Source organism: Larus michahellis, chromosome 2 (assembly GCF_964199755.1).
Source record: "Larus michahellis chromosome 2, bLarMic1.1, whole genome shotgun sequence".
Classification (NCBI taxonomy): Eukaryota; Metazoa; Chordata; class Aves; order Charadriiformes; family Laridae; genus Larus; species Larus michahellis.
In genome coordinates, this window is record NC_133897.1 from 50,810,820 (window position 1) to 50,882,908 (window position 72,089).

At 40.6% G+C, this 72,089-nt stretch overlaps 1 protein-coding gene across 1 annotated transcript; it reads right to left on the reverse strand.

Moving 5' to 3' along the window:
• Positions 1 to 4,839: 4,839 nt before the first annotated feature.
• SUSD5 (sushi domain containing 5) lies at positions 4,840 to 46,814 on the reverse strand. Its single transcript, XM_074573486.1, has 5 exons — positions 46,379 to 46,814; positions 38,076 to 38,253; positions 24,920 to 25,038; positions 16,026 to 16,214; positions 4,840 to 6,230 (listed from the first exon to the last, which is right to left on the reverse strand). The coding sequence occupies exons 1-5, from the start codon at positions 46,470 to 46,472 to the stop codon at positions 4,945 to 4,947; spliced, it is 1,866 nt and encodes a 621-aa protein (XP_074429587.1). The 5' UTR covers positions 46,473 to 46,814; the 3' UTR covers positions 4,840 to 4,944.
• Between the last annotated feature and the right edge of the window lie 25,275 nt (positions 46,815 to 72,089).

Here is a 72,089-nt window from a genome sequence, read left to right on the forward strand (position 1 = left end):
TAGCCAATAAAGTCAGCTACGAAAAACAAATACGTTCAGAATGATCAGTTCTGGCAAATTCAGCAGGAATTGAGGTGTCTTGTTGGGCTCTTTCATTTGCTGCAGCGATTCTGCAAGCAGACCTTCATTAGTTCTGTTGACAATACATGAGCCAAAAGCAAATTCAAATTGCTTCATTTTCCAGAGCTTTACTGCTTTGGAATGCTAAAATATAAACCAAAAAGTTAGTTGGATGCTGTTCTCAATTCACCTGGAAAGCCCGTCCAACCATTTTTTCATACTTGCCAGAATAAGTTCGAGGTAGAATTAAAGGCGGGTCTCCTCAAGACAAGCTATTCCTCTGAAAATCCTATAGCGTGTCCTGCTTTACAAAGCTTTTTCTCCATGCACTCTTGCAATTAATGTCCGCTGTGTATCTATCTCCACATCCTTTACGGTGAATTACTGCTCTATACTGATAATGAAGGCAGACTTAGAAAATCTTTCAATTTCTGGAGAGTCTTCATGAAAAATTGTTTAAATAGCATGCAAATTTTACAGCTCTGAAAACGGAGTTGTGATTAGACAAAGATTTGTTGGATTATAAAAGTACAAGTGTTTATTATGGCTGGTACTGAGAATAAACAGTTGCCCGCATATGCCAGCTACTATGGAAATATGTTTTTAAGTTCTAATGTGAGCTGTAAACCAAAGCTACTTCAGTTAAAAAAATTCAATACTTAAACTGTGGGGAGAAGCAGTCAGTGCCAGAGAAAACATTCCCATTTAATAATGTTTGAACATAGAGCTGTGATGCAGTTTGTAGCAAGGCAGTGAGAAAAACCCACAACTAATCCTTCATTGCAGCTGTCTGAACTTTTGGTTGTCTGCCATACTTTAAACAGCGACTTCTTTTTTCTGGTGACTCAAGACTTGAATGACCTAGTGTGGAGAGTTTAAGCTATATACAAAAAAGAAGTTAAGTAAGAAATAGCCAAAGTAAGTTGGGTCGCACACCCCAGCAAATCAGGGTTTTGTGTCTTAAGTCCTCTTCCGTGCCTAGGAAAAAATATTAAAATAAATAGATACCTTTTTATTTATTTATTTTTGGCAAGGAAATATTCCGTGGTTTAGACACCCATCTCTCTTCCCTCCCCTCTTCTCTCTCTTTAGAGTACCAATGAAACTAAATTCTGTAGAGAGTTCTGAATTGTTTAAGTTTATAAACGCTAATCTTTTCTGTAGGAAAACTTTGTAAGTTTTCCTTGATTATTTTTAACTTTTTCTTCCCTTTGATGTCCCTTTTGGGGTGGGCCTTTTAAGCAGCACGAAGTAACAAACGTGCTGTTTTCCTGATTACTTCTTTTGCAAAGTGATGGAACTTCCTCACTTTGAAATGGAAATGTGGGTGTCAGAGGTGTAACTTTATGTGACTACTAGCTCTAAAGAAAAAAGATAGGGCTTTCTGCCTTTGCCCCATTCTCGCTATCACTTATCTGAAAAGGGATTAAACGTTTATTATGCTGTGCTGGTGGTAATTCTGTAGTTTGACAAGTGTTACAACAAGCTAATCGTTTCTTGTTATGACTTTTTTAAAATGGTCATTCGTGGCTACATATTCTGATCTTTCACAGCTACATATTATGTTGTATCTTTACATTAAAAATTATTCCATATAAAAAAACCCATAAATTCTTTTCATTGAAGAAAAAAAATCAATCTATGCAATCCCCAAAATAATAGCTTTTGAGGTACAGTATGCAATGAGGCGATACAGCACAACAAACCACATATTGTCCCCTAGCTGGCAAATGGAAGGACAAGCACAGAAATTGAGGGGATTGCAGCCAGAGAACTTACTGAATACCTAAAATACATTATCCCAGAGTTTCTGTACAAAAACCTTTTGGTTGCATGGGCTTGAACCCCCGAACGCTGCCGGTAGCTCCGATGTTACACCCCACAGTGTCACTCCTCAGCCCGCCTGACAGAGAATTTATAGAGGGCTCTGCGCAGACACAGCAGCACGGGATCTATATGAAATGGGGTATCAGTTAAGAGGTGGTTGTTAATAAAGGAAAGGAGGGGAAAGGGAGAGCATGTCTCCATTTTAACACCAGTTAGCTGATTCTGGCCAGCCTGTTGTAATATGTGGCTTCCCTGGAAGCGCGTGATACATGACTTTTATCACAGAGCAACAGATCAGTCTCTTAATGACTGGATGTCACCATCGCAAAATCACTCCCAATATTTCCCCCTTTTTTTCTTCCCTAATTTCAGCGCAGAGCTGGCACTTTCAGCTTTTGATTCCCGTACTGGATAACTTATCCCTCCCTGTACTTTGTCCTTATCATCTTCAGATTTTTTATTTACTGTCCTATATTTATTGTTCGCCACCTCTACTGTCTTTGATTAGCCAAGCTTCGCACACAAAAGGAGGTCTAAGTCAAATGTATCATTCTTGGGCTGTTTATCCCCATATTTTTATTAGTTTTCCCAAACTCCCTGAATCGTTCTGTTAAAGTGGAAACTGTGAAAACAAGCAGATGCTGCTGCAAAAGGGGGTAGATGCTCTTCTGAGGAGAGCTGGGCTAGCAGCCCAAACTGAACACTTTTTAGCAGATTTTTTTTAATATCAAAGTGTCTTCTCCAAGAATTATCCAAGTGACAGACCTATCTTTTCTCCACAAACATGGGGGAAAACTGGATGATTTGCACAAGAACACACACAGGCACTTCCTTTCCCTTTTTTGTGTAACTTGATTTTTATTTAAATACCTCCAAAGCATTATGTTAATGTACATTTTCTTCTGGTTCACGAATAACAAGTCTTTCTAAATCTCACATAAGATCCCTGTACAGTTTGTGTTTGTAATTATATTTTGAGTCTCATTTTCACAAGTTCAGTTCCTGAGCCAAATAGCATTGACTTTTCATTTTGAATGATGCTACACAGAACTGTAACGCATACTTCTACCTTTCAGTTAAACAATATTTTTAATGGATGTTCCTGTATTTATTTTTCAGCATGTTTCCATGAGATTACAGATGGTATGTTTTAGTTGAGTTAACAGTCTCCATAAAGTTGCTTAGTGCGAAATCCATTGTGGTTTTCTTTTTAAAATGTTACTGAATAAAAAATAGTTTACAACAGAAATTCTAGGTTATTTCGTAGTCTAGAATGCATTCAAAGCATAAAGTCATGCATATGTCAGAGAATATTTACAAATCTTTACAGTTTTTGTCCTTTATTTACTGCGGCTCTTGCCAGGCAATTGCATTCAACTCTTACCACTCTGAGGTCAAATTCTCCAAGATAACGTATAGCCGTTGGCTAAAAATGCTTTGCTTTCCTTACCAGCACTGAGCTTGATGGCTGTACATATGATGGACCCAATTCTGCACTCCATTTCATAGAGTCTACCTTCCATGGAGTTTGAGACGGTTATCACCGTGACTCAGGACAGAACACAAAAATGGGGTGAACTCCACCCGGTCACCTTTTCTTACTCCAGTATTTTGATGTGTTGAACTGCTGATGTATTTTGGCTAAGGCTGTACAATAGAGTGTCAGATTAATTTATTTCTGACCTGCAGATTATTCACAGTTGCCAGTCTTTCTCCTCTTCGTTCAGAGAAAGGTAAGGAAGAGTATTTTGTACTCAATGCACCAGAACTATGTTAAGGGATTCTAGAAAACCTTCTCCCCTCTCTCCCTGTTTATTTTCCAAACTGGTTGAAAAGGATCACGCTGTTGGAAAAGCCTCTGTGTTTTTACACTAACATCCAATCTAGAAGCCAAGTGTTTGCGTTTTACCAACTGGATGCGATTTCTCACTTGCCCAGGTTTGCTTTATCTTTAAAACCACAATAAGCAGCATTCAAAATGGATACCCACCTCCCATACCCAATGTCCACCCCAGGCACTCTCCAGCTGATGAAAGAGCAGAACGGTGAAAATCAGTCCTTCTACAGAGTTCATATGGCAGAAGTATTATATGTGGCTTCAGTTGTCAGAGGTACTACTGGCTGTGAATTAAAATTCAGTATCTCGGTCAGTCGGTATCGTGTTCGGAAAAGCAACCGACTTCAGACAGAGTTCCCCTGGAAAGTGCTTCATCACTGTCTGGCTCTGTAATAAGAGGCTATTCATCATAACACCTGGATTCAAAGGTGTTCTGACTCCTCTCCTGCTGATACTCAAGGTAGAATGGCACTTACAGCGTTCTCTGAATTCCAGGGAGATGTAATTCTATAAAAAGATTAGTATAAGAATGGCACTTCTTCACTAAGGTTAAAAGAACACCTTCCTGAAAAAGACCGTAATGATCCAACATTTGTGGCTTGTTAAATTCACAACATTGAAGAAAAGTACCTTAGTAACCATTGCAATACTATCCATTAAAGTATGGTAGCAAATAGTTTTTCTTTTTAAGACACATCAGGTAATAATTTGTTATGGTGGTTTACCCTGACCAGCTTGGGCAGGTTCTAAAGAAGGAACAAACACCAAATGTGTGGTTGCTCCAAAAACATCCTTGTCCCCTCCTTCCCTCCTTCTTTCCCTCTTCCACTGAGAACAGACCAAGAAGGCCTGACCAGCCCTGCCATTACATTATAACCAGGTAACACAGAAATTAATCAATTAATTTATTATTAATAGGAGCAAAATGTAAAAGCGGAACAAATTGTAGATTTGTACTGCCAAGCACGCTGTGTCCTGCTGATGTCTCCAAAAGACCCTTGTGATAAAAACGTACAGATTCTTTAGCTCTGAAGGGTCGAATATGCTAAACTGCGATTTCAAAAGGATGAAATCTTTGCTGTCTTCTATGTTCTTTTAGCATTCTTTTTTTTTCTGCTTTCTGCACTGCTGGACTTTAGCATCCATGAGTCATGTGATCCTTCTAGCATCAATATGTTTTGCGTCTGATTTCTAGCATCCCTGCCTGGTTAGACCCCTGGTTAGACTTTCTGCATTTCGATGTGCTGGTGGTGGTAGTGGTGGTAGCAATGATGCCTGGGTTGACACCTTCCATTCAGTTTATAGACAGAATTTTTCTGCTGCCGTTTTTTGAAAAACCACACAGCCAGGACAGCTGCAACCAGTAACAAGCAGAGAAGAATCACAATTACTGCTATGATAGCACCTTTACTGGACTTGGGACAATCCTCTCCCTCACATGGCTCAGAAGTGGGGACGGGCTTTTCTCCAAGGCCCTGGGTGAGGTTTTCTTGCTCAGCTAATTCCTGGGACGACGTGTCAGTAATGATATCTGGAGCTGGCGCAGTGGTTGCTACTTGTGCTGGGTAGGCGGTTGTTTCTTTTGGTTCTGCGTACGGAGTGTGATCGGAGGGGCTGACCATCACAGAGGTTTCTGACAGGGACGTTTTTAAGCTGGTTATGTCAAACAGCATCGTTGTACCAGGCTCCTGAGTCACAGTTTCCAGAGATGTAGTTGGGTGGTCCCAGGCGGCATCGTTGTAACCTCTGCTCACACTCAGGTTCTCCAGACCACTCACTGATGTAAGTGGTACCAGTGTCTCCTTGGCACCTTCATCATCTATCCTTGTTGTTGCTGCCACAATCTGTGTTAAACCTTCTTCTGGAGCTGGGCTACCATTGCCCGATTTTCTTACTTCAACATGATTGGGTTGGTCAGTCGTGAGGACAACATCATCTTCTGTTCCCATCGAACCATCAACTTTATCCCCCTCCTCTTCATCATCCTCTACCACTTCCTGCGTTACTGGATAGCCATCTAACCACGACTCGTCAGTGATGGCAACTGCATCTATCTCTGCCTTTGTATCATTAGTTGTGAGAATGGGTCCAATGGGGAAATCCTCACTGTCATAAAACATTTTGGCACCAGGTTCATCATAGGCTGTCTTCACTCCAATGTGGTTATCATCACCTTCAGAAAACTGTGCTTTAGTGGAATCATCTGTCTCTCTCTCTGATTCAGGCTCACTGAAAGCCTCTGATGGAAACCAAAACAAGTTTTTTTGACTTAGGAGTGACACCGGGGATTCAGTTGGTGCCCTGCTTCCTTTTTCAGAGGTGTCTGTGTCCTGAGTAACACCTTTGGTACTTCCAGTTCTTCCTTCCTCTGAACTTTTACTGAAGGAAAGCTGTTCTTGCTCCTGCTCCATTTCTTCTTTGCCATTGACATGTTCATTCTCAACAATAGGTATTGATCTGTCATCAGGAAAGTTATCTTCATAGTCAATGTGTGCCTCAGTTTCATCTAGAAACATGAAAAAAACCCACAAAAGCTAACATTTAATTCCTTCAGAAAAGCCCTGGGCTCATTTGTTACAACACACCAAGAAGAAAGGTGCAATGAGGAGTGACTTTTAGACAGCATTTTTCATTCAATGTTATTGTTTATTTGAAAAGGGGATGGTCCACCATAAGCTGATAGTCAATATCAAGTTTTTTAAGAAAATCAGGATAGGTGTCAATGCTAACTGCTAATATCTATCCAGATTTAAAAACAAGTCCTCATTCCTGCTTATTGTTTTCTCAAACCTTCACTCTCCCTAACATGACTCTTTTTGCCAGACTTCAGGAAAATTTTTCATCATATTCAAGCAAGAAATGGGTGTGGAGAGGAGTGTATAGCAAAAAGTAATCAATTCACAATTGGACTTTAAAAAAAAAAAACACCAAAAAACTAGAAGTTTTATAACAACTTCATCCCTTTTAAGCCAGTTGATTTTAAAGGATTATATTCAGTACCTTATGTTCAGTTTTTTGATCATTATACTACTTTTCTTCAATGGCATTGGTGTTGCAGTGATACGACACCTGGGGCCAGGTGAGCTGAATGGTATTTCTCATTCCATGAGAGCTCTTCAGAGCTGCCCGAGGAAGACCCCCACACACCAAAGCTGACACTGAGTTCTGCTCATCTTCATCTGAAGAAAGCAAGATGTACACATGACTGCAAGGATAGAAAACTCTGCCTCCAACACGTAAAGCCTAACACCTAGGTATCAAGACAATAGTGTCCGTAAGCAACTCTCAGACTTCCAATTTTAAGAAACTAAATGTTAGCAAAAAGAAAAGAGAAAAAAAACCCAAACAACAACAAAACCAAACCAGCAAAAAAATAACTAAGTGCAACAGAGGAGCAGATTCATCACAAAGTTTGAGTTTGATTTAGAAATACCCCCCATGCCTCAACAGACCTACCACTCACAGCAAAATAGACTTGAGTCAAAGCCTGAAGCTAAATGTTCGAATTTGAATGAAATAATGCATTGTAATTTATATTTCTTCCACTCTTCTAAAACCTTAGCTCAATGAAAAATATTCCAAACTAGACAGGGTGGTTGATTTTCAGCTCACACAAGTTTTACTCCATAGAAAGTTGATGTAATTGCTGAGATTTATGCTGGCATTAAAAGTCCTAGAAAATAGTGCCTTGGGATATGGAAAATAAAACAAACTGATTCAGGGTGAGAATTTTTCTTTTTAAGAGAGTGTTTAGTCTTTCATGAAGACAGTGAAGCAATAGACCTGGCATGACATGGGGAACAAGAAATTAATAGGAGAAGCTGTATTACAAATCAATGCATTCATAAAGCCTTATCTTTTTTTGCCTTTTTACACTTAACCAACTTTGAATCACATTTTCATCTGGGGCCCACCTCAATTTCCGAATGAGTCACATTCTCCTTGGAGACTGCTTCCCAGACTTCTGGCAGAGCCATATTTGGTCTACTCTTAAGAAAGATTAGAAATATCGTCAAAACCAGTCTGACCAAAAACACTTAGTGGTGATACAGCTCACACCAGCTAACTTTTTGCCAGAGCAGCTTAAGCCAGGTGCCAGAACAGAATGAGTATTAGCAAAAGGTATTTTTCTTGGAATAGCATCTGGTCTACCATAAACCAAAGCAGTTATGCTGAGGAAACCGAAATGTGCGACATAGCCTGTGGAGAGTTAATACCTCTGTGAAAGCTATCATGCTGGCGAACTGGATGTTCTCAGCAGGTCCTCTCATCTCACAGCAAGGCTGTAGGGTGAAACCTGCGCATGATACAACAGCACCAACAACGGACCCCTCTCCCTCCCGGTCCCGGTGTCCTCATCTGCTCGTGTAATCCTCTAGACCCTCTCCGTCCTCTCCAAAGCAGGAAAAAACTTCCATCTGGTGCAAAGACAACTTAACAGACAGGGGAATCCAGCTCTCAGAGTGGAAAGCTTCCTGGTAGGACTCTCTTTTCAAATTCATCCTAAAATCTTTTCCAACAGTATTTCAGACTTTCATTAATGACTGGAGTGTACCTCTGAATACCAAAGCACTTTAGCAACGTATTTTTGAAGCTCTGTGTGGCACTGGCCATCACTATGTAGCACTTATAATAGCCATCAAATGCTAGTCTCACTTTGTCCCTTGACTCGCTTTCTACTTAAGAATTTTTCTCCCTAGCACTCTCTTTGCATGGAAATGGTGCCTCAAGCCATTTTGTCCTCTTACCATCCAGACTCCTGCTAAAAGTTGATATCTGGCAAGCCTGCTTCACTAAAGCCCAGAATGTCTCATGACAGCCTATAGGTGTCCATTGGATATATGTGAACTCGAACATCGTAATGTGAGAACCAGTTACCAGCTGCGATGGTCATTGTTTTCTTTTTTGAGATGAATCGTCACACCAGTCTGTCTTCACCTGTATGTCTCCTGTACCTTTAGTTTTGCCACTCATCTATTTTTCAGACTACAGTAATCCAGCTGAGGATGAAACATTGATTTCTATGTTATGGTGTTCTAGTGCATGCACACGCACCCGTGAACAAAAATTAGTCATTTGCTTGTGTTGTTTCCTCCAGACCTATTCTTTGGTTAGCTAGTATTCGGCTTATTGACCATTATAGATCACTGGTGAATGCTGAACAACTATAGCAATGTGCTTTCTATAGAATTTGAAGCTCTTCCCCTTTAGTGCCTCTCCTGCTGTGTACTTTCAACCCTTGAGAAGAAAGTCCTATGGAGGCACAACAGGAAAGAGCATGTGCTCCTAGGAAAATAGGAGTCCTCAGTCTATCAGAACATATTACGGGTTTATTGAATCATCAATCAAGTCTCCATCAAACCTGCTTGTCTTTGGGCCTGATCCTGCATGTATAGAAATGAATCGGTGCTTTCTTAGTACTCAGCTGAGGAAAGAAAAAGCCCATTGTAGTCTAAAGAGAGCCTGAGATTGGAGCTCATTATGCGCTGCTCGTCACCGCATAAGGGAGTCTTGTTCCTTCTGACAATCAGATTGTAGCCCAAGTTGTAAAGCTGCTATAATGTATTTTCATACGCAATCTCCTGTATTTGTGTAGTTTATAGCAAAGACTATCAACATAACTAATGTTAGCTTACGGGATGCCAGAATGAAAGCAACTATTGAGCTCTCAAACCATCAAAGGAAATACAGACCCCCTTCCTCCGAAGCTTTGATTTATATGATCCTGAATTAACTTACACAGTAATAATATTCTATTCTTTCTTCTGGGCCTCAGACCTTCAAATGGGGCTTGGACTTGATATTTAGTGAGTTTGTGTTACCATGACAATCTTTTAAGTCAGCCATGAGCTTGATTTTCCAGGAACAGATTGCACAACTTTTGCACTTCTCTTTGCTCACCTCCTCAGCACTTTCTTGAGCTTTCCAGCTCTCTGAATTTTAGTCTCAGCACTGAAGAGCAACAACCAAAGTCAATTGAGCTCCACCTCTTATCCAAATAGTTGTAAGCTTTAATTATACACATTTTTAAAACAGCTAGCAAACTGATTTAAAAGTGGTTGCATCTTTCTTCCTACCCAGGCAGGTCTGGTTTTAAGAAGAGCCAGCACTGAAATTAATTAGTCCAAGACCAAAAACTTTCTATATTTGGTCATTGTTACATCTTCCCCTGCCCTGCTCTGGCAGACTGAAGGATCAGTGAGTTTTGATTCACTGTCTGAGGGATTACTGAGGCTGAAATGAACATTTTACAGCAACAGATGCTGAAATGGCATACTACCAAAGATGTAAAGCTCAATTAAAAGGTAAAATCCTTTTAATTCAGCCTTGTCCTTTCTGGGAAGCATCCAGTCCTGAACAGCTTTTATCTCCTTCAACTTTTGATCCTAATGTGAAAACATTGACCAAACACAGAGACAGGCAAAAACAAAGAGCCTGGTTTTCCACACTCTAGGATCAGTTTAATTTTTCTTCTAGATAGCATATTGGCATCCGAGCTCTATTTTGAGTGTTGCTATTTTGGACAACCATAAAGCGCGCTGCATATTTTCTGGATGTATTTTTGGAGTACAGGAAATTGAAACTTGATTCTATGTAGACCATCACTATAAACATTTCTACTGCATAAAAACATCTTTATTCTAAGAAACTCAAAGTAGTTACAGCAAATATCAACAAGCCGGCATCTGTCTTTAAGGGTGGGAAGGAAAAGTGCATGTAGACCGACTTGCCTAAGATCAGTCAGATTTGTGAACTACAGCATCTCAAAGAAATTATCCATTTGACTTGGATCAGGCAGACGGACACACTTCTCTCCAATCAACCAGAGCACACTAGACAGAATTTGTGTTGCCTTTTGTCTTTTCCAACAGCTACAAGAGGTTTTTATTCTAGCAGAAAGCCTGCTTATATAAATAAATAACCCATCATAATTTTTAAAACTAATTCCATTTGGCAGAATCGGTTCATGCCAGATCGATACTTTACATTAATCTAATACAACCGCTCAGTGACAGACCTGAAAAGAGAACCAGAGTTTGTCATAACAATTGTTTGGACAGGCCACGGACATATTTTGTTGCTTATTTTATATGTGTGTTACAACTCTCCCTTTGCACTGTCAAAAAAAAAAAAAAAAGGCATTCCTAAATAAGACCAGAAGCCATTAAAAAAAAAAAAAGAAAAAGCATTAAACGGTGCTGGGTAGTCATGTTTACAGATTACATGAATGGGAATCAATACTGTTCTTGAAAACAATGTTTGAAGTAATAAGAACAGCTGAATCAGGCAAAAAGGGTGGGAGCTGTAGGTGAAGCTTTCAGAGGTGGTCAAAGTCAGCCGAATCCTCCTTACACTGAAATCACAAGTACCGTTCTCACTGTGGAAAAGTGAGACCAGCTCTGAATGCACTAGACAAATATCCAAGTATTGACACCGGAGAGATTTCTTAGATGTGCAGAAGATATGACCTCCCCTGCCACACGCTTGTAGTTGAAAAAAAAACCACCAAAGCAGTCAAGGGAAGAGGATAAATATATGACATTCTTCTTAGCCAGTTTTAGGGCAGAGATGTGACATGATTTCCCAGCCATTTAATCTGTCTTTCCTTTGAGGAAGCAAACTCTCAAGGACACAGCCTAATGCGATGCAGCCCTGACACCCCACCGCTACTGAAATGTTAGTATTAATGCTCCTGATATTGAACCCGTGGTTCATTTTGGGAAAAAAAAAACAACTGTCATTTAGCAACAGTCGCTTTAGTCTGTGTGCCTGCAGGACAGCCACAGCGTGGCACGTATACAGCTGCTTTGAGACCTTACTACAATGCCAATCTTCAGGATATATTTTGTGAAACAAATGTGTTCTCTCCACAGAAACAGAAAAAATAATAAACCGCGAAAAACCATGTATTTCCCTGTTCTTTGCTTAAGGTTGCTTTGTTGGGTTGAATATCCCTGTGTTTTCAGCTAGAACACAGCGTCTTTTCATGATGAGAAATTGCAGGAAACACTAACTATACAGAGACACTTTTTTTTCTTAAAAAGCATCTTGATTAAAAATTACAGTCCATTACCTGGTGTGCGCAATGCACATTAAAGCCACTTGAAATGAACTGGTTTCCTAATTGCCAACATACTTTACTGTATCCAGAATACCTTACTATACCCCCAAAATTATTTTGTTCAGTTATGCCTATAGCCAAGTTTGCCACATATTTTGGATTATACGTGTATTGATGCATAATATTTTTTTGGCATTTAGTCTGCAAATTTGCCGACTGTATGGTCGTACGCTGACATCCTGGGTGCTGATAGACTGTATGATACAGACAGAGAGATACAGAATGGACTGTATCTCTCTAACTGGATCAAAACAGAGAGGCAAGATGATCATAAAGCTACTTCAAAGAAATTTACGTGCTATATTTAGACGCTGCCATGATGATAGTTCTTCAACTCTGTATTTGCTCTGGGTGAGCATCTGGGAATGTAAAGCTGGGCATTATAATGTGGCAATGTTACCAAGCGGGTCACCTGCAAATCTCAGAAAGCTTTATGGAGCTGGATAAAGGTTATCACTTGTTCGTGGATGAGGTGGAGTCTAGTGACTTCTCTAAAGAGTAGTCTAGAGACTTGCTCCAGGTCTCAGAGGCAGTGCAAGAAGTAGGAACAGGCCTTATATCTTTTAATCTTCTGGACAGAGTTTTCCCCCTGTGGCCCAGTTGTGTTGGTGTAGGAGCAGCGGGGACACTGCACATTTCCAGTTGCTCACCCAGCGCAGATGCAGAACAAGGGAACCGTATCATCTTACCAGCCTCTAAACATAGCACTTCATCGAAGTGGCTTCAGGACCATCTTTCCTCTGATGTGAGACAGTCGGGACAGAAATGCTGCCAACAGGGATATAAATTTTCCGTTTAGTCCGATCATTAACCTTCATGATAGGGAAGTTACTCCCTTGCTTCCAAGCACTTAAAAAGTAGTGTGTGTGCTGACTTCTGGAGTACTTAATTATTCTCCTCTCTCCTAGGACCCCAAAATATCTGTAAACTGTAAATCAGGTTTCTTTTAATTAAATTCCTTTTTGTTGTTGTTCTTTTTCACTGAATTCTTCGGTTTTTAAAAATAATGAACCACAGTATTGCACATTTCAGTCTTCCTGTAAAGCCTCCTTTCTTAAAGAATTGTCATCAGGAGGATTGAATATATAATTATTAATTGAACACATATTGTATTTTCTATCCCAGGTCCTTGAAGTGTTTGAAAAACATTAATCAAAGGAAGCCCCTCAGCACGAAGTCCACATTTAAATCATTTTAAAAATCATAATCCACAATATTACATCTGCTCCCAAGTTCCAGTGTTGATGTTTGTGATTTTACAGCCACACTTTCCTATTTCTTTTAAAAATATTTTTCTCTCCCCTGCGGCTGTGTGGAAGGCTCAGGCAAAACAGGGGAAATAAGACTATTTATCCAGGGAAAACAGTGAAACACACACACAACTTAAATGGCCTGATTCTTTCCCTTCCTTACTTTGGTGTAATACCGTTTTATTTCTATGTGTGATACAGTTAGCATTTTCACTAACCTCAGTGAAGGAAAAGAGAAACGTCAATCTGCTGTGGATTACAGCAGATTCGGACCCACCGGGGTATCAGTTGCAGATACTCTTTTTTCCTTCTTTCCCTCCACGCTCCTCCTCCACTCCCTGCACTATTTCACTTAATCATCTGAACTGCTGTTTGTAAGAACAGTTCTGGAAGCTGAAATAGTTCACAAAGATGTTGGAATTTTTTTTATTTTTTTTTTGGTAGGTCTATACTATCATCTGGATGGTTTAGAATATCTGATTCCCTGGTGCGCAGACATGACCCATTTCTACTAAGAACAAGTTTGACGTTTTCTCATGGTTATCCACTGCCTGCCGGTACATATTCATGAGTAAAAATAACTCCTTGCAAGCCCCTGGGCATTAAGGAATATATAGGTTCCGAAATGGATATATATGACTATATATTGGTAGCTCCAGCTCAGCTACCCAACAGCTGCCCATTCCTCTGCTTAAAATTTATCCGTTTTGCCAGAAATATCATCCTAAAGGTGTGATATCTCTCTGAAAAAAAATAGTAAGATACTCTGATGACTGTTCTTAAATATTGGAGAAATTGTGAGCTTTCCGCACTGAGCAGGGTAACATGAGAAGCAGAATGAGAAAGCAGAATTCGGATTGCATCCACATCCAAACCCATGGTACTGTTTAGCCTATGTTTAAACAAGGGGAAAGTTAAAAGTTTGTTGCAGAACTTAACTACCATATAAAGGTGGATTTTCTTGAAGGTTTAAATGAAGGAGATACCATTATTATAATTTCCCAGAGCTTTTACATTTTGTTTTTTATTTTCTAACTAAAAGCCTGATTCCTTGAGTCAAGTTATTTGGTAAGAAAATTCACTTTCATTCCTTTTAATGGAGTAAATATCTGGGTAGCTACTGATGTGTTTGTAGAAAAAATCCTGAAATCATAGTGCAAGATAAAAATTGCACGCCTTTTTAATGGGGCAAATTAAAAAATAATACAGTTCTTTAAGCTTTTCTTCTCACTGCTTAGCTCTAGCCCAAGTTGTATTTCTGCCACTCTGTCACAGACTTCTTCTGTGGCACAGCCAGTTCTCTTAATTTACGTAGGTCTTTAATTTTCCTAAGATACGAAAAGGAAGCAGCATTTATCATGTATATAAAGCCAGAAGTTCAAAAGTGCTAAAGCAACTAGTAGGAAAGGGATCGTAAAAGCTCAGATCAGCCAAACCAGCTTCTCATGAGCCAGTGGACAGGGTCTGGGGCTTAAAAGATGGACAGTTATTGTATTACCTACTTTGCGTCCCCAACAAAAATCCAAGAACACCTAAAGGATCACAGAATCACAGAATGGCAGGGGTTGGAAGGGACCTCTGGAGATCACCTAGTCCAACCCCCTGCCAGAGCAGGGTCACCTAGAGCAGGTTACACAGGAACGCATCCAGGTGGGTTTTGAATGTCTCCAAAGACGGAGACTCCACCACCTCTCTGGGCAGCCTGTTCCAGTGCTCTGCCACCCTCATAGTAAAGAAGTTCCTCCTCATGTTGAGGTGGAACTTCCTATGTTCAAGTTTGTGCCTGTTACCTCTTGTCATGTCAATTGGTCAGCTCAATTTAACCTAGTAAATATAAAGAAGAGGGGGCGGTTGCATATGGGTCTGCTGTGCTCTTGAGCTATATTGACCCCTGTCTCCGTGTGGCCACAGTACCACCGTGGCATCTTGTCCTTCTAAGGAGGATTCTGTCTCAGGGGCCTCAGCGTGTAGCACCACGTAAGGCTGGTGACCGGGTGATAAAGCCATGGACAGCCTCAGAATATCTATGGTAAGGAAAGATGTTATTGGCGTGCAGGCCATGCTTGGTGCTTGCCTACAAAAAGTCACCAGCTTTTCTCTGTACTTGCTCTAGGTTCCCACAGGTGAGAACAAACACCAAGTTTTCATTTCAGTAGCCTGCTCTGTAGCAAGTCTGTGGCGTCATGTGAAAATATACATAGCAGAAGACATACAAAACCTGCATTGTACACTTTATCTGGTAAGCAATGACTTTGGCTCATTAATGCTGCCTGGGCATGGCTGTTGAACTACCCTGAAAAAAATACCTCTGATATTTCTTGCAACATCCGTAGTAATCGCTTTCCTTGAGTAAACGAAGTACAATGAAAAGTTACAAACCTCATCCAGTAACACAATGAGCACATACGAGATTGTAAACAGCTGATTTCCAGAAAGGGGCTGATTCTGGTATTAAATATGCAGGTGAAGGTTATTTTCCAGTAATTAAAAATTATGTTCAGTACTAAAGAAAAATGGAATTGTGGGAAAAGGAAGGAAGATGGTGGACTGGAAGGCAGGAGCTGAGTGATAACCCTGGGCTAAGACTCAGTGAATCCCTGAAATGGGTTAGCGAACACAGAAAAAAATTATAATGGCATTAAAAATTCCAATTTTTTTATTTTGAATGGCTCCTGCTACCCAGAAATAAACTTCATGCTCATATAAGTATGAATAAACTATCCTCTCCTGTGGTTTACTGGAGATACCTACCAACAGGATTGTAAAAACCCTGTTGGGTCAGCCAAGACATTGATGCTCCAGTCACCAAGACCTTCAGGGGGACCGCCCATGCCCAGGAGACACCCCTGTCAGCCTGAAAACATTTCAGTTGGGCTGATGGGAGGCTGCGACCTCCCGGAGGGATGCTCCGTGTGCCAGGCGAGCTTACCTTTGACACAGGCCTGAACCTGCCCGTACCACTCCCCGCAGCTGTCGCAGAGCAGCGTGAAGGCTGTCTCCTTGTTGCCCATGATGTACCCCTGGGCGCAAACGTACAGCAGCTCATCCCCCATTTCAAAGCCAGTGTGGCCGTGCAGGATGGTGTGGGGGAAGGACGGCGGGTCCCCGCAGGGCTTGTCTGAAAGGAAAAAAGGCATGAGATTGTAGAGACTTTGCAACGGTCTTTAAAAGCAGTGCTAACAGCGGTGCTAAAAGAGTTAACCCAAGGGCAAACTTACACATGTCCACAGAACTCATGTGCCTCATCTGATTCACACCCTTATCCTCTCTCATAACTATTTTCAGCCTGTAATTGGGAAGGTATATATTGGGCTATCGCTGTGATGTGATAACTGTGATATTGTCGATGTGTCACAGCGATGCCTCTAAAGGGGCTTTGTTTCCAACAAGTCAGCCCAGGATGGGGGTTAGAATTGGATGATCTTTAAGGTCCCTTCTAACCTGAACCATTCTATGATTCTATGATTCTATGTCAAACTACAGCTGTCTTCTCCGCCTGCTTTTATAAAGCCCTGGGTAGGTTGGGACTGAAAAGCAAAAGCTTCGATACAGTCATTCTGAACTGCAGAAAAGCTTGTGAAATTGTTTAATGTCACTTTAATGTCTACTACACTGTAGCAAGCAGGCAGAGGCCGAGCAATGACCCAATCCACGTTCACAGAAAGAAAAGGTCCAGGTGGACACCAGTCCTTTTTGAGACTATATCTAATCTTCTAGTCTTTCTCAAAATCCAAAGTTTCTTCCCAGATACTCGAATTTCCCCTATTTTAGGTTAGAGGCACCCTAAAATAAATAGTAACTTGTGCTCTTCAGCTTAACAACACCCAGGGGTAACATAGCTCTGCTCTCTGTGAGAATCTGAAGAGCTAAATTTATCAGGATATAAAATCGAATAAGTTGTTTGTTAATATTCCTGCTGACAGCACTAAAAGCCAGGAAGCAAAAATTCCTATAAACAATAACAAAACTGACTTGAGTTTTTCGCTGCATGAAAGAAGTACAGAGAGGAGGCAGAGAGACAGCCGCCAATACCAGTGTAAACTGAATTTTAACTCTCTTTTTCAGGCTTGAAGAATCTTGGCTATTGTTAACAAGATGGGTCAAGATCTTTTAGACCACTTCTAGACATTGCGGTTTCTCTTCTCTCAAAAGTCTTCCTCTCTCACAAGTGCTCTTCAAGAGGGGTTTGCCATGTCACCTTTTCCTCCAGAGTTTTTACAGTGCCTTTTGGAATGGACATCTCTTGGTTACAGAAAAAACAAAACAAACAAACAAAAAGCCTATAATGCAAGAACACGACATTAACGAGAAACCCAATGGACAAAGTGTGCAGTGTTGGTACAAATAAACACTTCTATATTCTTTCTCAAATCTGGGATTTTTTCCAATGGTTCTAGAGCCCTTATTGATTGTGGAAGAAAAAAACAATTGTTCCAGTTGCCAAAGTAACTGAAGATTCAAAACCTGCTCTTGTCCTGATACAGAACAACCAAAAATTAAAAGGCTAAATAGGTAACAGCTCAGGAGTTCTGGTAATTATGTGGCATAAGGGAAACTCAGGGCTAGGTTTGTGTTCTAGCAATGATCTGTCCTGTTGAAACAGTTTGCCTTTGTACAAAAACCTAACTACTTAGCTGGCTAAGCAAAGATTACGTCCCTTGGAAGCTGAAGAAGTGACCTCCAAGACTATGCTCCTAAACATGCAAAAGGAGAAACATCTTCAGGGAGCATCCCTGCTACTTTGCTAGAGTCTACTTTTAGGACAGCATCAGCACAAGATCTTATAAACAACGTTGTCATTGACACCAATTCACATCCAGGGTTTTCAATGGGTAAAATTTTTTTGCCAGAAAAGCTTTTTTCAACCTACTTTCCTGCATTTGCCCAGGGGGCATCCTGCAAGATCCTTGTGAGTCCCAGCTGCAGCTTTTCCCATCATCTACCCACTTCTGACCCAGGCATAGGTAAATACATGTTTACTTAGGAATACGATGTATTTATGTTGCCAGTTGTTTACCTCTTGGTGACATGAACATCCCACGATAAACATCCACAGTCTGTGAAAGTCCTTTTGGATCAGGCTTTTAGAAATTGTCTGATAGACCTGGCTAACCACTTCTCAACTGGGTACGCTGAAAAACATCTGCCACTAATTTAAGGGACATGCTACTGAAGGCAAAGCTTTGAAGTCTATTCTCCGTACTGTACACATACATATATACTGTCTAACACCTTCAGAAGTTAGTGGGAGCTATGCACACACACTCTGACAGAAAAAACAAGCTCTTGAGGCTACACAAAGCTCAGTTTATGTACAGTCTTATGGAGGTTTGGCATCCGAGGAAGTGAGGAGCAGTTAGCAGCTAATGCCTTTCCTGTGAACTGGTCGGATGAATAGAGATTGATGTGGATGAAAGGAATAAAAAAATATTTTATTGCTTCATAGGAAGGCTACAGACCCTTGCATTTCATGTACTTTATTTATGTAGCTACTTCCACCAGCACAAACGGGAGCTGTGTATCTACTCTGAGGGCAGTATTGATCCCAAGGCTGTATGGGACAATTATATGTCAGAGGGTATTCTTATCTACAAAGCCTTGCTTCTTAATCCTGTGGCCAGAGAAAGTAGAAAAGTAACACTTACATTTGTTAAATATGGCAAACACATTCAAAAAGCACATTATAACCTTCCAGGAAAGAAAAAAGCTGAAGGGAGCTTTAGTGTAAAATTTAGCAGCAGACGTGGTAACAGAGAACTGTGAGATCCTGAAAGAGAGATCTGGCTGATGTGTGGATAGAAAGAAAAGCAGAGATTTTAAAGATGTCCATGGATGAACACTGTATAGGGAACTTTTGTCTCTCATATGAGACTTTGTAACGTCATGTCTTTGCTGCAGAGGATATTGAGTGACAGTATGGACAAGCGTGAGCGAAAGCTGATACCCTGCAAAGACATACTCAAGTTCCTACATCCATTTTGCTGCTGTCCCCTCCTGTGTAAGATGTACAGGAATTTTCCAGGTTGCAGCATCTTACGGCTCCTCGTCCTGCTGCACTCTCCGTTGCTATGGCAATTCCTGCTCAGCCCTTTGCCAAACCTGTTCTTTCTGGTAGACGTACAGAAGTGCCACTGGCACAGCAGCTCATCAAACTGAGCCACTTCTGGGGACAGGCTTCAGGTTTCTGTCTGCAGCCTTTGGACCAGGAGCTGGCAAAGCATGGGCTTGTTTGGAACAACAGCTTGTGCTCAGTGCTGGCATTCAGGCCATTTTCTCGCTGGAAGAGAGAAGGCAGATTTGGGCCACAAAGCGTGACAGAGGGTGTGTTGGCAGCAGCTCATCATGTAGAGGAACAGCAGTGCTCTTTGTTAAGGTGACCACAGGGGTTGCCTGGAGTGGTGATGCTGGTAGATGAGGACTGGGCTGCTCCATTGCTGAACTCTCCATCTGGACTACTGCTTTCCCCCTCACCTATCCTCCCATAAACCAGCATATTTTCTTGTTAAAAAATGAGCCCAATACATGCTTCCCAGTAGAATTGCTGGATACTTGGGCCCCATCCAGCAGATCCCATGCTCTGCGTGCTGGTGTGAGGGATCACATCTCAAACCTGGAAACTCGGAATCTGGTTCTGGACATCGTGGCCCTTCCTGAGTTTGCCACATATCGACAGTGAGGTCAAACACTTAACAGGGCTCCACACATTGATAGCTGACCTCCAGCAAGCAAGGATGGATTGGGTTACACTGCAAGACAGCACAGAACAGATATAATGTGATGTTGAAGTACAGAGAAGATCCTCATGTCAGCGGTAATTTGGCACAGACTGTCTCCTGGAGTGAAAATCACCACCGCAGTCAATAAAGAAGTCAATATACATGTGTAGAAATCAGCATAGAGCCAACATCTGACAACTGAATGGGAATAAGCAGCACAGCAAAGATACAAGTGTTGAGTATAGATACGTTAGGGCTAGTAGTGACTCTGGTTACAGACCTCTTAGAGACTCAGTAATTATTTTTTACAAGGGACTGAAGACGCCTCTTGTTAATTGAGCTAGCACATTCAGTCACGATTGGCTTTTAGGAACTATGGCCCCTCTGAAGAGTAACTTCAACTCCAAACCATGTGTGGAAAGGAGTTTGTGACAGGTGATTTCTGGCAGAGAGTTGACACAAGTCACTTTAAGAACACAGCACCCCTTCTTCCCAATTCAGATTCCTCCAGAAGCATCTTCTTGATTTAAACTACAAGCATCTCATCAGTTTGCGAAGACTTTTTTGAGACGCCTTCATAAAATACTGTCTACAGAACGGACAGACTAAGATCAATGCAAAAAAAAAATCAACTCAAAAAAGATGCAGACTTCAGCTTCCACACCACCTGGCAGAACTGGGAATCTACTGAAATCTGATTATCTACAATTACTACTTTAACTGTGTACCATGCTCTAAAAGCTGACATGAAACATCCTCTTTGACGTAAAACATCCCCTGCTACAACCGCCCAATTCAGTGGAGTTTTTCCAGAGAGACCACTGGAATTTATAGGATGTCATCTCATCGTTAAGAAATTGGAAAACGCAACCCTTAATGCTCAGCCCTCAGTGAAAGATGAGTGTGGATGTTTGTTTTTCTTCTTGATTGCTGAGACACTAAAGTATACGGAATTTTTCTTTTTGGATAAAAATACTGAGTATAAATACAGTACAAAGAACCAAAACTCAATCATAGCCAATGTAAGTGCTGCTTGTAGGCTACCAATGTTAGGATGCCAATACCTTTTCCATCAGATAGGGCTTGTAAGAATTTATTAGTTTAAATGACACCACCAGGTAGCTGGAAATTCACCGTCAGTTATATGCAAAGCTCTGGAAAAGAAAGCTGTAGCAATGAAAAAAATGAAAAGCTTACAGCAAAGCATGACAAATACAAAAAAAACGGTTCAAATACTACATAAAGCAAATTGCAGTTTGATTGCTCTTGTAACGTGCATTTAATATATTTGCTGTAAAGAACACACAATTTTCTTTTTTTCTTACTGCTGAAAACCGATATATGTACATAAGCCATCAAGCTCTGATGGGTATCTGGAGCCAGCAGTCATGTTTAACAAAGTTTGATTTGCATTTACGCTGTACGCTACTACAAGTTGCTGCCTGTTTAGTTTTTCTATGGTGGCAGCAAATCAAAGCCTTATGGAATAGAGATCTTACTTGTTGCCTGTAAATATCAATGGGTCACCAAAAGAAAGAACCAGTAAAACTCGAGAGCTATTAACAAAGAGATCTTTCCTTTGTTGCATTTTAAAAAAATACAAGAAAGGGAACCGGGAGGATTATATACATACGAAATTGAACGGTATGTGGTCCTACAAAAGAATAAGACTGGTAGGAAAAATTACAGCTTTCTGTTTTTCTTGCCTTATCTCTTTTATACTTTGAGGCAATTCCTTATGAGCTTTGGTAGTGAATAAATACTCACTCTGCGGGCCAGATCTGACTTAGTGGGGTACTCCAGTGGTATTTTCAGAAGAGACAGAATCTAATAAATTTTTAGGAAATTTTTGGCACTCAAGGCTAAGAGAGAAACTGCCTGATCTCAGTAGATCCTGAGCTGGTACGGAGTTGTCTTCCTGACTCTAATGGCTGCATAAAACATTTGTTTACAAGGAACTGAGAAGACACATTTCTCTGTACTGCAAAAACTGCAGCTACTCTCACAGCATTCATAAAACATTACAGCTACATCTTTCCCTGTTACACATAACTCTTAGTACCAATTCCCTCTAAAACATAACTCTTAGTATCAAAGATTGCTGTGATTCCTCTGTGTGTACAGAACAAAATCCATTTCAGAAGCATAAAAGAGAAAGAGAAAGAAAAAAAAAAAAAGGTATCTCTCCCTTCAGGATTTTGATTTGTAAAAGCCTGATCCCGTAAGCACGCCCAGAGCTCTCGCTAGCATCTGGCCGCTGCCCTGGCTGTCGAGGCACGCTGAGGTGTATGCTTAAGGAACTCGACTGAGCTCATTCATGTGCTAAATGTTAATTGAGTGAAGGTTAATTATAAATCAAGGCCTAAGAAGGGAATTTTTTGATGGTTTGTACTAGAAGTTTCATGGTGGTTCGAGATGCCCCTAGCAACAACCCTAAGAAATGAAAATAGAGTTGTGAAGAGTTACTACCGCCAACTTAGTTTTGGAAGACGGCTGATGTGACTGTTCCCTCTGTCCATCCTCAGCCTTCCAGCCTGGCTGAGCCTTTGGCTGATTTTAGCCAAGTGTGGCAAAGAGGGAAAGCTGCTGGTAAGTGCCTGCTCATTTTGGTAAGACAAGTTTAAAAGAGGAAAGAGACAAAGCCAGGCATCTTTTCCATTGGGATGGGCATAGGTAGGACTCTGATTTTACTCATTCCCACAAGTGGTGCTGGCCAGCCGATCCGTATTCCATACAGGTGGAAAAAAACCAGCATATTCATACCTCTAAGGCAGCCACAGCACATGTGGCCCCTGCCCAACCAGCCGTGCCCAGACCCAGCAAGGAGCTGACAGTGCCCTGAAAGTGGGGAGATGATGGGTAGAGGGTGAGGTTAAGAAAAAATGGAGAAAGAACCAGATGAATTTCGTATGGGACTGCAGATTATTGGTTGCGCGGACATGGAAGAAATGAAAAAGCTTGCGGTTATTGTGTGTGGGGACACTGGCCTCAGTGTAAGAAACCTGGGATTTATCACTTTTGGCAGGGCAATAGAACTTGCTTTTTGTACTTTATTTCAATATACAGGTCTTAATACTAATATATTACTGTATTATAATTGAAATTGTATCAATTAAAGGCAATGTCCACTTTTCTGAAAGAAAAAAAAATACTCGGGAGGTTTCAACTAAGAAACAATTCATTAATCGTATCTTAGACGTGCAGTTATTAGCCATGTGTACAAAACAGCAGGACAGACATGCTGTGCCTGAGGCTGTGGTGCGGGGTTTGCTGTTATTGCTTCCTACTGGATATTTATGTCCCAAAAATGGAAGTGGCATCCCTGAGGTGTAGGATGTTCTCTCATCAGTCATCTGCTTTGGACTGGCTTGTGTGTCGCTTGTGTGTTACGCTTGTATGTTAAAGCTATTTCCTTTCTAGGCTTTTCTTTTCATGCCAACTACAGACTCATCTCCTTGCCACACAACCTTGCTCAAGCCTTTCTATTCAAGCATCGACTCCGCACCCAAATTTTTTTAGATATTCGAAAAAGAGGGGACCTCATTGTCATCCAGAGATGTTTCTGTGTGTAAGTACTATTTGGTGAGTGTATTGGCACAATCATCCTGTTCCCTCATCAGGAAACACTCTGCCTTGTACAAAAATAAGTCGTTCACAAATTGCCTCGTCTTTGCAAATGATCCTAATTTTCCCACGTGTTTCAACTATGCAGTTTCTGAGTTCTAGACAGTACTCCTTTCCAACAGGCATTGTCAGCCTGTGTCCTTATCTTCGCCTTTACTGCCCCTTCACCACGCGCAGTAACCAAATGCAAAAGGCAAACACGGTTCCTTCCCCGAGATCCAGCATCTACGTGTAAGCTCAGGCGCAGCAGGTGGAGACAGACAGGGGGGCACAATGGAACAATAGTGCCCAGAGCCACAATGATTTCAGCGTCCCACAGCTGTCCCACCCCACCCACCGCAAGGTTTTTCTCGAGGGGGGAGTGGGGGGGTGGGGAGATGATGACAAAAGAGAGATTTGAAGAAAGACAATGAGAGAGTTTTGCCGATGTTTACAGGGAGCTGCTCCTATATGTGAGGGGCAGCATGGAAGAAAGCACAAAGGTGCTTGTGTGACAACATTGGCAACTGGGTGACGGAGCTGGCATCGCTCACAGCAGCACGGAGCCTGGAGTTGGTACCACGAGGGTTGCTTGAGAGGATGGTCAGTCAAACGCGGCGATTTTTGAATGACTGGGTGCACAGCAAATACGCGTCACCTCCGCCACATTTCACTTCAACTATATTTTCATTCCCACTCATGCCACTGACTGTCTAGCAAAATGCCACCCCCTGTGTTGTGAACTTATTGTTTCTCAGTAAATGCCATCTGTTTGCCCCTGCTTTTCTTGGAAATGAGATGCAAAACTTCACCGCGGGCATCAACAATCTGTTTCAGGGGTTCCCAAACTTCTCCACAGAATCCTGCCTATCAGTAACAATTTACTTTTTGCCTTCAGAATCCGTCTTTGCTTTTGGGTTCTGGCATTTGGATATCAAAAAGTTTAAGCATCAACTTAAATCGGAAATAATTGCGTTTTCAGAATCATCCATGGTATATCACAGTCCCTAGCAGGCTGGTCTACACTTGTAGACCAAAACAAAGCAAAACAAAAATGAAATGGGGGAAATGAAGTTATTTGCATACAGGTGTTGTATACCAATAGATATGCAACAGCGTGGTGTTTTGCGGCTGGAAGCCAGCTTTCTTAGTTACATTCAGTTACAGTGCTATATGTGGGAGATGCTTCAGGCATCTCGGTTATATTGGTGCCAGATATATTGTTTTCCATAAAGTATGTTCTGTGAACACCAAAATGGGTTCTTCCAGATCAGTAGTGCTGTTTGAACTTGCTAAACTGCATCAAAGACAAAAGATAATGCAATTAATTTCCTGCAACCAATGTCTTTGCAGCAGTTGGCTCATTTAGCGGGCGATTACTATAAAGATTTATTCTTTAACATTCCCTCTTTGCCTCTCAGCAGTAGAAAAATTGAAGGCAAAACTGTTAATGTTGCGAGACAGCGATGACTGTGCATTATTTCAATAGTACATCAGTGCTGACCTTCATCCTTTACACAAAAAGCATCATATTGGTCATTCACAAAGGGATCGGTTTCAATTTTAACATCAATGGCTTTCACGCTCTGCTGTTTGCTGCCCGTCTTTCTGCATATAATTGTCCTAAAATAAAGAAGAAGAAGAAAAAAATAATCAGAAATCTTCTGGAGTTGTACATGCAGGTGAAATTTGGAGATCTTTTATCACAGTAGTCAGGCTTTAGCCTCAGCTTAACTGTCTAAGAGTTGGCACACAAGGCATTAGTGTGGGAAGATCTATGAAAAAAAAAAAGTTTGCTGTAGATCAGTTCAAGGCATAGGAAGCAATAAAGAATGCTTATCTTATTATATTCTGTAATACTTCTAAACATCAGACCAAGTCCCAGAGTATTTAAGGCCACATTCTGTTCTCACATTCCAGCAATACAGATTCCCACCAATGGCACCTGGATAAAAATTAATAGAAAACTCAAGATTTGGTCTGAAAGATTCTAAATCATTAGCATTTTACAATAAAAGACCATTAAGTTTGCATGTTTAACTGCCCAAAAGCTAACACAGGCAAGACCAGAAAATTCATCTTGATTTCTTGGAAGAAAAACTGCTATCTTTTTTTTTTTAACAGTAATTCCACACCTTTGTGTAAATTCCGTTTCTTCTGGTTTGGTACTCAGCAGTACCTAATCCATCCTGTTGCCTTTCATAGGCTTGAACAAAGGTAATAAATCTGTATTTGGTTTTACAACTCCGCAGATGCTGAACATGAAGGAAGAGATTACTAATTATCTCTTCCCTCAGCTGTACTGGCTGCTTAAAACTAACAAATAGAAAACAGTTTGTTGTAGAAAACACTGGTTTTACTGTTACTCTGAAGGTTACAAAGGCTGGGAAAGTGAATTCAGCCCAAATTTTTGCAGCTGGATATTGATGGTGTGGGTTTTATTTTTCGTGGACAGCAGGTTTGCAGAAGTGTTGCAGGGTCAGCTATTCTAGTGAAAGCAAGACAAAAACGCTTTCCACAGAGGAATCCTTCCAGTGGAGGAAATTTGTCATTTTGTATTGTGCAACGGTTGAACTAATTGTGCCATCAGTTCTGCACTCAATTTGGGGAATAAAGTAAATGTTGACTAACTGCCCATTCACTGAACGTGGAAAAGATCCAGTGGAAACCCAGTATTTGATCATGCAGTTAAGTACTACATAATAATTGATTTACACAAGCGGGCTGAATTATGATTGCACAGACAATCTTCATTCTGGCATGCGTTAGCTTTTGAGCAGTTAAATATGCAACTTTAACGTTCTCTTAAGGTAAACAAACAAAAGCAACATGAAACAAGCCATATGGCGGTGGTCACGCATACATACCAGAATGGTTCCTACCACACTTCTGCTCTGGAAAACGACATGATGTCATCCCCTACTGAAAGCCCCTTTATGATTTCATATCAAATGTGTTTATTTTGTAAGGAAAACACCCGTTGATTTTTTTTGGTGGGTCACTTGAAGGACAATATTGTCCCCACAAATTTAAAATCAAGCTCTCTTAGAATTTAATGCATTTAAAGTTTGAGTCCTCTAAGTAATCAGGCACCTGGGCAAAAGCGACTCGATCTGCTCAGGTGAGTTCAGATGACTGGGAGGATCAGGCCATCAATTACAAAATTCTTGTGTGTATTCACATATTGTTCCCCTCGGTCTTACAAGGCCTAAGTGAATGAACCAGTTATGCCTCCCTTCAAAAAGGGACTTACCAACCTTAATCTTTCCAACAATTACTCACTCACTTGGGCACCTGGATAAGTTATGCCTTGCAACACTGAGCAGACAGACACTGACATGTCTTTAAAACTTTGTGCCTGTTGCTTGTAACTGTGTACTTAAGACTTCAGAATCTCTTAAAAAAAAAAAAAAAACAACAGAAAAACAAAAAAAACCCAAACCAAACCAGTTTTGAAGATTGTTGCCATCATAAAATTCTGGTGTCTGAAAATCAGGCTACATTCTTTTCTCTGCTCAAGCAAGGAAGAAAATTCCTGATAACTTGGAAGCCACTTTTGAAAAATCTTACCTTGAATTTTCTGATTTCTAATTCCAATTTCTAGCCAATATATTTTGCTTCTGCCCAAAGCACTGTAATGTCTTTATCATTTCTCCAGGAGGCTAAAAAGTTATCTGTGGGTGACACATCCTTGGTATATTCAGGTCATCTCCAAAAAAGAATATCTGGCTCACATGTAAGATTTTGTCCTTGAAGAGCAAGTTTTTCTTACTTTTTTTTTCAAATATTGTACAATGAATTACGAGTTTGTAGTTTATAGAATATATTGGTTAGTTAAATAGTTTTAAGAGCATTTCTTAGCTGCTATCCAATGAGTCCAAATTGACAAAGGTGTATCTTGCATATAGTTTGAACATTATACGCAAAGAAAGACTTTAAATGACATTAAGATTTTAAAAATTTATTTCTCACTAAACTTTTTTCCTACATGAAGTTTAAAAATTTCTCTTCCTGTCTATTTCTTTTTTTCCTACAACAGACCAGACCCTGGTTAATCTTTTACTTAGGACTTTCATTTGGATTTTTGTCATGTTCAAATTGATTTGATTAAAATTGCGAACGTTCTAATGTAGTTCTTCTGAGATGAAAGAAGTCGTCTTGTAAGCATACAAAAAATAGGAAAAAAAAAGAAAAATCCCTTTCATTTCTCCCATTCCTCCTTCTCTGCCAGTAATTTCCTACCATGAGCTCAATCCTGCAAGCTTTAAACATCTTCTGTAAGCTGTTATTATTGCTTCTGAAAGGAGCTTCAAGAGTGCCCAGCATTTCTCAGCAGTGGGTCTAATGATCAGACCTGCAACACCTTTGGCATGGAAATAGTCTCTCTGCAGTCAGTAGGACTCCAGGTGTGACTAAAAATATTTGATAACAGCCTCTTTTCTCTGAGCTCTTGAGGGTGGGTGTATGTTTCCCTAAATCCTAAAATGCTAGGTTCTCATCTATAATTATAGATTAAATACATAGGTACACTTTTGTCTCAGTTCTAAAAGGTAGGTTTTGGTGCTTCTCACGTTGTTACATTTTTCATTTGAGGACTGAAAAATGGCTATCAATTCAGAATTGAACATATTTTAAAATTTCTTCAGCAGCAGTAGCACTGCCATAAGAGGCAAAAAATCATACATTTTTCCTACTCTTTCCAGCACCCCGCTGAGAGGTTGTGGAAATGGGTCGCCCGGTTTGTTTCTTTACTCTTGTGAATTGTTGCACTGGGGCATGCACCATGGTTGAGAGAATGCCATAAACTTTATACTTTTTTTTAGGGATACATCCGCCTACCCAGCCATTTAGAAGAATGTAGTCATGCAGGGAACTTTAATTCTGTTTATTGCTACTTTCGTGTAATAACTGAACTTAAATAGACTTGCTCATTACTCATCTTAGCATGCATTGTAATCTGATGCTTAGAGCAATGTAACACATGATTTTTGTATCTTGTATTTAAGAAATAGATGCAATTTTATTTTTCCTTCTGTGGAGATCTCTTACGAAAGTAGACATGCTCAGAAGAAACATACTGAGTTCAGACTGCAGATCACCCATAATGATCTTCTATATTTAATACACATCTGCTTGAAACATCCATGCATCCCTGAAAATTACTCTTACACAGCCACGAACTCACAATCACACCATAAAAATCAGTCACACACACTATCACTATGGACCATATAAGTACCCTATACTATCAGTAAGCTAAAAATATAGTTGGGAAAGGAGGGGGTTTAGTGATGTTGACAACAGCCCCTACTGGGAGGGTGCCTGATGGTGTCTCCTTTGGTTCCTTGACAAGCCAAGCCAAAAACTACTAGGAATCTTCTTAGTCCACTGCTACCCAGCCTATAAGCTACCTGCTTCACAATGCCTCTTCTCCTCTCAAGTGAGAAAACAAGAGACCACGGAGACCCTGCACTGTGTTGAATGTCATGTTAATTCCTGCTGTACGATATGATTCATCCAACTAAGAACAACTAACAGTCCCTCCTCTGTACCTACCCCGAAAGAAAGACCAGAGGTTGGCCAAGCTGATCATTGTTTCCTTGTGCCCTGACTCAGATATTGCATTTATCATGTGCGCACACGAGGAGAATATTTAATAGATAGCACAATATGGTATGAACCAGAATTCCTAGAAACCTTCCACTTACTCTTGCACTGGTTAAATTTTTTCTAATCTATTATGTAACCAGTGAGTAATTGATATATTTTGCACTTCTAATTCCTCTGTTCGAAGAAGGAAATAGCAGAAAAGCTGGCACGAATAGTATTTATTTGACAATATGCCATAATATGCCATTATGTAATATATATTATTAAATACATCATAATGATATACTCCAGCTATAGTAATGATACCTAATTTTTTATATTGTATGTATGCATCCATAATAAAGATATATATAATAAACACATAAAGTTTATATATAAATTATAAATTTTGTTTATAGTAGTGTCCACTGGTATCCACTTCTGCTTTCTAAGATAATTACATAGCAATTTTGTAATACTTACTTAAGAATTTTTCAGTAAACCCAATTTAAAACATATGGAGTTAACAGCTGAGTTTATATGACATAGTGTGATCCATCAGCACAGAAACCAGTAGGTGGGATTGGGATGTTTTGTAGTCACTACTGTATCTGCCAATTGATTGTAAGTTTTGCAGTCTTAGTCAATAAATTCACTGAACTGAGTCAGAATGGTCTTATGACATTTATTCATAGTAGTATGAACTTGCATATGAATACATTCAGCTCAGAAGAACATCATCAGCAACGTGTTAGCTGAGGCACTGTGAAAGTCTGGTTCATAACATGATTCAACTATATCAGACCTTCCCCTAATTAGAAAGTTAAAAACTTCATCACTTTTCTTAGTCAAGATAAATCTTCAACATCCTGTGCTAATTTTTTTCATGGGTCAGCTTTGCCACTTGTGTTTCAGTAACTAGGTGAGAGAAAAAAAATCAGTAGTCTGGAAGCCAAACTAGAGGATTTTTATTCTTAGTCTTTCCCTTCTGTAGTTTGGGAAACTGCAAATCATAAAGCTGGCTCTGATGAGAAATAAAATATAAATGACATGTTCACGATTACCGAAGGGAAGAAAATTTCCCTGAAAAGTCATGAAGGGGAGCACAGGTGGGCTGTGGAAAGCCCATTGACTGGGAACTATAGAGGCTAATTTTGGCTGGATGTGACCCAAAGAAAGCAGCTGCTAAGTGTGACATGAAGACATTCCAACAGCAATACTGCCACTGGAAATGTCAAAAGGAGGTCTTACCAAGGCAGAACCAATATCCTTCAGATTCTTAAAAATATACATCAAAATGCAGCCTTTTGTGCTTAAAATTGTACATATGACTACTGAAATAGTAAGGCCTCTGTTCATTAAATAAATATGGCCCATTCATGCAGATTTTCATACTGTAGCCTAGTATGAAAGATTTTATATAGCCATTTTACTATAACATCGCTACGTACATATAATTTGAGCATTCTTTGTGCATGTAGAGGAGAACCAGGAGAACCGTGTTGCTTCCTGGCCTGGACTACTTGGGTGCTCAAAGACACGTCAAGTGTCACTGGAAGGTTGGTTTTACCCAATTTAATTTTATGGGCTCCAGTTTAATCCATGGCTTTCACTACAGATGTTATTGATTAGTTACCAAAGGGTTTAAAAAAAAAATACAAAAATATTTGCTGAATGCTATTAATTTACAAAGAAGCTCCATTCTCAGACAAAAGGCTTTCAAATAGGACCAAACATTACAGAGATTCTTAAGAAAGGGCAAAATATGTGAAGTTCTTTTGAATATTAGAAAATCAACCTCATTAGAAATAACTGGCAAGTTAAAATCCTGGTATTAGTCGCTCTGGTGCATTTGCTAAGAGAAAGCATATCCCCTTTCTGTCCTCATTTCGCGAGGCTAAACAAACTGATCACCTTTAATCACTTCTGATAAGAGAGGTGCTTTCTTAGACCGATCCCAGTCTGAGTTTATCCTTTCTGAGCCTGGACGCCAAGAATTACATCGCACTGGTTTAGGTGGTGTCTCACCAGTGCCTCGTTCGAGCCCTTCAGTCCTGCCCTCTCTCTCCTGGAAGAGATGTTGGATGTCTTTTAGGAGGACTGCATTTCCTTTTTTCACAATTTTTATGTGAGTTATTTTGTTCTACGACAGGCTCACTGCCGTCCTGTGCTGTGTGACTACACCCAGCTCTTTCTCCTGCTCTGCCTTCCCCAGCTGAAATACTGGATTAAGGCAGAAATTCCTATGAGACTTCATGTAATGCTGTTACATTGCACCCCACTTCTGTTACTCCGTCTCTGAAGCCAGGCTTACCTTCCTGTTCAATATTGCGATTATCCTTGGTCTTAACAATTAGTTCTAACCTTCTGGCTTTAACTAATTTCAGTGGTATACCCCTACCTTTTGTGCCAAAGTTTGCTGAAATTTTGCTAAAGCCCTCAACGTTTGTTAAAAAAAAACCCTCACAGTAAAAATAAAATTTAGAAGTGTGAGTCCCGGTTAAGGAAGTGGCTACTCTGAGGACTGTCATACTACAGTTTAGTAGATGGTGTTTTGGGGGCTTGTCGTGGAAAATACATCAAAAATGTATTTTCCTTTGTATGATGCTTTTCCTGTCTCTTTTACAAGAACCATGGCTGCCATACTTTGCCCATGCCGTTCTCCCAGTTTGTGCCAAGAAAAGATTCACATCTCCCTCAAAGCTGATGCAAAGTGGCTCACGTCCACGTTGCTCAGTGATATCATTCCTTGGAGTAAACTGGACACGTCCATACGTTAAAGTCTCTTGACTGAGCTTCATGCAGAAATCCCTATTCCTGGAACACAATTACTTTGTTTTTTCTCTGTATGAGACTTTCTGAGCTGATTGACGAGAAACAGCGAGAAGACAAAGTCATCTTCTAGCAGAGCGTGACACCAGCTGTGGGACTAGAGTTTGTGACATGAAGGCATTTCAGAATGCAAGACCTCCTCAGACAGTTTCATAAGCAATTTTAGCATTTTGAATTGGACCACATCCTGTCAGCTATGTCTGGATTTTTCTCTTGAAGGGAATTAATTGACCTACCTCATATACATGTCTGGGAGCAAACTCTTATGCATTATCATCAGGCAGCAGAGCACAGCCTTGAAATAAAACAGAGAGCTTGCCAAACTGACATATCATTAGGACTGCTTCTCCACAAATAAGCAAGAGGGCCTGTTATAGCATGTACACCTAGATAAATTTCACGGGGCCCACAAGTCCAAGGATTTACACAGAGAGATGAGAGGACTGGCAAGGGTTAGCGGCTGACCCTTATTTCATTCCTTGGATATTGCTTTTTTCTCTCCCAAGAAATGTGTTGTTATTACCCTCGTGCCAGGTGCTGGGCAAGTCCCATGCAGTAGGCAGAAAAAGAAGTAGGTAGTCTTGTGAAATGTCATTTCTGAGTCTTATTATTACATTTCCCACTGGTGTCATCTGCAGTGAGGGCCCTGTTGTGTTGGAGACTGTAGAAGCATTCAACAGGAGTCAGTGCAAAACCCGAAGAGCTAACAAAAGGAAGGAAAAATAGAGATGAAGTAATTTTCCTAGCAGCAAACATCTGGTCTGTGGTCAGCCAAGAAAAGAACCCCAGTCTTCTGACTCCCACAGCAAGGCTTATTCTAGCTGACTGTGCTTGCTCACTCCAGAGCTAGCCCCTCCAAGAGAAATCCTCCAGGGACTGGGTAGGAACCAGCCCAGGGCAATTTCATGCAAAGGAACAGGTTGACACCCTGCAGAAGCTTCATTATAGAATGGAAAGTCTATGCAGAGCTTCAAAGCCCTTATAGAAAGGATATACGGCTTCATCCTTTTGTAGACAAATAAGGAACAGAATAGGGAATAGGAGAGCTTTTCAGTCCTAGAAAAGTGATGGAAATGAGTAAATTTGCTACAAATACCTTAATACAAGCTGCTGAGGATGTTTACAATTTCTAAAACCAATAGCTGCTTTCTAGTACTCTGTGCACAATTAGCAGGGCTGATCCCAAGAAAAATTGCGTCATGTTCATTTTCCAAATTTCAAAAAACCCAGAAATGAAAATAAGACCCTACAGGGCACGTTGCCCAGTGCTGGAGGACTTGTCACAGGGTTTTCCAGTATGACAATTGAATTCAAAAGATAGCAGTGAGAGCCCTTCAAAGAGCTCTGCCACCTTTTTTTATTTATATTCTGGCAGATCGCTTGCTGGTTTTACTGACTCACTTGTCTGACATGCAAATAAGTCATGAGTGTCGTTTTAGTATAAATAGCTATTAGGGTTTATCTGACAAATGAGACCTGCCTAACGACATTTCATTTCCTGAAATGTAACAATGTGTAATGCTTCATAAGTTACACATTTCAGGACTGACTTTTAAATGGTTTACTTCTGGGCTGCTGGAAGAAGTTACCCCTCATCCTCTTACCCCTATCTATTTGCCAGTGGCTCATCTCTAAAAGTTTCCAAGCCCTCGGGCTTGCCAGAGACAGCCCTAAACTCTGAATTGGTTTGGTCAGAACAACTGAAAGTGGAAGACAAAAACATCCCCTTGTGTCTGTGAAAGAGGTTCTGTTTGAGGCTTCTCAAACCACAGCACTACCAAGTTTATCATCTCTTTGGGTCTGCTGACAGGGAAATATTTGTTTAAGCAATTTCCATCCTGCATCAGTTGAAGTTAATCATATTTGTCAAGACCTGCTGCTTGGGCTAGCCCGCTTTGCAGGGACTGCAGTGATTTAGAGAACGCAAAGTGAGCATCTCCACCAGCAGATTGGTGTCTTCTTCCACCAGCATCGCTCTCTGCAGAACAATGGCTTTTAACACCCTAACTAGTAGCTGGTTGCCCACCCTCTTCACTTCTGACTTAAAACAGACAAGAAATGAGCACCTCTACCAGCACACCTGAGGAGGCAATGGTCACTGCAGTGGGTCAGTAAGGAGTAGGTTGGAATGAGCTGGGCTACAACAACCTGGTTGGATCCAACAGAAGATGTCTCATTATAATCTCAGAATCTTTGCATATTTACATATGGATCCATATTAACATACAGGTCATCAGAAATTTGACAACCACCCAAACTGGGCCAGTTCTTCAGACTGAATTCTCCTCTTTGCCCATAGAAGAGGCATAGCCCAGAGAGCAGGCAGTACCAACATGCTCACGCTGACTCAGTGATGTGCCTCAGTCGCAACAGAAGAAACTCCCACAGGTTTCCAGGCCCTGATTTGGCTGTAAAAATAATAATAAGGACACAACAGCCAACAGTGATGGATATATTTACTAGGAGTGGGATTGCAATTATTCACTAAGACCATGAAATAGCCATCAGAAGTGAACAAATTACTGCCTTGTGCAAAACCTGGAAAACTGATCTAGAGGTGAAAATGTCCTTACACCTCTGCTAGAGCTCCTGTTCAGTTTTAAGTCTGTGTGGTAGGAGGACGACTGAAGCATGTCCAAAAATCTGCAATGCTATAATGTCTTCGCTCACATTGTTTGTTTGTGTTTACTTCTCCTGCCAATGTCTAATCCATTTTTCCTCAGGGGAAAGATTGGGAAACTCTCCAGGCATCAAATAAATAAACCAAACTGCATTCTTCCTGAAATTAGGAACTTACTTTATCACGTTCCCTTCTATTCATCTCCTTTCTGATGTATACGGTCCAAGAGGATATGGGAGAATATTAGTCTAAAGCTTTGTGATCTGCACTGGACGCCAGTCAGCTGCTAGGAGGAATCCAAGGTTTTAGATCCAACCTGTAAGGCCCTGAATGGTTTTGGACCTGGCAAACATGGGGAGGTCATTTCTCTCCCTGGGCCATGCCGTCTCATTCGAAGATGTGGAAGTCCATCAAGATGAATAACAGTGATGAGTCCTTTATTTTGGAAATAATTTTCCCTACTTCTGTAACCTTCTGGGCTTGCTGTGAAGGCTGCTTTCCCCTCTACATGTTAAATCAGTTGAGGAGAGTGTGGATTGAGTTTTTTTCTATTTACAAGGCTATCCTTTATCCTTGCTATCATGTTTCCATTTATCAAGTAAATGCCCAAAGTATTAAATAGGTACCTGTAGATAGATTTTAAAAATTAACTAATTTAGTAAGATATTTTAAGTCCTATCTTAATAGCTTTTCCATGCCTTTAATCATTCTTGAGCCCTTTTTTGAACCTGTTTTAGTACCCTTTGTGAGATGTGGTTACAATAATACGTATGGTAATCCAAAGAAGGGTGTTACACTGACCTATATATGTGTGTATATATATATGTATATATTTTTCATGCTCTCCATCCCCTTCCATAAGCACTCTAGCAATTCCTTTGTTTGTTTCTTTGTTTTCACTACAGCTGCAGTTTGACAGAGGTTTTCTTTGTGCTGCCCATAGTGATGTCCTCATACCTTTTCTGGGGTGACAGAGGTAAATCAGATCCCTGTAAAAGATTTTCAAGCAGACTGCATATTCCTCCTGCACATATTATGATTGAACTCCATTTGTCATCATTTTGCCCATTCATCTAAATCCCTCTGAAAATCATTGTATTCTACTTTAGCTTGTCCAACTTGAATAACTTTGTCTCATTTGCATACTGTGCACTTGACTGCTTATTTCCTTCTACAGGCCTGCATTAACTAAGAGTGAAACCAGTAGAGGTGAAACCAGGCATTATACTTTTCCTGGTTTTCCCCAGAGTCAGAAATATCCAGTTCATCAAACCAAGTAACACATATTCTGGTGGTTGCCCAGCCATAGGTAAAATAGTCCCAGAGAAGAAAGTATCAAATTCCAGCTCTAAAGAACTATTCTCTCTGGTGAAGCTCTCCAGTGAAGGTCAGATGTGGTGACTGCACAGCAATGGCATGCTGATGTGGCCCCACAATGTCCTTTCTGACAAATAGTTTAGAGACTTCCATATTGACAGGTCTACTGGAGGCATGGAGTACGGAATGTTGGAAGGGATGAAAAATCTTCCTTTTCTTCCCATTAGTATGATGTGTACAATCTCATATCACCACGGTGCGATGTGTACAATACTATCACTGTATCCAATTTTGATATTGAAGATATTCAGCTGTAGGTCCACAACTGGTCTATTAAGTGTTGTAGCTCCAGTGCCTGCAGTAATTAACTGGGGATCTCTCAGGACTAACCGGTGGTCTTGCTTAGGTTAAAAAAAAGGGACTGTTCCTTCTCCTACCCATCAGCACTCCTTACTTTAACAACACTGAGGCTGTATAAAAGAACCTGTGCAACAACTTTGCCATGCACTTCTTAGAGATGGATGCAGTTTTCCCGACTTTTTGGCCTGCATGACATCCCAGCAGCTGTCTTAGGAAGAAAATTTTTAGGGTTTAAGATCACTGTCTTATATACTGAGAGATTTCTGGATTATTTGTTAACAACCAAAAGTACGTACGAATAAATTTTCAAACAATTTTTTTCACCTGGAAAAAAAAGGATCACTAGAACTAGATGCTTTTGCTTGAAGTTGTTTAAATATCACCTTTCATTAACAGTAGCAACTTTCTGTCCTTTGGAAATTGTATTTTATCATTAAAAACGCACACCACCACCACCACCACCACCACCCCCCAATGCTTGCTTAAATAAGTGATAACTGTCACACAATCCATTAATATACTAAAGTTTGGGAACCTGGAAACAGTATCTTGATAAAACAAAATTTTATCACCATTGAGCATTGATAGTAGATTAGATATTACCCTCTAACTCATGAGAACTTTGTAAAGCACCTCAAGGGAATGGAAGTACGTATTACGCTAAGGCTGGGGCTGGTAAGCTTGATGAAGGAAAGATTCAAGAGAGAGAGAACTTCAGATCTACTCATGTTCTTTCTAGGCAATTCCTGTATGGTCCCAGCTTCAGCGACATGAGACTTCTATGTCAACCCTCAGCTGCTCCATGTTGTTTTTTCTAAATTGAATTTTCTGTGATTTGGTCTCTTGGTCAAATACGAAACCTGTCTACCTGTACCTGAGGCATGCTGTGAAGACTTTCATATGGGAGAAGACTGGGAAGTTGGGATGTACGTGCTTGGCCCAGTGCAGGGCCCCATAGCTAGACCTGTGTGAGACTGGAATGAGCCTGAGTTAGCTGGAGTTTGGGAAGCTCTCATCAGCCATGGCAGAGTGGCATGCTGACAGGGCTCTGCTGCTTCTGGCACACAGCTAGCACCTATGTGGACATATGCCCTCAAAATCTTAAATTTCACTGAAAGGCATCGGGACTTCTGGAATATTTATGAAGGCTGACTTTAGCCTCCTGAAACTATGATCAACAGAGGGAAGCGGTTTCCCCCACAAGGCACTTCTATGTTCCTGCTTTGAACTGGCCTCTGTGGAGGCAACGATGCTTCCTGGAGAGGCTGTGGCAGGCCACTACATCTTGCAACACTGTCTGTAATGCGAGGCAAAGCTCAGCCTACTGCCATGTCGAGTCACTTGAGCTACCTCAAATACTACAATTCAGCGCATCGAATGATGTGAAAAGCTGTGAAAGCTGTGGTGAAAGCTCACCACAGCTCCCTGGTGAGCTTTCTCAACAAACTCTCTTCCGCTTTTGCATTATCATATCTAAGTACATGTAAAGTCATACCTATTTGACCATGCCTACTGTCAATTTAGACATGCGTAAATACCTGAGACAGATATATGGTTTCCACAAGAAGCTCAGTTTGCTGAGCTTCTTATGGAATAGAGACTAATAGAGTCAGTGGGAGCTCTGATACTCCAGCACTGTGTCCTACAAGCTTCTGTAGGGCTCAGCACCCCGCTATAGGCCAGGTGGAAAGGAACCACAATGACATAATTCAGAAGGAAAGAAGAAGAGGAAATCGCTTCAGATCCATGAAATATGTCACCTGAGAATGATAAATATTTGTGTCCCTGCAACATTAGCTGTACAAAATTCTCTCTGTGGAGGGAGCGGTATATTTAGCTGTATGTGGCCAGTGTTTTCCAGTAATATTTTTAGTCAAGGAGGAAAACTCACATGACGGCTGTCATTCATACTTCTCAAGAAGGTTTATGCTATTGTCCTTACCCAGTGGAGCCACCAGCGAGCCATCCCATGGTGCAGCCGGTGAAAGAACAGTCCAGAACAGCCCTTTTCAGTTCTTCTGCAGTTGCTAAGCGAGCACTCAGGTCAACACAAGCTTTCTCAGCTTCAGCTAAATCCAGACCCTGAGAGTTGTTCTTGGACTCAAGTGCAAACACTTTCCCTGCAGCACCAAGAAAGGACATGTCACTCATCATGGCATTGTACTCAATACATATTAAATGAAAAATATTGCAAATTATCACCAAATGATGTCTTTGTGCTTTTACTAAGTTCATTTTAATGAGCAACCTGCTTCTGGGAGTGAGTAATTTTGTCAACATTGTAAATACCTTTGTCTTAGCTTTTCTTTTCATTTTGTTCATCAATAGAGAAGCAAGTATGGCTAAGCCCCTATTCATTCCCAGCCCGTACGAGAAGCTTGTCTTGCCTCTATAGGTCTGTGCTTAAGATCTGGAGAGAGAAAGCACGACACACTCCCATATGCACATATACAGTCAGAGTCAGAACTTCTCCTGGAGGCTACAACGCTGCAATTCATTACTAAGCATCTTACAGTTACATTTGTAAGAACTACATCTATAAAGTAAGAACAAATCTAAAAGCCAGTATTGCAGCTCGCTCTTCCACATCAGAAATAGATTTATACGTATTCCCTAAAATCAAAAGAATGTAATTCTATGGCAATTTGTGCTAAATGCTGCTGCAAAGCCACTTTGTTTTCATATCTTTCTGGAAAGAGAGACGGATTTTTTTTTTAATGGAAGGCTTTTTTGAATGAGCATGAGAACATATTTAGCATAGCAATTTCTTGCGTTATTTTTATTTTCAGTTCAGTTTATTTTACTTCAATTTATCTAACACAGAGAAAGCTGTAAGGGTGAAAGTTAGAGGTTTTGGCAACTGGGAACAGGGCAGTTGGGGTTTTGGCAATAAAGCTTGAGAAGTTACTGGGTTATGGAATAAACACATTAGCTGGATGTCTCCAGAAAAAGAAATAATGAGACAGTTCACAGTGCTGACGTGAAATTGCCATAAGCATCTTCTTTCTGAAGATAATGTCCCTCAGAATACCTTCTACATTTTAAATGTACAGATTTAGTTTGCTTGCAGGTGCAGGAAGACAACTTTTAAGCACTGTTCATTCAGTAAATGCCTGGAAACACTTATTACGTGTCATTTCAAAAATAGATTCGTGGTAGTGGTTATATAAGTGCATAGATTCCAGCACATACCAAGTGTTCACACTCATAGGATATATCGACCAATATCAGGACTCCTTCAGACCGATTCAGACTGATTCCATACCAAGTGCCAACTCCATCACATATTATTTCAGCGAATCGATAAATCTGAATCTAATCCTAAGTACAGGGAACAGATACAGCTTTCTGTTCTCACCTGTGCACAGTTTAACCCTCTGCAAGAATCACAGTCCTTACAGCAAAAAATGCCAAGTTTCTTTCAAGTAAATATGTCATTTGTGTTTACATTCGCTAACAAGCACAGATGGGTCCCGATGAAGGTTCCTACTTTGGTGGGAATTCTACATGCGCACAAGTAAGAAGTCTTCCTGACTGGGGCAGATAGCGAATTAAATAAGCAGAACAAGTAGCGATGAGAAGGAACAAGAATTCAGAGTACCCAGAGTGATTTTCTCACACAGTTTACAGTAGTTGATCAAGGAATGCAACCTAGAAGTACAGCTCAGCGCTAAACTAGTGCCACTAGACTACATTGTCTCTTGCTCCTCAACTGTAATCCGTACCATGAATTGTAATTAGAACAGGGGATTTTACACAGAGCAGTGAAAAAAGCAAGCCCCTACAGTTCTGAGTACCAAAACCTCAGGATTCTTTGCAAAATGTCCCAAATACTGCACATGACTCTAACACAGGATGTTGTTTCTAAAGCCATGAATAAACACAGCAAAAGTAAGAGTGGGGTAGGGAGACAGGTAATAAAAGCAGAAGGATGACAGTTTTAGATGATTCATGAGTTGCAGGACAACTTTCATAGTAAAGGTAATAGGGATTAAATGTGATGCTTTACTGAGGCTTTGTCCCAACTTCAAACTTGTCCATGTTCTACATTTCACAATTTGGCTGTCAGGATTAAGATGCATCATCAAAGACATATAGGGCAAGTTTGTGTAGCATCTGACTTAAATTATAAATGTTAGTTTGACATGGCAGTAAGCCCTATTTTCCAGTCATTTGTATTTTAGTTAGAAGACTTAAAGAAAGGAAAACCTTTAAGGACTGAGTTCTACCTACATATAATTAGAAGAAATTATCTTCATCATTTAGACTTTTTAGCAGTAATTGACAATTACATTTTTAGGGGAGTTTCACTAGCCAAGACAGAGGCTGAGACAGCTTTCCTTACTTAACTACTGTTACGTGTTTGCTAGTACTTAAGATAAATTAACTTTTTACTCAAAACTATGAAGATGCTGGTTGAAAACAGAGTCTTGTCCTTCGAAAAGGTGTCTGGGGTGTCCAGATTGTGTAGACAAATAGGTTTTAGGGTAAGCTAGAAAGGACATGCTGGTTGAGAAAATTACAGTGAACCGCTTTATAAGAAATTTTGGTTAGCCAGAAGTGGATAAAGGCTGACCCACTTACCAGACCAACCTGGGAATCTTCTCCAAAGCTTTAGAAGCTCTGCAGCTATCTGCCCAGTTTTTAAGACGTGCCCTCCGTTTTCCCTAATTTCTTACTTAGAAAATATAATAGCAAGTACGGTTCACTTATCTGACACTTGACCAGTGGAACAGATGGATCCTGAGTATCCTGAGCTGTGTCACATTACTGAGGGGCATTTACAGGGAAAAAGTATAGGAGACATGCTAGTATGATAACAGAAAAATACAAAAGCTCATCATCAAAACAGGAAATCCCCTTAAATAAATAAAACTACAACACCAAAATTGGATTCTGCACCTTACGGTGGTATGGGTACCATGCCTGTGACATTCACGTATTGAATTTTTCTCACTTTAAATCACAATAGTGATTTAATTTTCAGGATTGGGGTGGAAGGGTCCTGGTTAAGTATTTGTAAAAATTTTATCACTGCTCATTGTAATGTAAAGTTTAAAAAGAAAAAGGGTTATTTCCCATACTCGATGACATCACAGTCAGCTTTGGTACTGAGATTATGAAAAATTCAAATGGTATCCCCTCTCTCTCTAACACATTATGACAGTGTGGAGTAGTTGAAATCAGTTTTCTCTCTGAGACAGTATCGAGACATCTATTGTCATTCTGTTTTAAATGTGCAGTTTTAAATATGGGACTGTGCTCTATTTCCATAAGGCACAGGATGGAAGGATCGTGTCTTTGTGTTTATTTGTGTAAAGAATATAGTATGCCTTTACTTGTGGTACCTTTGAACAGACACCATGTTTGAGCTCCTCCTCAACCCTCTCACTTCATTTCTGCCCCATAACGTTTGCTTCCCATAATGCCAGGATGAGACAGGCGGTGTGGAAATTTGTTCCCAAAACTCTATGTACTTTTCTGAAGCCTTTTCAAACAAAGACAGTCCCTTTGGTTTCAAGATCAAGCTGGAAATCCATGGAAAGTAGCCTTTGCCAGGAGGCATAACACACATCTTGAATTTATCAGGTTCATAATGAAAATGTCGCAGTAAGTTTCTTCAGGTTCTCCTTTGAAACCAGTGAAGAAGTTTCAATTTCATTGGTAAAACATAAATGATAAGACATAATTCTTCCTACTGTTAATTAACAGCTGGACTCATACCTCTCAAGAAAAATTCGCACTTGAAACCAGAAAGATTTTCTTTAATATCTACCATCATCTGATCACTATTATTAGAGAATGTTGATTACATTTTGATATATTGATAAAAGAATATTTTTTATTATTGTTTGGCACTAAAACTTTGTCAACTAGCAATAGCTGAATATAGTTTTCTCTTAAGAGTTCCCCAATACAGTCTGATTGAAAACATACTCACAGAAGCATTGATCTCAAGGCTTCTAGGATTCGTTTTTATCACCTTGTTTAATTCCTGCATAACTAGACTGTAGATTTCCCCCAATAATTCCACCATGGAGTCCAAAAATTCATGGTTGAACTAGAGTATGTCCTTTCAAAAGGCATCCGGTCATGATTCAACGACGCCAAGTAATGGAGAATTTACGGCACGCTTTATAGTAAACTGTTCCAATGGTTCATTACTCTCGCTCCACCTTACTTCCAGTTTCAAATTTTGCTAAACTCAGTTTCTAACAACTGGACCTTATTATGCTTTCGAGACTGAAAAGACATCTACAATCAGACATATGGAAGCACAAAAAAGGGACTCTTCAAAAATAAAACCAGTCCAAAACCTGTTTCTTCATACTTTTAGGAATCTCGGTGGAATTAGCAGAATTTTCTTGATTACCAAGAAGGCAGAGTTTGGCTAATTTATTCTAATACAGTAACAGATACAACACAAAGTTCTTCTGAGGTGTAGAGGCGCGGTTCAAAGCCCACTGAAATGAGTGCAAAGTTCTCCATGTCTTTAGCAGGTTTTGCATCATGCTTGAAGAAGAAGCATTTCACTGCATAGCCAAATATTCTTTGAAATAAAAATGTCTCTCTCAAATAATATAAACTGAAAGCACTTTAAAAGACATGCCCAGCATGCTGATCTCATGACATGATACTTACTAGTTCAAAGGATAAAGCCTAATCAGTTACAACTTCATAAAAGTGGTGAAAGATGTGCAAATTTGGAGTCTGATTTATTTTTACTTAAATGTCAAAAACTTCAAATTGAGGTAAAAGAGAGTGGGGGAAGGGAAGGTCACTTCTGTGCTTCAAGAGCAATTGAATTTCCATTTCTATGGCTGTGTGTAACAAGGGCTGTGATTGTAATAGTAAGGGTGGAGGATTTAGTAAAACTGTACAATTACAGACAGAGATTTGAGTAATTACCAGTTCTGCTTAGTGTTCATGAATGTAGAGTTTATTTCTGTGCGAAACTAAAGTGAATGGTGTCTTATTTAATTCAAATTGCTTAAAATATTGCACCATCAGAAAAAGAGCAAAACTGGGAGGTCAGCTCCTCAGCTAAATTCAGTTTGAGCTTAAATTTTAATTTTACTACAGGCTTTAGGATCAAATAGTTCGAATTGTTTATGTATTTATTTCTGCAACATACAAACATATGTGCTGTTTTGCAAGTGGGTGCCTGAAATGCTTAGACACCTGCTACTCAGAAGCAGCATCCTTTTTTCCTTTTTTTTTTTTTACAAAAAGGGTGCAAAGCAAGCCAAAAGACAGAGTATAGAAGGTTTTATTCTTCCCTATATATCAGACATATCTGGTTCTAGGTCAGAAGCGTGCAGCTCATGTCCTTACCTAATTGTGCCTAGCTTTCTGGATTCAGCATCCTTCCATTTACAACCTCTGCAGTCACTATGGATGGTCACTACCAGGCGACTGGCTTGACCATTAGGTCTTCCACGTAACCCAAATTTAGTCAACAGACCAACTTCGCTCTGGAACAATTAGTAAAGTTTTGCAATTGTCGCTTTTTCCCGGCTCAGGAGTGTCTTAGTAAGGTAGACTAATTGCCATCATTCTCTGCTGACGTGTTTTGTCTCAGAGCAAGTCCTCTGCAGAAAACCATGGTTCATACACATTGATATTTTAGCTGCCGTGAACAGACAAAAGAGGGAGTCAAAAAAAAAAACAACAGAGGCGATTCCTGTGTGGCACACATGAAGCCGCATCCTTGTTCTCCTACCGCAGCACAAATGCAAAGAAATTCCCCAAAGCCAGCATTTGCATTGGTATAATCGAGACCCGTCACGATAACCTATATTATTCTCCAGTAACTGCACCAAGAGTAGTGGCACGCCGCGGTAAGTCAGAGCAGGACTAAGCCCTTGAGGAGCCTTCTGTCTGTCCGACCACGACCTCAACGGCTATGAACAAGTACATTTCAATTGTAAAAAAAAAAAAAAAAAAACCTGCAAAGCGAAACAAAGCTATCTTTTATTTCAGCATTTACCTTGGTCTTTCTGTAGTCGATCTGCACTACAGCAATACACGCCATGGTAAATACTAGTCAAAGGAGATCAATCAAGCTTGGAGGCTTTACACCTTCACCAGACCTCGATGGTCTCCAGTTTTATTGCCTGCTCTCTGTCATTATTTGTGCGCAAGATAATAAAGTGAAAGTCTTCCTTAGGGAAATATATTGTAACCAGTTTCGGAGGTTTGCCTGTAACGGGCCAGTCTGAATTTCACAGGGTTTTTACAAGGTGAATTCAAAATCCCTTCAGCGGTTTGCAAAACAGTCGGTTACTTTTAGTTAAAAATAACAAATACACACATACATACGCGTCACCCAGAACGGTCCTTTGGCACTTAAGTGACATTTGCATGTATTAGAGAGTAGCACAATTGTATTTTCCCCTACAACTTACACAAATGAGGAGGTGGTTTCCTGTCTGGATAAGGCCAGAATCTGTTATAAAAGAAAGTACTAATCCTCTTTCGTCCTTTCAGATCTTCTTAAATACATAAGCCTACACGTAGTGGTAAATTTTAAAGTTCACACAAAGTGGTTTTTTTCTGTATCCTCATATAACAAGCCAGATGGTTTTTAGGACAGTATTGCAGTTGTTTGCTTGAATATTAACATCAGGAGAACACACTGAAGAGCATGTTAATAGAGGATGTGCACATTTTTCACAATTATGCTCTACAATGTAACATACTTCAGATATTCTGTCCTTTAGTTCTTATAATTGCTTTACCATGCGTGAAGTAAATTTGACAAACTGTTGAATGACAAAATCTGTCACGAACTCTGCCTTAAAACAATCTCCAACATTTTTTTCCCTTTCTCTTTAAGGGGATGTCTGTTTAGGAACCGAGAAGATTCCATTAATTTATAGAAATAATACAAATTGTGAGGTGATCTTGAAAAGATAAGGGAATTCTTCAGATGAAGGATTCTTAGCACAGGAAATTAATTATTCCTGTCCTGTTCCCTTTTCTTAAGTTCTGTGGAGAACCCTCTTTCATGGGTATGCATTTTTTTTCCTCATTTCAGAGGCATTTTGCTAGGGAAGGAGTATTTCCTAAAATCAGAATCACAGTTTTGCCTACTGCAACACAGTGCAGTTGCCCAACACATTTCTTTTCCTTTATTCTTAACGAAAAGTAATTTTCTTTAAATTTACGAGAGAGAGTTCTGTTGTATAAATGGTATTTTACACAAAGTAGTAGAAACATACAGGCAAGATTAATTTTCTCCCTTTCCTTTGCCATACTTTGTCATCAGCTGAAATAAATTTAGGTTGAAGAGCAAAAAATACCCTGGGAACAAAAAGAAGAGGTTTTTATTGCCCTATAATGTTTAAGATCTGTTCCCTGGAATAATGCAGCAAACATCGATGGTAAAGGATTAGTGTACTGAAAAAAAATAATCCTGAGATCAGGCATAAATCTATCGCAGCTGTGAAAGTGAAAAAATGTGGCCATTCAGCATCGCTCTCCCAGGAAAAGACACAGTGGTTTCAAAAATAAATCATGTTTTTTGCTAAGGCGAGTTGGTCATCATTAACACAGGCTTAGTCATTAAAAGGGCAATAGGCTACTGGAAACTTTCAGGGGATGCAGCTACTCAGGATTATCATCAGCGAGTAAAAAGTCCCGTTTCGGAGTAACCGGTTGCTTCAGCCCAATTCATGTCCTGATCACATCCCTCGGCAGTGAAGCGCAGACAAAGCCCACGTGCAGAAAGGTGAGCGGTCATCTTCTGCGTGTGTGGTACCGAACAGAAAAGGTCGTAAAAGCCTTTGACTTCTTGTCTTCCCTTCCTCAAGTACCTGCCCGTATATATTGATGCTGGGGGGCATCTGAAGTGGCAGAAGGGGAAGTTTTTCGGAGAAAAGATACTTTAAATTATGAGAGCCCTCCTAAAATATAGCTGAGTCTTCTTATTCGTGTTCTGGCTTTGTTTTATTATTCTTATTTCCTCTGGAAAAGTTCACTATCCTGTCATTTTGTTGTAATAAAATAATCTTAGCCTTCTGGGATCTTATTTCCTTTCTCTGCTTAACCCCAGGATATTTGCAGAGCCTCAAAAACCTCTGAATCAGACGTTTCCTAACCCAAACTGGGGCGTGTAGTTAAGTTTCTTATTAAAAAAAAAAAAAAAAGGATTTTTTTTTTTTTTTTTTGCAATAACACATTTCAACATACAGCTCTCGTTCCAGCCATAGCAACCCAGCCCAAACTGAATGGGGGACTCACCATCAGCCTGAACAGAGATGATCTGAAGGATGAAGAAGACAGATCCCACACCCTGGAGAAAGGTGAGAGAGAATTTCTGGGAGCCTGAAGCCATTGCCCTGCTTGCAAAGCCCTCAGCCGCAGGAGGTTGGCTGCCGAGGCTTTTTCTCTCTCTCCTCCTCTGCACTTTCGCAGCAGGGTCTGCGGTGATGATTTCAAGGAGCACTTTCCCTCGGCAGGATCCTGCGTCTTGGGTTTGCACTGAAGGCGGGAGGGGTGGAAAAAGAAAGAGGGAGGGAGAGAGGAATCCTTGGCTTGGCTAGTGTGAAGGGGAGGGGAAGGTGGGGGGGGAGATGTCCAGCCAGCTGGGGTTGGGGAGAGGCTTTATCCAGCCCAGTCTGCAGGGCAGTGCACGCAGAGAGCTGGTGTGAAAAGTCACATTACCCTGCCGGTAAATACCTAATGGATCATGGTGGAAGAAATGTAAAAGCCAGGAGGGCGAGAAAAAGCAGGGGGCGGGGTGGGGGGGGGAAGGACAAGCGACGAGCAGAAGAAATCCCTGGCTGAAAGGAGACGGGCAGCCTAGATAGCTGGTGCTGGTCCGTGGTGAGTTTGTGGGCTCAGCTGTGCATCTCCGAAGGGATGGGTTCGGACGTGGGGTGTGTTTTCTCTCTGCAAGATCAAATCAGCCAGCGGTACGCTGCTAAGGGTTGCAGGTCAGGGGCTGCTGCAGCAAGAGTGACGGTCTTCACGTAAGGGCTGAGGAAAGGTGACAAATGGCACGGGACCTGGCGGATTGAGATGGGTTAATCCTACTAGTTCAGATCCTGGGTTTGGAACGGGCATGAGGAACTGAAGGTTGAAGCAGCAGTCCTTCAGCTGGTCCCCGACAGCGCTGCTGGTCCAGATGAATGGTGCTAGTCAGGTGTGAACACTCTGAAGGCAGCTGATGAAGGGAGTTTCCAGCTCCCACTAGTACTTACAGCACTGACATCTGTCCCTTATTCTCAGTCGTCCTATATTTGTCCCAACACAACTCAAAAGAAACCCCCACAATAAGAGGAAACATACTGGTAGTGATGCCAGGATTTATTTCGCTAAATATATAAACGGAATAGTTTTGTGTTGCTGTTGGAACTGAGAAGGGCTCAGAAATGTTGTTTTCATATTCCCATCCTATTTTGCTTTTATTTCAGCTTCTTAAAATTTTTTCCCTTAGAAATTCGAAGCTGGGCAAAAAACACTCGGTCTGCTAGGAACCCCGAGCCACCAGGAACAGAAGGAAGGACCTGACCCTCCTCGCTGCCAGAGGCCCCAGTGTCCTACATGGCAAGGGGCTGGCAGGCAGTTGCAGGCATCTTCTGATAATGATGAACCTGCCCAATGTTGGTTTTGGTCTGAGTGAAGTAATTCTAGTTCAGGAACTTCTATATATGATATTCAAGGATGTAAGTAACACAAAAATACTGGAAGCTTTAAAAATACCTATGTTTGATGAATTTGGGCAGATAATGCTCCAACCCTATTGACTTTTAAAGAATTGTAGCCTTCTTCCCCTTCTTTATGGCCACGCATTGCATGGGAATGTACATGCTGAAAGCTTTCAGACAGGTAGCTTTAAATTTTCTGATAATCCAGAGAACAGGGATGGCAGCAGGTTTCTTTGCCTTGCCTCGAAAGCCTAACTTGGAAGGAACACCTCCAGAATTAGAAGGATGGGCAGTTTCTTGCTCGCTCCATCCTTAATACGGGATGGTTGACGTAATGTAACTACATAACGGCATTTCATTTCAACAGAAACTGTATGCTCTGTACAACAGAAAGTAACACACAACATGACAGAAAAGGAGACAGAAAATCGTAGCGTTCTTTGAATTTATTTGTGTTTCTTCTACTGGTGACATCGCTAATAGCATAAAATGTAGTTTTAACCCTCTGATATGCCAATAGTTCCACCCCCTATTTTGAAAATCAGTGGACACAAAAAGATGAGAGAAGATGTTGAATCTACACACTTTTGGTGAGATAGCAAAGAGATTCCATGAAACTGAATAAGTAATTGCAGCAAGACACACAGACATTAACAGAGACTTGACATGACCACAGAAATAGCTTCAGGTTTCCTTGACACTTGTCATAGGGTTCATGACTTGGTTGGCCCTTTGCTGTCCTCATGAGTTTGGCCAACGTAGTTGGAAGAAAGCACAGTATCTTCCGGATTTCCATCTAAAATTCCAAAGGCCTGTTGGATTTGTTTTGCTGTAATTGGATCATTTCCTTGTGTTGATATATGTAAAGGCATGTTGCCACTCTGGCTCCTGTCTTGGAAAATCTCAGCTTGTATTCTTCAGTAGAACATCTTACTGATTTTAAAGAATGACAACAAATCACAGGATCCGTTCCTTTCTGAAGGCATGAACAATTCGTGGAATGACTTGGCTGCTTCTTGTCTTCCCATCTCAACTGTAAAGTAAGTCTGTAAGTGTGGAAAGGCAAGGACACTTACCAGCTATTAAGTCCTGGAAGGTAAGTACCTCACTGCCAAACAGTTGTCCTTCCAATCTAATATTTCTGTCAGCAAAAATCCCCGTTCCTAGTGTATTTTGGAATATTTACATAAAGCTGAGCAGATTAGGTTTTGTACAGAAATGATGAACACATCGGTTTGCCTTGAAATCAACATTAATCCGGCAAAAATCCTGCCTTTAGATTTTGGACTTCTTGGAACCAAAAACTCAAAATGAGATCTGGAAGATTGTTAGAAACAGATACAACCTTTTGCTCAGAACTTCTGCTGTTCACAGCACCACCGTAACACATTGGTCAAACTATTCAGGGTATGATGTACAATATATTATGACGCATTACAAAAGATTAATTGTACGTGCAGCTTTACACGACTCATAGGTAGGGCCTTCCTTGGGAGTAGCGAATGTGCCAACAGTGGTATTTTATAAAACAGTGCTCCACTATATGCAAAATTTTACATAGGAAGTAAGACATGTGAAGGCACTGGGCCACGGAGTGCGAACACACACCTATGAATGTACACATACAAAACACTCATGCGATGACAAGCACACAATAATGGTTTGGGCATATGGTACCTGAAGAGCATCTATATACATTTACATCTGGAATATGCCGTTTACACTAGAGTGGATTTTTAATACTAAATAAAACACCTGAAAGAAATATAAGCGAACAAAGACATATTTGAAAACAGGAACATGTGTATTTACAATAGAGATTATTGTATTTGGTCTCTTCATATCTACCGCTAGGAATATTTACTTTCTGCCATTAAAAATTTATATACTATAAACATTACAGATGTAAAGGCTCCAATTCTGCAAATTCTAACACATAACCTTAAGCCTTTGCAAGATAAGGACCCTAAGGCCTTGAGCAAATAGACAACACTCTCAGAAACATTTGCTATCTCAAGCCAAGCTGGGCAGATGTTGGCAGATTTGTTAAAGTGCTGCAGCTGGCAAAGAATCTGGTCTTTGAAGAGTGCTGGAAACTCATAGGAAAGGTCACTTTTCATATCAGAATAAAGCACAATAGAAATAAAGTTTCTGTTCAGAAAAAGATACCTCTCTTCTCTGCCACTAAAGCATGAGATTCTGTTCAGCTTGTTTCTCTGCATAATGCAATTGCTTCAGATGTTGACAGTCTGCATAATGAAGCTTGAAGAACTCAATTTAAATGGAATATAGGCTTTAGGTTTACTTCTCATCCTAAATTTTAATTCTTTTTTTAAAGGAAGAGATCTGCATTAATATGTGAGCAAGGTGGTGACTAAATTGCTCTAACCACCATGATTATTAGAATTTATCGTACAGTCTGGAACTTCTGAAGTACCGGCTCCAGGTGAAGTCGAAAGGAGATAAATACAGAAATAACTGAGGCATACAGCTTGCTACGTGTCCTATACTCAGCTGCAGAACATGCATATGGATAACTCCATAACCAGTTGTGGTTATCCATGGCCAGCTATGAGTTATCGTATCCAAAATTTCAGATGCCAGTTAATATATGTAAATGTCATTAAATAGTTGATTTACTACAGGCCAGGCATGTCGGCGATAGCTCTCCCAAGGCACAGTGGTGAGAACTGTGGAAACCGAGAGGATCTGGGTTCTGCAGCTTACTAACACGTCAACTTGTGAAGTCTGCACAACGTTTTCAGGCTCTCCCTCTTCACATATAAATGGAGATAATCAACTTCACACACCGTTTTGATATACTTTTAGTAAATCAACATAAGTTTCTTTAGAGATACCTTTGTGGTATCATATCATTATTATGGGGGATGTCTGCTTTCCTGAAGTCTATGACTTGAGCTGCTGCTAGAAACAGGACACAAAGAATTATGGCTCAGCTTGCCCAGCACCACGGAAAGGCATCTGAAATACCTACTAGATGATATAGCATTTACATACAAGCACAGCAGTGACTGACATCTCCTAACGGATATGGAGTCTGTGCGACTGAAAGGCAGGCAGGAAACCTCGGTAGTACTGTACACCTATTGTATTCACGGATAGTACACCTACTGTATACTGGGATCCAAACTCATTCTGCAGCTGTATCCAAGCTTCTAACCCCCAAAAGCCAACTGCAAAAGGGAAAGAAAAAAGAGGGAGAGAAAGATTTCTTTGTTTATAAAATGTGAATTATTAAGCAACGGTAACACAGACAAACATTTTTCGGTGTCTGGCAGTCTGCAACAGTCTACTAGCTGCAGGGAACTTTTTATTTTATTTATACAGAGTGTTTGCACCTAATTAAATGAAAAAGTAGAAACGTGCAGAACTACCTGAAAGTAATTCAGGGAGCTGACAAAAAAAAAAAAAAAAAAAAGGAAAAGTCATATGCCCCACTTCGTGGGTGGTGTGTCGAACACCGAACACAGGGACCTGTGTCACAGTGCTGCTGACCCTGAGAACGAGTGTGATTCTTACACTTACATCATGTTATGTGGGGTCAGGTGTCGTCATGTGACAGGCCACGACCCTCATATAAATCATTGCCATGTAAACTGTAAAAATCACACTTCATTTCTGGGAGCCTGAGCAGCCTTAAGAAAAGAATGAAGATATCTGGCCATAAAGCAGCAGCCACAATATTATCAATATACAAAATTAACTCCATTTTTTTTCCTGACGAACAGAGGAAAACCAAACATCTGGCTGTTTTTGGTTGGTGTTATTTGGCTGGGGGGACGGTGATAATTTTTACTTTCTTCTTTTCCTAAAACCTTGCAGCAGTTTAATGGGTGAAAATTACGTAGCAACGTAAAAAAGTACTCAAGTTTAGCCAAATGGTTTCTCTTTGCTCTCTGTGGGCATCTGTAAAAGTCTGGGTAGAGACAGAATCTAACACCTTGCCTGGATTTCCCTCTTCAGCCTGCAGATGAACCACCGCCTGCAGATGAACCACTCCCATTTCACAGTTTCACCCTCCTTTTTCTCACACCCTCTAACCTTCACCAGCCATGGTCTTCAGTTAGGTGAGAGAGCGCTATTGAATTTAATTCAAGGCTACCTGCATTTACCTAGTCGATAGCTGCTGACCACCTCATGCTGGGGATGTGAGGCGTGAGCAAGTATGGGATGTGACTCATCTTCTCATGGTCCCTGGGCAACAACCAGAGAAAAGACAGTCCCTTTCTAGGGGTCTCGCTGATGCTGGGAGTCTCCTCTGAAGCACGGTGCCCACACCAGCACCCATAACTGCATCAGGCGTTGCTCTGAGATACACTTCACCTAGACGTGCAGGGTCAATGTGGACCAACAACCAACAGCTGAACTTCAGCATTTATCACAGATTCCCACAACTTCTCCATCTACTCCCACCTTCAGTCATCTGTGAGTCCCACTGCATGGAGACCCAGGAATGCTGCAGGGACAGAGCGCCTGTAGAAGGAAGAGTTTGGCCCCAGCAAATTTATGAGGTGCCATCTCTCTGGCACGTGGCACTTGGCATGGAGTTGTCCTCCTGCAGCAGAGTTGTGCTCCAGCATCTCAGCTTTGGGTTTCGAAGGGACACGTCTAGTCCTTCCGTTTGCAAACAGACCCTTGCAAATACGTGCAGAAAGCTGGAAACGGCGTCTCTCAGAGCTGCAAACACTCCCAACCAGAGCTGTGGGGAATACGCAAGGCCATGGTTGTAGTGTTTGTCAGGCTTCCAGCACAGCAATTAATTTGCCATTTATTTTACCAGTCACCTAATATTTTGGCTTTTGTGTCTCAGCCTCCTTCTCCAGTTATTTCCTAAAAGTTTGTTTAACTGCATTATAATGTATGTTCCCTGTGCTTTAAGGAACCCTTAATTTCTCATTAGCTGTTAGCTCTGCCCTCTAGTGCTGCATGCAACACAGGAACTGGACGTTGTGTTATAGACCCGTGGCTTTGCCAAAAAGCCCAGCTGGTTTTTAAAAGCTGACTGGTCAAATGCCAAATGGTCAAAAATCTACATGTTGACTACACTGACTTGACATTTTTTGTGCCTCCCGGGTGTGGGTTACCAGTCCATTTGTGGTCATTTAAACAACAGACCTCTGAAATACAGCCCACATAAACCCCAGCATTTTACAATATCAACCTGTTCAACTGAAATTTATTTATTTATTGCATGCTTATGTGGCTCAACCTGTGGTTCTGATCCACCCCACAGGTTCTCAGGTGCTGGGGATGTGACCAAGCGCTGCTTTGAGCGAAGTGCAACTGAGAAAGTTCTTCACCTTGATGCCTGGAGATCAAGTCAAGGTGGAATGAACGTCTGAGCCAAAGAGAGCACGGGGCTCTGCTGAAGCAAAAGGGTTTTATGGCAGGCTGTCACAGTAACCAGACATGGTATAGTCATGAAATGGGAGCAAGTTTCGGCCTGGACACTTTGCAGTTTGCAAAGCATATGCAAGAATTTCTGATTGTGCTTTGCACTTAAACAGTAGTATTTTTAAGTAGAGTTTTATGCAAACTCTGAAGTGCTGTGTTTTCCTAATAGTACTTGGGGAATACGACATTGCTTAAACACACTGAAGCAGTTAGGATAATGTTGTCATGTTTCCTAACTCAGCAGAACCGAGTACAGGGAGATGAAGGCATGGCTGTTGATATCAATCTTTGAAATGTCTTCCCCGCTTGCACAAGCCAAGCATGCCTTTATGAAGGTCACTATAACTTTCTGGTAAAACAACAGAGAATATGATAAAGGCAAACGCTGAAGAAGCTTTGAGTCTTTCTTGTCATAGATGCTCATTCGTACTTGGGAAGGAAATACCCTTCCACACTCCCCATCTTCCCTTCCTCCAGTTAGCACACTTCGCTTTCACAGTCCAACCTCTTTCACACCTCTCCGTGACCTCTCCAAGATACGCAGGTGCTTGAGGAGGGTGGAACTGAGCCTCTGGGAGTGTAAAGCTGCTGAGTGATATGTGTAGGGTTCTATTCAAAGGTAAATTGGAGGAATTAGCATGACAGAGAGTAGATCGGAAAAGCTCATGCAGATACAGATGGTACCAAGCTACTGTGGGAGTCTGGGGCACTGAAGCACAGCACGGAGAGAAGGAGGATAGAAGGAAAAAGATCAAGCTCTTTAGCTCTTAGGCTGGGGAAGCCTAATTTCTGTTTTCTCAGTCTCCCACCTACATCCCTGCCCACAGTGTGGCTTTCCATCTTTTCAGAAAACATGTTTATTGGGTTTCTCACAATAAACATATCCTGCATCTTTTCCGCATCTTTTCTGCAAGTCTTCAGTTTCCGAGTCTCACGTTGACACTTAGCTCTTCCCAGAGGGCTGAGGGGAACGTTGAAGAAGCAGAGCCAGATTTGCTGGACAGACACAGCGCCAAGAAAAGTGTAGTTGATTCAAAGCCAGTGTCGGGGTCCTGGGCAAGGTGACGATTACCAGGGCTTCAGAGGTACGAGCAGGGGGCAGTTGAGTTGGGCTGTATGATGACACTGAGAATGTTGTTTCAAAGCAGATCAAATACCTAAGCAACTTACAATAGCAGACCTCCCTGCCATCAGTTTTACAATGGCTAGGTTACGCTTCGGGAACACCATCTTGCATCACCTCCCTTTCAATGCAACACTTCAGTTTGTGTCAGGACAATACACAACATTCAAACCATATTCACACAACCCGCCAAATACCATCCACGTCTGAAGTTCACTACACTTCCACCCTTGCAGTAAGTCCAGTCGTCAGGAGTTGACTAACACTTAAATAGCTATTAAAGTGCACCCTACAAGCCATAATAACAACCGGGGTTGGGCAACACCACAATTTGTGTACCAAAATCAGTAACTGGTCTTAACAGTCTATGAGCTAATGTTAGCCCCTTGAACTGGTCAGCTCTTGCAAACAGGTTTGAGATGAATAATGTGAGAAATTATAATTGGTGCATCCACAAATTCAAAGCTACTAACATTGCAACCATTGATTTTTATTACCCACTACAAAAATAGTAGTGAGTTATTATTAGCTAAAAAAATACCGAATATATATATGTGTTGTTACCTTAAATTTAAACTGACATCCAAACATGCACTCTTAGCAGTGGAAGTAACCAGGATATTTTTGATATTAAAATATTTATTTTAAAAAGAAAAGAAGTATTCTTCCTCATTTGGTAAAAGAAAAATCAACACTGTGTCCTCAAAGAATGGATCATTTTAGCTCTATAAGTAGAAGGAAATCTGTAATAATGCTGGATGACTAATTTTTCTTTTTTTTTTTTAATATATAAATCGTATATTTCATTTGCAAATGAAATTGAACCCTGCCCCGAAGTTTGGAACATCTGCAATTTGTAGTTGTACAAAGAAGCTGGGAGAACGGACTCAAAACAGAAGCTTGTTGTGTGTACGTGCATGCGTGCAGGCACACGCACGTGTGTGGGTGGGTGTGCTCCTGCGGGTGTATGAGAAGGAGGGAGGGAGGGAGGGAGGGAGGGAGAGAAAAAAGAGGAAAAAATTTCCTTGCTTCTTTACTTTTGCAAGTCAGGACGTGGCAATAGGTGATTTCCAGACATGGATCTAATGTTGCAGACCTCATCATATGCTGATACCTCCAAAATTAGATTTGTGGCTACGGCTTCCCATTTGGAGAACTTTGATATTTTTTCTGTGCGCCTCATGAATTTGTGATATGTTTCAGTAAATGTACGAAAAAGATGCTGTAAAGCATGAAATTCACCTAGATCTTACTTAACAATCCATCTTTTCTCTTTATCTGACTGATCTTTTTCAGTGTCTTTCAGTCTATTTGTTGCCCTTGGGGAGCACAACCAATACTTAGTAGTAAGACACGCAGCCTTAGGGGGGGAAAGAGGACTGCATGAGAGCTTTGCACACGAATACAAGTGCAAATATTCTGTGCCTCTGAATGCAATAGAGAGAAGTTTATTTTTTTCAGTGTTTCAACCTTCTTTACCGGTCAGAGTTGCACCACAAGAGTAAGCCAGGCTTCCCATACAAGTCATGGTATCAGTGCTTCTGTGGTTATCCTTAGATTTCTTGGGTTTTGTATTCAGTCCTCAGTCAAAACATTTCCATCCAGGTAGATGGTACAAGGAACCTTCTTTTAATTTGGGTTTTGCATTTCATATCTGGGGGGGGAAAATCCCTGACGTTTACCCTAGATTAAATATGGCTCACCAACTACAAAAAAGGTAAATCCAGCCTCCTGAACTATATAACTTATTAATCGCCCTTTGTTCCATAGGGACAGCAGGATACATGGAGTGGCTAAACAGGGACTAAATATGACACATCTATTTCACAAGCTGTAAGAAAGAGTAGATGGATACAAAGAGAGCATGTTATAACCAGAAATCTTGCAAACCCAAAGACAGATTTAAAAGGAGATGGGAGGCAGTTCAATGTACATTAAGTAGGATGTCTCAGATTTTGGGGGCAGAGAGAAACATAAAAAAATCTAATAAAAGAGAGAGCAACAGAAAGACAATAGTACATCAAATGAAAGGGATAGGAATGCTATAGGAGACACACTAGCAAAAAATACCCAGAGGAGTAAAAGCGGAAGAAATTCTAAAAACAAGAACAACCTTCTGCTTTGAAGAAATAGACGGACTTCAGTGTGTTCTGCTGAATTATTCCTTCAAGTCTTCTGAAAGTCAGGCATCACAAATACTCAGGCTATGAAAAAGCAGGCTGTGACAGCCCTCATCAGAGTTACATACCTGCTAAGGAAAACAAATTTTGCAGATTTAATTTCAGACCTAAGAATTTTAATTGTGTCCCTCCAGCCCAACACTCTTAAAGATCTCTGAATTTCAGGTTAACTTTGCCCTCCAGAAGACACATACAGGCAGAACAACGTGAGCGTGCAGCGTTTAAAAGCGTGAAAGCACCTGATCTCCAAGGGTCCACATGCTGCTGCCTATTTGCTTCGGCAGGGCTAATCCTTGGTTAAATACTGGCACAGTTTCAAATCATTAATTACAGATACATAGCTATTTATAGCCCTGATAACTTCCAGAGCCCCAAAGCAGCTGCCACAGTGAAAGGCTAGGTATATGCAGAATGATATTTCCTAATTGTTTGCTTTGCTGTCTCCTTCTAAATCTTGCCCATTGTGAATATTGCCATCCTCCTGCTTCATCTCTGTTTCCACCTTTGCTTTCCTTTCTCTGTTTTCTATTTCATCTATTAAGTTGCTGCCCCTCCTTCCCTAACTCTCTGTTCTCGTGGTTTTATTCACATTAACTTGTCCACTTTCTTCTTTCTCTGTCATCCTACCCTGGATTGCAACAAACAAAACAAAATTTGAGGGGAATAAGATGAAGGATTGCAACTCTGGTAGGCTGATTGCACACCTATTTGGTACGTGAAGCCCTAGCATAGGGCTGAGACTTGACTTGAGAAATGGTTATTTTTATTTGGAAAAGAGAAAGCAGCTTTCTAGCACACATGGTTTCTGAGAAAACATTATCTGAGCGTACCCTGAAGGCTAAGAAACCAAAGGCAAATAAAAGGAACCTCAAATTGATTATTTTTAAGCCAGAAGGCAAATAAAAAGGAACTCCAAATTGATTATTTTTAAGCCACCCTCATCACGTATGATTTTGGAACACTTAGTGCTGGCAACACTGCAACATGGATCAAGCGTAGGATTTGCCAAAAATCAGTCGGAGCTTTCTCCATACATTTGCTTCCGCTTCTACTCTTACCTATTAGTGCAGGATTTTTAAAGGCTGACTGTTAAAATATATCACCTGCAAACTAGCAAAACAGCAGCATGCACCCTGAAAACTGGTGAAAAGAAGAGCCAGCAATCAAAACAGGGAATGGAGGAATTTTGTGACTGCTGTGCTCCTGAGTCTGGCTCTGAAACCAAGGAACTCTTCTGCCTTGTTTCTAAGGCTGGTCCACCAGGCCACATGTCCTCTTGTGACCACAGAGAGCAAATAATGCCAAAAATGAGAAGTAGTGTGACAACGCAGGCAAGTGGTGAGTATTATTTGTCCTCAGGTTCCCAGGGGTGAGAAGGGAACATGCTAAGCCACAGCAGCATCTTCCTCTTGGGTCTGGGAAGGCTATTTGCTTTCCTCCAGCTTGCTTTGCTTTGCTTTTAATAGCCTTAATGAAATCTCAGTAACGGCTCAGCTTAAATAAGAAACTTCTCCAAACTTGACCAGATATTTGCGACGGATGAAAAAGTGTTTCACTCTCACCAGCTTTGCATTTTCTATTTTGTCTTGTTAGGAAAGGGAGCAGCAGCATCAAAACCTTCCCTGTTCTCGGTTGCTTCCTTCTGTTTGTGTAGCTAAGGTGTCTGGCACCCCGGTAGGTATCACAGTATTTCTGGTTTGATTAACACAAATTGTACTGGAAATACCACATGACATGCTCTTTTCTGTGCAGCAACCACCTTATTTTCCAATCATTTTCAGGCACGACTCCATCTATTCCACTCTAAGCTGATCTAAAGCTCGGAAATCAGAAACTGTGGAATCCATAAAGGAAATAGCATACAAAGAAGAAAAACAGCTATTTACAATTATAGCGACTAGGGTTTTTCCAAGAAATTCTGATTTTGTGTATTCCTCTGCCCACGATGTTTCAGTTTCTGCGGCGGATAGTTTGATGAATCTGAATTGGAATGACGTTCAACACAGGAGAGGCAGAAACAAGTGCAGAAACCTTGGCAGCGCTGCTGCTGGCTGTTTGCTGGTGGCGAGGATATGGAGACTAATCGACAGTGTACTTCAGGACACTGTGAGCTGGGGCTTAATTGACGAGGGCGAGCCATGGCAGGGATTCAGTAATTCCTGTCCAAACTGAACCTAACACAAGAGTTTTATGGGTGTATCGCAGAGACACGTGCCCGCCGTGAATATACGTATGTCGTGATGAAGCCGAATGTTTCTAAAGTCTCAGGAGAACAAGCTGAATGTTTCTAAAGTCTCAGGAGAACGCGGATCCAGGTTCACCTTTCCAGAAGGGCACCATGCTCTTTCTGCATGTTAACATCACTCTGTTCCTCATCTACGTGCAGGCACACCTGTCTCTTTCCTGAAACTTCTTGCCATTGTGACACTGGGTAAATGGGGATAAAACAGACTTATCCTGAACTGCAAAGGAAGATAAGGGGCTTAAAACGAGCAGTAATATCTGAGGCTGAATGGTGCATTTAGGAGCTGGCAGAAACTGCCTTTTGAAGCAGCACCTTTTTGAAAGTCAAAGGGTCTCAGAGATACAGCCAAACTGTTAGAAAAATTCCTGACTGTAATGCTCATTTGTCCAGTTCATAAATCTGCCTCTCTATTCTTCAAAGTGCCAAAAGCTATCTAGCCAGACATCCAGCTTTTATAAGACCGTCTAACAAGCTGTCTGGCTCAATTAGTTGAACTCTGATGGTGCTCCAGATTTTCAGTCAGCAGACCACTTTGTAAGGAAAATATCTACTCGCAGACCCCGTTCCCTTCCGGTACCAGTAGCTTAATCTACCATGTTATAGTTCTAAAATGTTTTTTTTCAATGAACCACAAGAAAGAGCTCTGCAGTCCATCCACACACCACAGTTTCAGATCCTCGATTCCTCAGCCTTTTTTTTCTTGGCCTTCTTCACCGTAAATGGTGGAAGCGATACTTTCTATGGTCTGGTTATGCATAACACGATGTGAAAAAAAAGCTGCATACTTGGTTATGACTGAGAAATTCTGAGTACAAAAGTACTCGTCGGGATTTCTTCAGCCTGAGCTCACTCTGTTCTTGGATAATCCCATAACAGGCTGTTCTATATGATCACAGACGTAAATGTCCCCACAGAAGCTGGACTCTATTACCAAGTTAGACTGTATATGGTTATACCTAACTGCTGTTTCCATTATAACTTCTAGTAAAAAGCTGGTATGGCTCAGTTAAACAGAAGCAGTCCTTATAAAAGCGCAGTTAGGGCTGTTAATCAATAAAGAGTAAAATACCCACTAGAATTACAGATTTGTCATGATACGTCTTCCTAAAAAATGACAATGCTTAAGAAAGTGACCTTTTTTTTTTCCTAGCTGCCCAAGCAACCTAACTCTTCAAGTTTTACCCTTGGCAGTCAGCATACATGGAGAGATTCTCTCCTGGCAGACAAGGGGCAGAGATGTTTTCACCTTCCTGTGTTTCTACTGTTCGCCACTAGTGGCTTCAGCAACATTCCCACCAGGGCTCCCTAGAACCCCGCTGCTTTGGTGATCCCTTGCTAGTGCTGTACTGATCCATCAGTAACGCAGACACACAGACAAGGCTTTGAGGAAGGAAAATCCAACCAGAAAACTGAAAAACTGGAGACTAAAAATGGAATTATTCCCCATCATTTCATTTGCACGTTTGGGTTTTTTTTGTTGTTCAGTTGTTTTTTTTCACATTGGCCATGCAAAGCTTATTCAATTATGTTCCATTCTCTGTCTGAAAACTGACAGTGACAAAAGTCTCAGTCACATAAAACACAAAGAAAAAAGGTAAATACACCATGGGAATGCAATGTTACTAGAGCTCTTATGTTTTCAGGATTTACTACATTTCACCAAGCAAATTCAGCAAGTCCATATAGATTCATTGCTGTCTGTTATGTTTTTGGAGTTTGACCGACCTCTAGCAATACAAAACGAACCCAAATAAGATGCTACTTCTGTATACTACATCGCTAACTTAATTCTGTACAAAATTTCAACTAAGTGCTTAAAGCGTAACACAACAACTTATCATCCCTTATGAAGCAAATATCAGAGGAGAAAAGCTATTTTTAAACTAATTGCACTGACTTCGACACATTTTAGAGCACGCCTTATTTTCATAAACTTCACAAGTTAATAAGCTATTTTTATGAGAGATAATCATCAGGATTATGTGGAAAGATGTTGGCAAAGTAACACATATAGTAAAACAATTCTCAAAACACTAGTCATTATTCCCAATTATGTTTTCTATTTGATTGTTAAAAGCCAATCTTGTTGACCCAGCAATATACACTTGGCTTTGCAGCCACTGTTGCTGCTTAGTAATGTCTTGGGAAATCCTATGCCTTTGAAAGTCTGTGCAAATCATCCACAAGGAGCCAACGTTAACACTCAAGCTGAATTAGAAAATAGGAAAATACACGAAGTAAGTAGTTTAAGGACAAAGTTGTCTCTAGCTAAAATTAAGCACTGATTCACAGTGACATTATGAAAACACTAAACTGTACATTAAAATTCCTAAACATCGCTGCTATTCACAACAGGCCAATGCAAACATTCGTTACTTCTGTGTCTGAGAGTGAATTTGTAAGTTAGGAAAATGATGTCAGTATAAAAGAATTCAAAACTAATTTTATCTGATTGGCAAGTGAGTTCAAGTACTGAGATACTAAATAAATATTTGACAGCACCATTCCATACTATAATTTATTTCACATATGCACTGAATTAAAAGGAAAGCTTTCCTAAACTGCAAGCAATTTCCAGGCAAACCACTAAGCAGGATGACAATGACGGCTGACATTGTGTCATGGTAGAGCACCTTCTCACCCTTGCAAAGGTCACCAGAGTTTTGAGCAAATAATCAAAACCACCAGGCAGAGGAGGGTACAGTAAGACCACTTTTGTCACACTAGTGACAGGGAATTTAAATTTATACTGCTGAGTGCTTCTGCTCATGGGGGAGGAGGAAACAATGCTCAATGCTCGACCTTGTAGTTGTGTCAGTAGGGCTACCACTATGGAGAAGGAGTTCAGAGTTTTGCCTACCAATGGGCATTGCTGGGAAAATTCACTCCAGCATGTTAGGGCTGTTGTTTTAATCTATTTAATCATTTAAATCTACGATGTGTCTCACTGAGCATGTGGGTATGTGTTGTTCATGCAACAACCAATTCTCGTGGGCACATGATGGCACAGGGAGACACAGGAGAGGTATGCAAGAACTATTAGACATGATGCACAAACCAACCCAGAGCTCAGAAATGCTTTCAAAGAGGAAACTGAGATACAGTGTGCATAATTTTTTTTTTGTTGAATGCTAAAATGGAAATGTCAGAGGCTCTACATTTTCAGGTCCCCACAGTTTTGGAAATAGCAGGTCTCTTCAGTGGTTCTTACCAAAACAGAGCTCTCTTATTTAAGATTCAAACAAAGAAGGAAGAGTTTCACATCATTACAAGGATATAGAACTGCATTTTTAATACTATAATTATGGAGATAGGTAATCAACCTGGTTTAGACCTTGCTGAAATGCTAGGGTCAAAGTTAGAACTGAAATTCCCTCAAATTGAGCGACTACTATGCAGAATTTTTATTTAAACCCCCATCAAGACAATAAACAGCTCCGAAGTTCAGCTGGTTTGTATCCCGGAGGACTTATGAAGGCCAAGGCTCATAACTAATTATGAGAAAATATAGGTAACACTTACTCAAATGCAAGCCTTACCTCTATGTAATACCATATGATTTTAAAATATGACAATGTACATGCACTACAATGTTTTGGATGTTAAATGCAAAACAATAAGTATTCAATAGTAGTTACACTTACAAAACAATCATCGAAAAATCTGCGCTTTTTTCTCCCATTACAGAAAAAGGAGGAGAGTTGTAGATATCTATTTATTAAAAAACAAAAGAAGCAAAATGGAAATGAAAACTTGATTTATATGGTGAGATTAAATTCAGAAAGACATTTTTCAGTTTTTTATAGTACGTTTTATGTTTCCCGCTTCATTCTCTTCCATAACTTAGAGAAGCCTGGAATATCTACAGATTTTCCTACCAATCATGAAACCTTAACTAATATGCCATTAAAATACTTGAACTATTAAAAGGAAAATGAGTACAGACAGTATTGGAGGTTCTACATTAATCTTCACTCTCTGTCTAACAATTTATATCATATGTGAATATACATGCTCTCATCTTCTTCATCTATTTTCTGTCATATACACAGGGACCTTTTCTTTCTAGAGTGCTCATACAGAAAAATGCATTCGTTGTGAAGCTTCACTAATACAATAGAGAGTCTGTATGGCACTTTGGCATTGTTCTGGATGAAAAAGATTACATGCACGTAAGCTGTGTCATTAAAAAAAACAATTTGGGAGATTAGAAAGAGAAAAAGAGAGAAAGAAAATAATGGTTTTGAAAGAAAATAATGATGCTGGGAAGTCAACATTTCATCTTCCTAGGCTTACATTATATGTGACACGTTAATTATCAGTGTGAAGTAGCTGTTCACTCTATCATTGCAAAATAAACTCTCTTTGTGTGCATGGATGTTCTGTTGCATTTTGGAATTAACTGCAATTCATGGCTATTGAAACACCAGCAATAAACCCTTTTCTAACAACATGCAGGAGGAGTCAGAAGGTTGACTCACAAGTCAGTACTTATTCAGTTGCCTACTAGCCCTGTTTCCAAAGTTCATGGGTCTCACTATCTTTTTTGAAATTTCTCCTGTTTTAAACCTTTTGGCCTAAATGTCCATTCACGGATGCTACACAATCTTACAGGTAAGTACATGTGCCCTCAAATTGGGCACAGATTGGAGACAACTATTGGATTTGTGAATGTTTAAAAAGGTATTTAAATGACAGGTTTACGTACTTTCCTGTATAATTTGTAGCAGAAGTTTGGACTACCTGTATTATTTCAAGCTACGAGGAAATTAGCAGCTGTTAAATTTAGTAGTATCTCTGAGAATATGAATGTGTGCTATAAAGCCGCGGCATACTAAATGACTACAGAATTTTTTAATAACATTGCAATTAAACAGCTACACTGATGCCAATGTACTACTCCAAATTATGTCAGCCTAAATTGGTGAAATTCAATTAAAAATATTACACCTGCTTCTGGCCATGCTTGTTTTGAGCTGAAGTGTGACACATCCTGACATCAGACTAGTTTAAGTACCAGTGCCATTACTGTTTGCAATGTAATATTACTAAAAAATATATTTTTTGTAGGTGACAAATTTTAACATGGGACCTAAAGGCAATTCTGCTGCTCTTCTTTCTCTGATCTTTAATTACGTTGACTTTCTTCCAGCTTTTCTTCCCTCGTCACCTCCTGTCATGACCCTAGTGCAGTGCTGTGTTGCCCTTCAAGCTGTAATAGTTTCTCTTCTGGCCTTTTTCTGAGCATAGGCTTCAATTTCCTGCTGATCTACACGGTGCCTGGAGAATTGGTTTGTTTTGAAATGAGGTTGGTTTACCACCCTGTGTTGTAAATGCCATTCTAAACAGTGCAAACACATATGTTGGTTTGGCTTATCCGTGTCTTTCAAATCCCCAATGTTATGCTCCAGTAAATTTTACCACAGAACCTTTGCAACAGGCACATTCCACCCACCCGAAGCCTAATCCTCTACAAATATGCTCACGCAAACGTCTTGCTTCTCAGTATCATTTTCTCGTTCATTTCTGTAGCACAGAGTGGTCATTCTGGCTGTCAAGTATTATTTTCATCTGGAAAGGGCAAAAAGACAAGCAAACAAAACCAAATAATTCTACAAAAATAAAAACGGATCAAGCAACTGGAAATCATAATGTTCATTCATCAGCGATTTTAGATTCCACAAGGTGCAATGAGGGTGTGAAATTGAGGTTCTCAGGCTTTTCCTCAGCTGAGGAAGAGCAAAAGATGGGAGCAAAGTGATTGCTGAGGGAAACTGTTAGGATAGTCACTGCCTCACACCTGCCTCGCTGAAAAAGGAGCCTGCCTCTCCTCATTCACTCCGAGGGGAACACAGACACCTTGTTTACAGACCTAACACATACCACACACATACTCGTACTGCATCCGTTACCCAAAGGCTGCAGCTCATCTTGCAATATCTGCAGTCCTCAACTATCTCACCCTTTCTGAGAAGAAACCCACTGTGTTCCATCCATCTGCAAAACAGCTGGAACCTTCCGACTCCGGGACCATGTCAACAGAAGAGGTAACGGTGAGTGGAAGAGGCAAAGCCAGAACAAGGCTGCATCCCCTTGGCTGGGGCACAGCTCTGTGGAAAAGACTCTGCTGGTCCTGGGAGTCAGCAAGCTGATCATCAGCCAGCAGCAAAGGCCAACTGCATGCTGGGCCATATTAACAGAAACACAGACATTAGATCCAGAGAAGTTATTATCTCCCTCTACTCAGTGCTCATGAGACCGTATCTGGAATACTGTGTACAGTTTTGCATCCACACTACCAGATAAACTGGAATAAGCTCAGTGAAGGGCCAACAATATGATAAGGGGAGGGCTGGAGCGCTTGTCCTGTGGGGAAAGGCTGAGGGAACACAGCTTGTTCAGCCTGGAGAAGGGAAGACTTGGGGTGGACCTAATAGATGCCTGCCAGTGCCTGTTGGGAGGCTGTTGAGAAGATGGAGCCAGGCTCTTCATGCAGGGGTTTATGATGGGAGGACAACAGACAACAGACATGAGGTGAAAGAAGAGAGGTTTTAACTGCGTGTTAGGAAAACCTTTTTCTCTATTAGGATAATCAGCCAGTGGAACAGGTTGCCCAGACAGACTGTGCCATCTCCATCCTTGGCAGTTTTCAAGACCAAACTGGCTGAAGCCCTGAGCCAACTGCTCCAATCTCAGAGCCAATCCTACTCTGAGCAGCGAGTCAGACAGGATGACTGACCGCCTGAGATCCCCTCCAAGCTGAATTATTCTGTGATTCTGTAATTGTAAATCATTAAGTGTGCTGTTCAGAAAAACAGCTGCTAGAAAAGGCAACTTTAGTTACCTCTTATGTTTTGGTTCTACCCTGTTTTGACATTCTGCGCTCAGATTAGTACTGTGCTGCAGTCCGAAAGATTTTAAGGTAGTCTAAAATAATGGCTGTCTTCCCAACTGATAAACTCTATGCGGCTGACTCTTGAGAAATGTGGAGACTTCTGGTGTTTGCATTTGAGTTTTTCTTCAGGCATCCTATCTCCTAAATCCACACCTCAACCCTGTAACTGCTGCAGTAGTCAGTGAATGCCAGGAACGCAGCAGGAGGATGACCATGGATAACTCCAGTGCAACCATGGAAAATCACAGAGAAAGCACCAGGAAGTGATAATGTTGCAGAGTGTTATAAAAGGAGTACTTCCAACAAAGTAATTTAATTGGTATGTAAAATCCTTTCTGTAACTTCCTCGCATAAGATTAGCTTCTTTGCCATCACTTCAGGATTGATACTTTTTCTCAGAACAGAATAAAAGTATACTACATAAAGTCACAGTATATACGTTATTGCTAGTAATAGCTTAGCCCCAATCTCACACTTTGAACGACGCTAACTCTTCCTGCCTGAAACTTGTTATTGCTTCACCCAGCTGTCACCATTCCTCTCCATAACATTTGTTTTTCATCCATCCTCACTCTCCTCCAAATTCTGACTTTTCTCTAATTCTGACTAATTCCAGAGATCCTGAGCCTGCTCATTTTCTGACTGGTTTCTGTATTCAGTGTTAGCCAGATTGTGACTGATAGGAAGAAAAAACCTGTAAGGTCAGTCACCCTGCTGCAGAAAACATACCCAATGGATGCAAAAATACACAGGCTTGGTAATATTCCTATAGATGAACAACATAGGAGGCAAGTGACCTTAACTTATACATTAATCGATGTAAGAAAGGAGACATTGCACTTGAATTGACCAGCCATGAGAATGGTCAGAAATTGAGGATGTTTGTGAGACCTGGCACCTATCATCCATGGTGTCCAGGGATGCCACTTCTAAATATGGTTCCCCAGCTGGCAGGTGATGTTCGGGCTCTTCAAAGAACTTCTTTTCACCTTCACCCAGTCATGGGACACCACTTCAATGGCAGATGGGACCAACAGCAGCTATTCAAGAGATCAGGGCCTCTTCACGCGCAAGGTAGATGCTTTTATACCACATTAGCATTGAGTGCAAAATGTTTATGGGCCTCTGAGAAAGTCTTAAACCGTGCCAAATCTTGATCCACTGATGTCAGTGTCATCTTTCCAATGGACTTAATGAAATCGGGACATTGCCCATAGACTAATTAAAGCACTTGTCCTATTCTGTACCTTTGAAAGATTTGGTCTGTTTGGGGTATGTTGTATGTGTATTTGTTGTAATTCCGGAAAACCTTTATTCTTGCAAAGAGCTTGTTCTCCAGAAAATTAGAACAGCATCATAATACATGTACCGAAAAAGAATGTATTGTGATGGATAACCCCTACAAAAGCAGAGGACATTTCACTGATAATTTCTAGAAATCCTTTGGGATTGCTTGGCTGTTTCTATTTCCCATATAAAGTATAATTAAGACAAAAAATATAAGTGAAATTCACAGTATGAATTCTTGAACTAATTTCATTGATGTCAGTAGAATTACAGTGGAGATTAATTTAGTTCTGTGACTGTCAAGGAAAGAGCTGTTAAAACAAAGCTATGGATTTTTTTGTGTGTGTGTGCCTTTATTTTTCTGTTAATGAAAGGACACAAAAATATATTCTGTATGGATCCATATACTGTCTTAATAACATATGCAATCTGAAATTAATATGATTCATCCTACGTAAGTTACTATGCCCTTCACTAATGTGTTTGTTACAACAGATAACAGATGATGTTGAAGGGTTGTCATTAGGATTTTGTCACTCTTTGATGTAAACCAAACTGGAAGTTATTTTTAGATCTCATGTATTCAGTATTTAAAATATATTTCCTACATTAAAATGCAGAGATTATGGAAATTCTTTAGAAATATAGTCTTGGACTTGTTTTTGCATGTTTTTCTATGTTATTGCACACTTTTTTGGATATGTTACAGTATTTCCAATCAGCCATTAGTAATAGGTTTAGCAGTTGTTTCAACCTCCCTCAAAATTCTTGTTCTCATTTTTATTCCATAGAAGGCAATTTAGGGATCCATCTGCAAACACTTGCTGTTCAAAGCAGTGCTTGCTACCATTAATAGCCCTCGTGAAATCAAAGTCACAAGTATTCTGCCTAGTAATGGGAGTCTGGAGGATTGGAGCTTAGGTTGCAAATGTTCATTTAACTTCGGGAGGACATTCAGGCAATCCATGTTTCGCACTACAAGTGCATACCATGTTCTGTAACTCCTGCTTTCCATTTCTAACATTGCTTCTGAGCAGCGGTATCTACTTGAACATAGGCAGTACAGCCTCCATGCTTCAGTTTACCTGGTTTTAGAATAGAAACAAAACCTGTCCTATGGCATTTGGGAACAAAATGCTTCATTAGGTAATTTGAGAACTAACTGTCCCAGTGACAGACATACACTGAGGTCTTCAGTGGAAATGCACCCTTCTGAAGAGTCCAGGAAAAGTAAAATTTTCAAAAAGAACTTACCTTACTTTTTATTATTAACTCCCAATTACTGTTTCTGTAGCAGCAGTATCTAGTGGTCCCACTCAGGGGCCCGTTACACTAAACACTAAAGAAGAACATCCTGATAACCGTAATATTTACTCTTCATTTTGTACATATAACCATTTTTACACCTCGAGGCATCTAATTTCAGGTTCCCCATGGAGTCAATAGGGAGCAGGTGGATTCTTAATTTCCCACTGATCATTATAAAGGGAATCTGTTCTTCTAATTTAAGCAGCTAATTTAGATGCCTAAAACTCAGCTATGCCCAAAACTGTGTATTGAAGCAACTGAATACAAACAAAATAAAACAAAAGCCTCAGGCATCTAGTTCAAAGTGGCAATTTGGGAAGGAATCATCACTGAAAGGATGATGACTCTAAACCAAGCAGAATACTGTACAAAATAGGTATCTGTGCTATCTCTTCGTCTAAGTTCTCTACTGTGCTCCAACCTCCTGTTGGTGAGCCAGAGGAGAAAGACCTCTCTGCATTTAAGTCTAATCCAAAGTCCAGTGTCTCACAATGTTTTCTTTTTCAAAGAATCAAGCACATTTTTTTTGCATTTAAGGAATCACAAATAAGAAATATATGATAATGGAAACGGCAGAGGCACGAAATATCTGTTCTGTTAAAGCAACAGCATGTATTCCAAGTGTAGAGAAAGCAGACACGCTGCCAAGGCATTTGACCACAGTAATTTTCATTCTCCATTTAAAATTCTAGTATTTATCTTCTCTTTTGCCTTTAACCAAAACTCCAATCAGGTTTCTACCCGATAAGGGAACACAGATGCAATGATTTTATTTTACCTGAACAACAACTAACTACATTAAAAGGTTTTTATTTCACAGTTGCAACTAACATTATTAGAAAATTGCAAGATAACATGCACAATGTAAAATGGGTTTATCAAATATAATTTTCAACCTGCAGAATTGTTGGATGCTACCACACACTTAACCTGAACTCAAATTAGGTCTACTAAACCTTACCAATAACTTGAGAACAACAATCCAAAAATTTTTGCCTGGTACTTTTATGCAAATAATATACACACATTCCCCCAAAACACAAAGGTCAAGCAAATATCTTTGCAAAGTATCTGTAACAGTTCACATTTGTATCTGTTAGTGAGTGGCTCGCAAATGTCTGTAAATTAAAAAGAAAAAAGAAAAAAGCACAGCAGTACAGTATAAGCAAAGGATTTTATCACACTTTGTAAAGGATATCCTATTCCATCACTGCTTCTCTCATCCTAACATGTTTCACTTGAATGCAACAAATGGGAATTAATTCAAAGAAGTATTAAACAGTAAGTTTTATTGAAATTTATTTTGACACAGACAGAAGATCAGGACATACAATAAAATACCACTCTACTTGTGAACCTAAGTTCTATTTTTATTTGCAACCACACAAATCTTACTACAGTGACTTTTTACTCCTCTAATTTTGTCTTCAGTTTTTTGAACAGAGCTCTGTGCCAAATGTACTAGGCTACTGGGGAAGCCATACATGGTCAAACTGCTACCGCAAGTCTGTACCGCATGGAAAGTTAGTCTACATCTACGTACCGTTGATAGATATATGAAGCAGCAGTTAAACATATGTACTATGTCCTTGTCAGGAATATAAACTTTTATCAAACTAGTTTTCCCAAACAAATATGTTCGAAGGACAAATGTGATAGAAATTTCAACACTTCTTACTTAAAGTAGAAATTAGATTAAAAACACCTGAGCAGAGGTCCTTCTGCATGCCAAATGAAAGTGTGCTCTGAAACGCATTTTAAATGTGCCATGTTAGAAGTACATACAGAGAAAATTCTGGAGCTGGATAAAGAGGAATTTGTACAGCAGCTCTCTGGTTTCGTGCTTACTGAACTGCTTTGGTAGGTGAGAATAACCAACCACGTATGCACTTATAGGACTGGTGCCATGGCTTATCAAACTTTCACTTGCAGACAATAATTGTCAAACATTGCCAACTCATTATTATTTGAGTGACTGTAATAAAGTTCAAAGACTTTTATCTGGCTGAATCTTTGTTCTTTGTTTGTATAAAGTAATTAACTGCTGCAAAGATTCACTAACACAGAATTCAGTATAAAACCACCTCCTCGAATTTTTCTGAAATAATGAAGCATAAAGGAAGGACCAACCTTCAGCTCTCAAAACTAGGAAAAACCGGTGTTATGAGAAAGTCTTAACCACAAAGCTGCCACACATAGAATCATAGAATAGAATCATAGAATTGCTGAAGTTGGAAGGGACCTTTAAGATCATCAAGTCCAACCATTAACCTACCCTGACAAAAAACACTTCTAAACCATGTCCCTAAGTACCACATCTACCCTTTTTTTAAACACCTCCAGGGATGGTGAATCCACCACCTCCCTGGGCAGCCTATTCCAATGTTTAATAAGCCTTTCAGTGAAAAAAATGATATTCAGTGAAAAAAATGGATATTTCCTAATATCCAATCTAAACCTCCCCTGACATAACTTGAACCCATTTCCTCTTGTCCTATCACTTGTCACCAGGGAGGTCAGCCCCCATCTCTCTACAACCTCCTTTCAGGTAGTTGTAGAGGGTGATAAGGTCTCCCCTCAGCCTCCTCTTCTCCAGGCTAAACAACCCCAGCTCCCTCAGTCGTTCTTCATAAGGTTTGTCCTCCAGACCCCTCACCAGCTTTGTAGCCCTTCTCTGGACACGCTCCAACACCTCAATGTCCCTCTTGTAGCGAGGGGCCCAAAACTGAACACAGTACTCGAGGTGAGGCCTCACCAGTGCCGAGTACAGGGGGATGATTACTTCCCTAGTCTGGCTCACCACACTATTCCTGATACAGGCTAGGATGCTGTTGGCCTTCTTGGCCACCTGGGCACACTGCTGGCTCATATTCAGCCGTCTGTCTACCAACACCCCCAGGTCCTTTTCTGCCGGGCAGCTTTCGAGCCACTCTGCCCTGATCCTGTAGGTCTGCATGGGGTTGTTGTGACCAAAATGCAGGACCCGGCACTTGGCCTTGTTGAACCTCATACCATTGGTCTCAGCCCATCGGTCCAGCCTGTCCAGATCCCTCTGCAGAGCCAACCTACCCTCAAGCAGATCAACACGCCCTCCTAGTTTAGTGTCATCTGCAAACTTACTGAGGGTTCATTCAATCCCCTCATCCAGATCATTGATAAAGATATTAAAGAGAACTGGCCCCAGCACCGAGCCGTGGGGGACACCACTTGTGACTGGACACCAGCTGGATTTAACTCCATTTACCACCACTCTCCGGGCATGGCCATCCAGCCAGTTTTTTACCCAGCAAAGAGTACACCTGTCCAGGCTATGAGTAGCCAGTTTCTCCAGGAGAATGCATCTTCTTTCTCTCACTGAAAATACTGTCTGGCTGACATTCAGAAGACATCCTTATCTGTCTGGGATATCCTGATGTATGGCAGCATGATCAGAGTCACTGTACAGGGACTGCAACTAGGCTGCCATGTGTTAAGATGACCTGGGACATACCCACAAACCTGCATATGCACAGAAGTCAGTGACTTTTAAGAAACATGGGCTGACTGCACAGACATGACAGTCCATGTACACCCAACTGATCACGCATCTCCAGACTTGCATACATTCCCTGCTTTCTGAACTTGAAGGAGGCCAATTCTCCTGCCGTTCCTGTGGTTTAACTTGAAATTCCCTGTGTATATATTTTACCAAGTAATTTTACACCTGAGAATTGATAGAACAATAAAGGTTGGAAGTGACTTCTAAAAGTCACCTAGACCAACTTTCTGTTCAAAGCAGAGCTAACTTGAAGCTAGAGTGGGTTACTAACAGCCTTGTCTAGCCACTTTTTGAAAATCTCCAACAGTGGA

What these genes read in the sequence shown, in the direction of transcription:
- SUSD5 (XM_074573486.1), bottom strand. Translation starts at nt 46,472, where the DNA reads ATGGCTTCAGGCTCCCAGAAATTCTCTCTCACCTTTCTCCAGGGTGTG. An exon ending in CTCGCTGGTGGCTCCACTGG is followed by an intron (nt 25,039 to 38,075) that starts GTAAGGACAATA and finishes TCTTTATTTTAG; the next exon opens with GACAATTATATGCAGAAAGA. An exon ending in TTTTTGTGTAAAGGATGAAG is followed by an intron (nt 16,215 to 24,919) that starts GTCAGCACTGAT and finishes TTTTCCTTTCAG; the next exon opens with ACAAGCCCTGCGGGGACCCG.